The sequence below is a fragment of the Coccinella septempunctata genome, chromosome 9 (assembly GCF_907165205.1).
Source record: "Coccinella septempunctata chromosome 9, icCocSept1.1, whole genome shotgun sequence".
NCBI lineage: Eukaryota > Metazoa > Arthropoda > Insecta > Coleoptera > Coccinellidae > Coccinella > Coccinella septempunctata.
The window spans coordinates 4481367-4540319 of record NC_058197.1 but is presented as its reverse complement, the minus strand read 5'-3'; the positions used below and the strand labels follow the sequence as shown (position 1 = coordinate 4540319).

At 34.2% G+C, this 58953-nt stretch overlaps 2 protein-coding genes across 5 annotated transcripts; both read left to right on the top strand.

Moving 5' to 3' along the window:
- Positions 1–14142: 14142 nt before the first annotated feature.
- Positions 14143–28897, top strand: LOC123320851 (zinc finger protein 62-like). Of its 3 annotated transcripts, none has more exons than XM_044908306.1 (5): positions 14143–14498; positions 17443–17724; positions 17847–18179; positions 27854–28168; positions 28287–28897. In XM_044908306.1, exons 2-5 carry the CDS (start codon positions 17597–17599, stop codon positions 28618–28620), a joined length of 1110 nt encoding a protein of 369 aa, XP_044764241.1. In that variant the 5' UTR covers positions 14143–14498; positions 17443–17596; the 3' UTR covers positions 28621–28897. The 3 variants fall into 3 exon arrangements, with proteins under 3 accessions (XP_044764241.1, XP_044764243.1, XP_044764242.1); XM_044908308.1 differs by lacking the exon at positions 14143–14498 and adding an exon at positions 15689–15895; XM_044908307.1 differs by lacking the exon at positions 14143–14498 and adding an exon at positions 15689–15905.
- A 20726-nt stretch (positions 28898–49623) lies between these two features.
- Positions 49624–50882, top strand: LOC123320638. Of its 2 annotated transcripts, none has more exons than XM_044908010.1 (3): positions 49624–49799; positions 50159–50626; positions 50778–50882. In XM_044908010.1, the coding sequence occupies exons 1-3, from the start codon at positions 49634–49636 to the stop codon at positions 50822–50824; spliced, it is 681 nt and encodes a 226-aa protein (XP_044763945.1). In that variant the 5' UTR covers positions 49624–49633; the 3' UTR covers positions 50825–50882. The 2 variants fall into 2 exon arrangements, with proteins under 2 accessions (XP_044763945.1, XP_044763946.1); XM_044908011.1 differs by lacking the exon at positions 49624–49799 and adding an exon at positions 49812–50021.
- Positions 50883–58953: the final 8071 nt, after the last annotated feature.

Genomic DNA, 58953 nt, shown 5'->3' with positions numbered 1-58953 from the left:
GCTGTTGGATGTGATAAATTTTCATTTGCAATCTGTAAAAAATTAACAACACTTTGAAATTATGGACAACGAATAGAGCTTTGACTAGGATACAAGAGTACTCTAGTACTCTGGTTATCTGCTATATGTCAAAGGTATTTTTTCTGTGAAAACGTTTTGAAATAATAAACTGAGTTGAATTTGTACCTACCCTTTATATCAGAAATTGATATGAACAATTTTCAATTTACTGTCATAGGATACACATTTCCGTTACTTACATATTATTTACAAAACCTTCAGAACTACAATTGAAAAAACCTTACAGAGGTATACAAGGCCTGTATTCAAGCCCGTCAGTTTAATTTCATCATCCTTTTTTATGATTTCTTTATGGTATTTTCAATATACAAATTGATTGATGAATGAACAAAATACTCACAGAAGGTTTCATAAAACTTTGACTTTCCAAAAAACAATTTGACCGATTCCCAAATCGAAATCCATAAAACTTTTGCATTTCTGAATATATTGAAGGCAATTGAGAATCTTTGAACGGACGTTTAAAAGTCATAATTTCTCCTAAATGAGCCCTTCATGCAAGGGATGCTTCCTGCATGCAACAATTTACGTAGATGAACAGTTCTCAATCGACTTGCAGTAAAATGTGCATTGCACATGGTGTAGTGTAGTCAGTAGTGTTTGCAGGCCTTTACGCCCTGAGAATTTTATCCACATCGTAGCACTGAAAATAAAAATCAATGTATGACCGAGTCACATGTTACCAATTTTAGTAATTACATTCTCATTTTCCTTTGTGAAATTCGTTTTATTTTATCCACAGTTCTTTACCATACAATAATTTTAGAATATATAGAATAGAATAGAATAGAATAGAATAGATATTCTGAGGTTTTCGCCAAAAAATAAGACAAAAATTTCAATAATCAGCAACTATACTTCATTCACTTTTATTTTAGCAGTCGGTTGGCCATGGAAATTTGACACATTTCACTCTGTATAGTACGAAAATGTGGGGTTATGAAGCTTGTCAAAACATTTTTGGGTTTTAAATCAACGCTGTGTTGCCCGTTCTACGTAAAAGTTTCTGTTATTACGTATTTTATCACAATATCGAATCTCTTCGGAAAATATGTGACGAACATAATTGAAGTTTATACAAACTGATTGAAGGCATACCAAAACCAGTTATTTGCATGGAAAATACAAGGGATCAGTATAATTTCATAATATGCACTAGCTTGAGGAGAGTTAATGTTCGTTATCTTCTTTGGCTTACATCATTAATATTAACCCAATATTAACCCGAAGATGAAATGCATATGATGCAGTGGTTGGGAATGGGTATCTCCCGAAGGAATTAACAGATAATTACAAGAATGTTAAATTCTTCAAAAAAAAATCATCTTGCATCAATATAAGTAAAAGGAATTGAAAGAAGTTTCAATTAAGATGAACTTCACCTTTGAACAAAAATTTCACATGAATAAACAAGTAACAGGGCAACTTGCGCGTATTTGTGGCTATTCATCTTAATACGTTGATGTAATAATAATAATTAGGTATTTATTAGTACCTTAAGACATTTACATTGTATAGGACAAGTCAAATGAAAAATAGAAAAATCCATTTCATGGAACTTATTCTACGATGACATCGAAAATCCTGTAGTAAACTTTTCGCATTGATTCACTCAAACATAAAATTCTCAAATGCAACCACTTTTTTGGGTCTCCCAATAGAAGGAAATTCTTTGTCATCCTCTTCATTCACAATCTTTCTGATTGTGGAAATATCCAGCTGAAATATAAGTCGTTTAGATTCAGATGAAACATTATAAATTCACTTACGTTGAATATGTTCGCTACCGTCTGACGTATTGTGGATTTAAGAATATCAGGGTATAACTATTTGAATGAGCAGACCTTGAATTCTAAATACCTGTCTCTTTTTTCAATCACTTTCGGCATTTTCGTAATAAAAATTGATAGAGGCTGTATTCGGGTTCGGCTTTTGGACGGTCCGAGAATTGTTCTAAAACTGCGCGAAACTGTTGCGCCCTAGTATAAAATCCTCTGCGCAGTTCTAGAACCATTCTCGGACCGTCCAAAAGCCGAACGCGAATACAGCTATTAGTTGTGGCAACGGCGTTATGACAATAACGACATTTCATGAGTGCCAACCTAACTTCGTTCTAGTTACAGAAACTTGAGAAAATTATTTCATGGCCAACCGACTGCTAAAATAAATTTGAATGAAGTATAGAACGGGCTTGAAAAACAAAAGGCGGTACGAGGTTGTCTATGGATACGAGAATCAAAACATTCAAAACCTGTTTGATCAAAATGGCCATATGACTCTGACATCTCGCAAAATTTCATATGTCCCTCAAATTGAAATTTTAACCAGTCTTAGGGCCTTAAAAACACATTTGATACACAGATGGCGCTTACATCACTTTAGTCGCTTCGTTTCCTATCTTTCTACTTCTACTCTATAACCCTCTAATGCCCAAGTTTTTTTCTTTTTTAAAATTATTTCCGTATAGTTTCAAATTAGCTTATGTATAATCTACATCTTTTTTTCGCAAATAGTTAACTGATTTACATTAACACCTGTACTCACAAAATGAACCTATACTGAAGGCGGACATGGGCAGAATAATTTTTTATCCACTTATATGCAAACTGTCTCAAGGCGGACTTGGGTATTAGAGGGATAATCTTTGGCTGCGGGTACGAAAATCGGGTTGACGTTCGGAACAAACCGACGAGAGACGATTTCACTCGAAAGCCAGTGCTTGTGATTGGCTCGAACATTGTGTAAATTTCAGTGACTTTATCAAACACAGTGTTGACAATGGGACTCTGGGCACCGCCCATCCGCCATATTCTTGCTGAATTTTGATTTATTTATAAGCAGGTTTTGGTTATTTTGATCCAGAACAGATAAATTAATATGTTTCATGAATAATTCGAGAACAATTATGTTGCTAGAAATGTATTTTGATATTTTAAATAGTCATCAAAAAATATTCATAAGAATAGCTTGAAAAGTTCATGGAAATTTCTGAACATTTCATCAACAGTTGAACAGTTAACGAATTGATAATGAAAAAAGAATTGTTCAATATCTTCAATAGAAGTTAAGTTATGTAATTCAATTCATCTGAGTAAAGAGACGATTTACTAATAAAAAAAAAATTCTGACTCATGATTTTAAACCTGCGTGTAGGTAGCCGGTGAAGTTGGCCGGTAAACGTTCCGGAAATTCAAACTACCATGGGCGTCCGTAATGGATATTCACACCGAAATTAGTGAATAATAAAATAGATTTCAATGAAAATTCATACGTCACAGAACATTTGGAATCAATAATGAAGCAATTTTGATTCAATTATGAGAGTATTGGTAAAATACACAGGTGTAACGAAATTTTTAATCCTATAGCCTTTAGTCTTGTTTTCTTACGCAGGGGATAACGGGGAGAAATCCAAGGAACAGCAATAAGAATATATCGGATGTTATCACGTGAGACCACCTAACCAATCAGAAATGTTACACTCCATTGTCGCCACTGTGTTTGATATAGTCTCTGTAGTGTAAATTAATGTATGCTAAGATAAGGACGAATAAACGTCCTATAAAGGGCATTCAGCGAGTAGCCGGATTGCATTTTCCATTAAAGGCGTTCTTGAATTGTTTAATCTTTTCTTGTGCGAACTTTCGAACACAAAATATCTTAACATTATTCCGAAAGCATTTCGCAGATGAATGGCTTTTAATCATAATATAGCAATTCGCAGTTCTCGTAATACTAACATTAATTTTCGGTGAAAAATTTTGTGTGAAAATTTGTAGGCAAATTACATGTTAACAACGAATAAATTATCTCAGTTCTGAATTCAAGTGCAAATAGTAATTTACATTTTCATGTGTACATATATAGGCAAGCATATAAAGAAATGCCCAATATTATATCGATGTCTTCACAAACCTTTTAGGGCTTTCACTCTGAAGTTGTTACAATACAAAAATCAGTAACAACTTCATTAATAAAACGGTAATCAACTTATCTTCACGAAATTTGAATGAAAATGAAAAATTGATATTATCAAAAGGACTCAATTTTGCTATAACTCCAAAACACATTCCAACATTAGATATAATTACAGCTATTGAAAAAACAGCCCAAAAACTTCCGCTTGATAAATCGAATGAATTTAGAGTACTAAATAAATTGTTACTTGATAAACCTTTTTAAATAAAACCAAATCTAAATAAAATTGAGAATAAAACTATAACTTCATTGAAAAATTATAATAACATTAAAATTTTACCTGCCGATAAAGGAAATGCAACAGTTATTATGGATTCAGGTGAATATAAAAGAAAACTTTTAGAAATTGTTGATGATACCGATAAATATTCCAAAATCAAAAAAGATCCAACTTCTCTCACAGAGAATAAAGTGAAGAAAATTATTTCAAAAAATTCCAAAAAATTCACATATGCTCAAAAGAAATTTATCACACCATCTTATAGCAAACCCCCACATTTATACGGCCTACTTAAAATACATAAACCTCTTATTCCTTTGAGACCAATAGTAAGTTCACTCGGATCCCCCTGTCAAAATTTTGCTAAATATATTTTACAATTTTTGAACCCATTAACAGGAATATCAACTAGTTTTTTGAAAAATACTCAACACTTTCTTGAAAAATTAAGAAATTCTAATTTAAATGCAATAGACATCTTAGTAAGTTTTGATGTAGTAAATCTTTTTCCAAATGTTCCAGTTGATAAAACTCTTGAAATAGTGAGAACAAAATTGATTAATGATAGAACCATTTATGAAAATTCGAAATTGACTATTGATGATATAATGGAGATATTAGAAGTTTGCCTGAATTCCACATATTTTCAATTAGATGATGTTTTCTATAAACAAAAATTTGGTACGGCTATGGGTTCTCCTTTATCACCAGTAATGAGTAACATATTCATGGAATCTTTCGAACAAAAATATATAGACACATACCCACTAAAACCAAAGACTTGGTGGCGATATGTAGACGATATTTTTGTGATTTGGCAACATGGTAGAGATGAACTAGAGAATTTTTTTGATCATATCAACAACAAAGAACCTACAATAAAATTTACAATGGAATTAGAGCAGGATAACAAAATTTCATTCCTAGATGTTTCAATAAAAAAGTTTCCGAATTATTTTGAAACGAGCGTATACCGAAAAAAGACACATACTAATAGATATTTAAATTTTTATTCCAATCACCAAGTAAGTGTCAAAAGAGGTATCATTAAAACACTTTATGATAGAGCTAATTTAATTTCATCTACACCCGAAATTAGAAATAATGAAGTTGACTTCATTAAACATTTTCTTAGGGATAATCAATACCCAAAAGATTTTATTGAAAAAACAATATTAAATTTAGAGAGAAAAATGACTAACCAAAATCGTAATGATGATCAGGAACAACCAACAAACCGTCAAGAACAACCAAATTTGTTGAATGTAATTCCTTATGTTAATGGCCTTTCAGAAAAAATAAGAAGAATCGGTTCAAAGTTCAACATACGAACTGTTTTTAAAACGCAAAATGATTTAAGATCTATATTAACAAAAACTAAACCTTTGAACGAAAAACAAAAATCAAAAAATTGTATTTACAACATACCCTGTATTTGTGGTAAAACTTATACAGGTGAAACGTCCAGACCTCTAGAAATAAGAAAACGCGAACATAAAAATAATATTAAAAATAGAGAAATTAATCGACCGCAAATCGCAGATCACATTTGTTCTAATACGGGAGACCACATGATGGATTGGGACAACACAAAAATTTTAATGACAGAACCAGACCATTATAAACGAAAAATTAAAGAGTCTACGTGTATTCTATTAGATCGGGATGATAATTTGGCAAATTGTTCGGTAGGAATAGATCATATTTGGATCAATTTATTAAAGAAGGAACTGTCATCCGGTAATTTCAAAATTAAATGAATCAACGTTTCTGTGCAGTCTCTGTTTCTGTGTGTTGACAATTAATGTCAGACAAAAAGCGACAATTCCAGAAGATTTTCAAAAGTAGATTTTTTCGTCTGATGAAGGAGTCTGATATAGACTCCGAAACGTTACGAAGAATTATAGTTTCAACGTTATTTATTTTGAGTTCATTGTCAGGCAACAATTTTTTCTAGTTAATTTGCTCCTGACAAATTAGTGCAAGAATTCACGCAGGAGCAAATCGTTGATTTCATTTTTAATTGATTTTGTTTCAGAGATTGGGAGTGAAAGCCCTAAAAGGTTTGTGAAGAGATGCAAAATCCTCCCAAAATAAATTTCAATCGATATTATATCGATGCTCAAAATATTTTCTACAATCACTCTATTCTTTATATCGATTCATTTTTTTTACAGAATAGACTTGTTTGACGTCTTCGGAATGATTCCCGAGCCAACAACTCCCCAGCTCACTAATGAGGAATTCGAGATGCTTTCACGTTTGGAAGAATCCCCAGTCACAGCTGAATCAGATGCACAATTTCACCTATCTGATTCTAAACTGCATCAACCAACTCCCCAATCAAACTATGAGATATTCAAAATGATTTATGCAGAAACTTCTGAAACTAACCAACATCAAGGCAACCTATTTTATTCTTCAAACCAGGACATGATAGATTGGAATTTGATTCTTGGAGAGGAAGAGAAAGTAGACGATGAGTTGAAATTACATAGTACCTCCAAGCAAACACAGGAAAATTCAATCATTTCGCACGATTCAGGCTTCTCTGAGGAAGTATTATCAGCTTCCGATTCATCATCTTCAAGTTTGCCTATAGCTTCTGAAATTGTTGAACCGAAATATTCTAATGATCAAAATGTGGACCAATATTTCAGTACATCAATACCCAACTCCACACCCGATATCTACAAGGAATGTTCGAGCTTCTGTACGAATCTCAATAACGAAGCAGCTACAGAAAGTGTCTCAGCAAGGAGGTAAGTCATTATCACTTTCTATAGGTATTCAAAAAAAAATTATAGGTCCTTTCGTTTGCATAAAAAGTGTAGCACGTTTCTGCACTCGATTCTAGTATTCGTTTTCTGATGGAATTTACACCAGTGTAGAGGAGGTGTAGTTTATCTACATCTCCTTTTGACTATGTGTAGATAAACTACACTTCCTTTACTGGTGTGAATCAAATCGAGTGTAGAAAAGTGCTACACTGCAAACGAAAGGACCTTATATATACTTATACGAATAGCCGAGTGCACCAAACAATTTTACTCAGGATTATTTATAACCTGTGATTAAATTTCCTCTTCATTGTGCACCGCATTTTTATCCCGGATCAAATATTCTCACTACTAGATTAAACCTGCACTTTGGAGTTTAACTGCGTTCAGAAATAGTTTCAAAATATATTCTGTGTGACGTCACTAGTTCAATCTTCCACAAAATAAATAATTTTGATATTTTGACATCGCGATATGATGACAAGCGATTGACAGCGATTTGCGGTTCGAACTATGTCCATAGAAATACCAAAATCTGCTATCAATAATTACGAAATATTTTCAAACATTTTTGTGTGTGACGTTGCAACGCCAAAATACGTATATTTCAAAACCTATGAAATATTTTTAAAAACTATTCACGCCAAAATACAGCTTATGCTTATATCATAGACATAGACTGAGCAATGCCAGCAAGAAATTGGCTATTTTAGAGAAAGCGAAAAATGATCGTCGGGCCGCTAACTGTCTCTTTTATGTTCATATAGAGGTGAGTCCGGACCAATTAAAATTCTAGAAAAAGACAACTGTAAGCCTGATGTTCAGTTTCTCTCTGTCACTTTTTTTGACCATATTTCATGCAGATAGAAAGGGAAGGCACAATTCATGTCTCTTTGTTTATGGCTTATATATTTATATTAAATATAAAGAGATATATATTAAACGACCAAAATTGACGGATATTGTTCTTCTCTGTTCTGCCTCTCAACACAGGAAAAAGGGTTATGTGTTCGATCAATGAAGGAGTTCAGAAATGCATGCCTGTTTTCATCAAAGAACTGAGCTTAATATCACCTATTTCCAATATTTTCTAACACTTACTTTGACACTTCGTTAGTTATTCTGTGACAAGATTATTTCCATTTCAAGTTATGTTTATGATAATTCAAATTATGTCTATGCCTCAACACCTAAATTCCTGGAATATCCAACGTTGCCACAGATATTCATGAGTAAATTTATCCCACATATAAATTACTCGGTGCGCACAAGCAATACAAATAATCTTACAATGAAATTTAATCTGAGATTTCGTAATTCGGTATTAGAGATGTTGGTATGCACGCGGCTATAATATAAAAGACATGCTAATATTAAAGGCGGTGATCTTTTGACTCAATTGAAAAATACTTCCTATGAACATATATATGTCCTGGAAGTTTTAACTTCTGATATGCAGGTTGATAAAATTTTGAAGAAAAAACAACTGCGATATGAAGCAATTCTAATTTCATTATTTCAATCAAGAACAGAGCATCTGACAAGAAAACTTATTTTTCGAATTTTCTTTCATTTTGGAACAAATCTGATCTTTTAATTTTCTTCGAGTCGAAGCATACTGCATCAGATTTTTGTTATTTTCTCTGCAAATATTCAATGCAAAATTGGCGTACAGGCGCCAATGGTAGGGGAAATTGAAATAATTATACATCACAAAATGCACCTTTATGCATAAAGGAAAAGTACCAAATTTTATAAAATCGTCTGAAATATTATCTCAGTTATTATTGAAAATTTTTTTAAATTTTATCACCATGTATCTCAAAAGTTTCTACTTTTAGAATATCTTCTTTAGAGTTTTCCACAGTTGACGCGACGATATATTACGGTTAGCTAGGCGGCAAAATTTCCGTTGTTTTTCTCAACACAGAACCATCAAAATCCATGTTTTCTGAACTTAAAACAGATTATATGATTTTCACAAGAATAAACCACGATACGTGTCACAATAGCATCTTCAGGTGGTTAAAGGTAAAATGTTTTCATGCTTTTCTTACCTAAAACCCTGTATTTATTACAATTGTTTCAAACTTGAAACTTGCCGTTTGCGAGATATCTCGATCGTTCTTGAATCGAAACTTCTTTGAAAAGACTGAATATCCTCTCCAAAATAATGAAGTCGTTGAGTTTCTTAGAGGAATCTCGTAATTGACGAAAAATCTCACCAACGGCAATTTCTAAGCATAAGATAAGTTTCACAAACTTTGGTACAATTAACCCATGCAATCTGAATATGCAATAGAACAATAAAACATTCAGACTTTCTTGGGATACCATTTGTATGACAATTAGAGGATGTAGTTCCAATGGACCTGATTATGCATAGCCGAAATTTTCACTGCTTAACCGCTAAACATCGTCGCCTCAGTTGAAAAAACCCGGTACATATAATTGGAATTGAATGATGGACCTGAACGAACATTTCAGTTCAGGATTCATATTTATGTTTTTCATCAAGGAATTTACAAAACATTACAGAATTTGCTCCAAATCTGCAGTAAATATTGATAATTTTAGTCAAAAGTAATACAGAGAAAACGAATTATTTATTCTATTATAAATTTTTCAGTGACAGCAACAGACCAAAATTGAAGATTAGGCAAGGTGTCAGGAAGCTGCATAAGCAAAAGGTTTGTTTTTTTATTTCATTATTATTATGCATTATTATTCTTTTCCATGAATTTCTTGTATTTGATCTGATAGTTATTCATTTGAACTGATAATTTCATAAGATAAACCTTTCGGGGTATATTTGGCACTATTCTACAAAATATTCTCGAAATATTCAGTGTAAGTATATGGAAAATGATCACTTCCCAGCAAACCTTTATTTAGACAACAGATCTCGAAAAAAACTCCAACTAAAATATACAAAGTATTTTCAAAGGTAGGTTCGATTCTTGACAGAGAACAAAATCATCAAAATAAAGCATTTCACAAAAAATTGCCTATAACTATAAATCATGCGAGTTGGCTAAACTATAATCCCTCGAGCTCGAATGGAATTGCTTGAATATTCGAGTAGGTATGACACTGATATCAGTCGAGGATCCCTGATCCCTCACATGATGTATGTTTATGAAGGTCAGAAGTCCCTTTATGGCACTTACTTTCGATGTGTTTTTTCCTCTCCTGATTTTTAGAGAGTTCTACCGCAGCGTTTTTGTCATGAAAATACATCTGCTTTTCACTGACTAACTTCCAGACCATTCTGAGGAAAAAAATGCCACGCATGTGATCAGTGAGTTCAGCTCATTGAATGGAAGAATACGCAATACTAGTTCTTGTTGTTTTTTTTTAATATTGTATCGTGCATGAAAAGATATACCGTGTGGAAGAATGACTGCTACCGTATCTTTACTCGATTTTTACGCTTGGGAAGACTTCTTCCTAACCAGATGAAGAAAATTTATTGTGAATAAATTGCGCCGTATTTTATTGGAGATTTTGTAATGTAATCTCAGGTGTTTTCAAAAATTGTATTTTGATGATTTTTCCTGTCAGGCAATGAAACAAATCGAACCGAAATATGTAAGCAGCACGATTTTTTTTACTACAGTCCACAGTTTTATTGTTTTGTTCCTGCTCAGCTGAAAATGAATTCCAATATTAAAAAACGACAACATAGGGATAAATAAAAAAAAATTATTTTAGAATATTCAAAATATTTTTCTGCTTTACTTACCGGGACGACATAGCGCAATTTTAAATTAACAGTGAATGATATTTATGTGTACCTATTGCCTGTGCATCTAATATCTTGCATATTCCTGTGGCAGAGTGTGGACCTCACCATGTTTAGGTTCTGCGAAATTGATGATTTTGGCTTGCTCTCCTCATGCATTGGACACTTTATAGTTTGTAGATTTTTTGGTATATTCGTTTTTTGTATTCATCAAAAATTGCAAGGGTCACATAATATACAAACCTAAGTTTAGATTGTATGACTCTGTACTTCTGTTCATAACATTGTTTATATTTGTTATGATGAATAAAGAATTGAAGAATGTGTCAATGAACATTGCAATATGGTGGTCTGACGTCTGACTTGTCGATTGCGAACAGGGTGACTGGTGACGTAAGGGACAACGACTGAGTGGATATAGAGAACCTCAAACTGAAAGAGAATTTTGGTTTCAAATGTCCCATAACGGTATTCGTTTCGGAGATATAGGGTGATTTATGAAAAAATGCTGAATCTATAAACTCCCATGTCTTCGTTAATATGGTAAATTTTTCTCTGATATTTCACAAGCTTGTTCCTACAGGCATTCATCGCCATCGCAAGAAAAAAAATAGAAAACATTGCAGAACCGTATTCAAAAATTTCAATTTACTTGTCAGGTGAGAAATATCACACGGTATATGATATAAAATAAATTCAAATTGAAATTTAAGAGCGGAAAAAACTGATGAGAGATCTGTTTTTTGTTTGAATGGCACAAATTTTCTATAGTTTTTATGATATGTTGAAGTCAGAATATTACAATATTTTTATATTCCCGTCATGAAAAATAATATTCCTGATAAAACAAAAACACTAAATTCGAGTCAAAGATAGTTGACAGTTGATATTTACTAAGGGGTTACATGTCACGGCGCCCTCAAGGTCTATTTTGCCCCCTGACAGAGCAGGGCTCACTATAGTGAGCCCTGGCGTATACGCCTTACACATCTCGCCTAAGATAAGTTTGACTTACTTTAATTACTCCCAGAACTTCTGTTCATTCTACTAAACTGAAAAATGTGAAACGATAATCCACCTCGTATGTTTCCGATTAAATTTACTCTTCATCAAAACAATGTAAACTTTATAAGAAGAAATTTTCTTCTAACAGTTTCTGAGGGGGTTGAAACATTGTTTTATCCAACATATGGAATTTCTTCAATGCAAACAACAGAATATTGAAGAAAATAATGATTTTCAATGATAAAAGATTCATTATTTCGACTTGTTTTTTGTAGATGGGTAGTGAGCCATAGAAGAGATCTTCAGCTTATCTTCTTCACTGATGAAGCTCAGTTCACCCGAGATGGAATAAATAATTCAAGGAACAATCACATTTGGTCTCAGAATTATCCAAATCTCAAAAGAGAAAGAAACCATCAAAGAATTCAGTGTTTGTGCTATTAGGAATATTATTTTTCATGATGTGAATATAAAATTATTGTAATATTCGCATTTCAATATATTATAAAAACAAAAGGAAACTTGTGCCATCCGAACAAAAAACAGATCTTTCATCAGTTTCTCTCGCTCTTCTCAAATTTCTATTTGAATTCATTTTATCTTATATACCGTGTGATATTTCCCACCTGACAAGTAAATTGGAATTTTTGAATACGGTCCTGTAATGTTTTCTATTTTCTTTGTGTGCTGGCGGTGAATGCCTATAGGAACAAGCTTGTGAAATATCAGAGAAAATTTTACCATATTAACGAAGATATTGGAGTTTATAGATTTAGCATTTTTTCATAAATCACCCTATATCTCCAAAACGAATACCTTTAGGGGCCGCGCAGACATGCAACTAAAAAGTTTTGCGATCGAATAGTTTGATCCTCGACACAAACTAACTAAGCGATTGCGTATGTGTGCGCCTTCGAACCGCTTGCAATCAAACTGTTGCGCAAATGAAAAGTTGCATGTCTGCGGCAGGCCTTATGGGACAACCAAAATTCTCAATCAGGTCCTCTTTCTCCACTTAGCCGTTGTCCCTTACATCACCAGTCACACAGTTTTATAGCGTTCTCGGACGCTTTCCGACGCCTAACCTCCATTCCTCTCTATTCAACCAAAGATTTTCGGAGAGCTCTCTTCCCTCCATTGCCTTCTCGACTTCTCGATTTCCTCTCTCCAGCTTTTCCTTCGTCGGCCTCTTCTCCTTCGTCACTGTGGCGTCCATGTTAAAATCTGTTTGGGTAATCTGTTATAGGGCATCCTCTGCACGTGGCCATACCATATTAATTGTTTAGTCTTTATGTCGTCGGTTATTGTATCTTTTGGTCCCATTATCTCTCGGACTTTTTCATTGCGCACACGATCCCTTCTAGATATATCCGCAGACCTCACTTTCATACGTCACTATGCTCTTGAGTATGGAATTATATATATATGCGATGTTTGTTGCATTTGGATATTGATTGATCCCATAGAATGCCGTTCATCATGGATATCGTGTTTCTCCCTTGGATATTTCTGTCCTTTACATCAGCGTCCAGTGTCCTATCATGCGTCAGTTTCATACATAGGTATTTGTGTTCCATCCTCCAATGTCATGTTTTGCGGTGTCCCTCCAATACACATAGATTCCGTCTTTTTTACGTTTACTTCCACTAATTTTCTTGTCATATAGTTTAGATCGTCTTGATCTTGTGCTATCAGAATTTGATCTTCTGCAAAACTGAGTGTGTATTGTGTTGTTTTTTCGTTGAGGGGGATCTCCATGCCGCCATATTTTTTCTTCCACACTTTGAGAGCTTGCTCCAAGTATATCCTAAATAGCGTCGGCAAAAGGCAGCACCCCTGTTTCAGTCCTTTTGTAGGAGTAAATCCGCCAGAAATTTTGTTTCCCACGGGCCATATCTGATACTAGCTGACCCGGCAAACCTAGTTTTGCCATTTAAATTATTTCTAGGGTAGATAATAATAACTAACTCATCGTGATGGCTCGATTGGTCGTAAGAAAAAGGAATGCCTTTTTTCTGTTCTGTACATTTTTTTTGGGAATATTTTGTTATATAAACCTTGCCCTAACAATAATAAACACAACAAAAAAAGAATTGTCCAATTTGGTGAGATCGTTTGAACAATAAAGCATTTTGAAGTAAACCATAGATCCTCTTTTATCAATATAGATTTGATTGCTTCAGTGTTGGCCATAGCTTACTGTGGGGAATATCAAATGACTTTTGTAGGTCTACAGAAAGTAGATGGACTTCTTGGTTGACTGCTGTCCTCTTCTCAAAAACTTGTGTTATGCAATATAAATGGTCAACTGTAGATCGTCCTACTCTGAAACCAGCTTGTTCTTTTGCCTCATAGTCTTGATATTTTTGATCTATATTATTTCTTAGGAGTTTACCATACATTCTGCTAACTGTACTGGTTACTGCAGTTTCTCTGTAATTCTCGCAGAGATCTTTGTTGCCTTTCTTGTGGATAGCTGACATAATAGAGGTTTTCCATTCACTTGATATCTGTGCACCATTCATGCAATCAGCAAATCAAGATAATATGAATATGTTATACATGATAAATATTATAAATCAGTATCGAATTTTCAGGTGTTCGACTGCTCTAAATGCGAATACTCTACATATTTCAAGGAATCACTGGACGAGCATACATTCAAAACACATATACAACCGAATCAACAGTAAGTAAAAATTTATATAGATATTTCAAGTTATATTAATGGTTATTCTACAAGCTTTTTGTTAAAATTTATCATGTGCTGAAAATAAGAGGCACGTTCAATACATAGAAGTACATAATTTATTCAACAGTACCTGCTTTCAACTTATTCTTACAGAATGACCAGATATGTTAATACAGTCCTAAAATTAACATCCGCTGCAAATTAACATAAAACTTAAATTAAAACCATACATAGTAGAAAATCGAGGAGATTTTTAACACCAAAATGGCACCCGGCTGTGTCTATATCCATACACACCAGTTTTGTGTTGATTTAACAACTCAGGTACAGTGTTGAGTTAACACTGTGATGCTGAATATGTTTTATACCGGTAGTTGTTGATCTACCGATGGCGTCAATTTGTTTTCCGGTAGGGGTAAAAAATCATTTTTTGAGGTGTATAAAGAGTACCTAGTGGTGTAATTTCTTCACCAGATACTATTTAAATTCACCATATAGAGAATCAATTTTGACACTAAAGAGTGTAAAGAATCAATAAAAATGGTGAATCTGAGAGGTGAGAAAAATATGGTGATTATATAAAATTCTTTATTCTCCAATGAGAAACAACAAAAATACTGTGAATGATAATGATAAAATATTGATATTCAAATGTATGCTACTATTATGCACCCATAAAACAAACAAAGAGGTATTTAATTACTCAAAACACTTGAAACAATATAGAAAATAGCATTTGAACATAGCAAAAATGAAATATTACAATATTACAAACAACTCACTGATACCAGTTCCAGAAAATTTGAGAATTCTCCCTGAACAATCAGACAGCCGCTTTCATCTGCCAGATGAAAATCGTCCTTTTCCAATCCAGTTGTTAACTGTTGTGATGTGAATTTGTTGAGACCTGAAACACATAGGTAGCAATGTAGAAATGTAGAAAGAGCAGAATCATAAAGGTTCTGGTTCTACCTATATACCTATTAGTTACTTACAACTTACAAGAACTATGGAAAGTAACAAAACTATTATTATACTCACTGATCAGAATAAAATCCGCGTAATTGATATTTTTATCTACCAACATCCATTTTTCATTGTTTCGGTATTCTATTTTGATGAACACCGACATTGTATCACATTGCACTATTCAATCAATAACACACTATCCTGTTACCAGAGATATTTGCGGTTCCCTGATGTCGGATAATTTAAGTATACATATCTAATAGGCTTTAACAGGTCTGGATACGACCTCTTGAACTCCAACTCCAAAAAGACTTTTGGCAGGACTGGAAACTGGAACTGGTGGAACCAAAAAGCTGGAACGACGCACGACGCGTTACTAGATATGGCAAATATGGCGTCTTTGTTTTAATACGCTCTGGTGACTGGTACAGGATAGTACGCTGTTGTCTTAACCACTTGCGGATTCAATGTTGAACACCAAACGGTGTCGATTGAAATTTATTCTGGGATAAAGAGAAAGAGAAATTCTGCATTTCTCAATGAACTTTTCAGGGTTTTCACTCCTAATCTCTGAAACAAAATCACTTAAAAATGAAATAAACGATTTGCTCCTGCGTAAATTCTTGCACTAATTTGTCAGGAGCAAATGAACTAGAAAAAATTGTTGCCTGACAATGAACTGAAAATAAAGAACGTTGAAATTATAATTTTATGTTGTAACGTTTCGGAGTCTATATTAGACAATTTTCGAAAATCTTCTGAATTGTATTTTTTTCAATATTGTACACCAAACGGTGTACAAATTTCGTGAATCATTCCTAACAAAAAATTATTACGTGGATAGAAAGCCACGAGATAGAAGTGGAACTTCTTCGACGACTCGAGCCGAAAATGAAGGATTAGTTTTAGTTATGATAAACTGATGTGGAAACTTATTTCAGTTGAATGAAATTTCGATTTCATTCAATGTTTGAAAATAATATATTCAGTTTTCTACATCATGATTTTCCAAGAATGGCACGATAGCTTTATGGAAACTGAAATGGGATATAAAAACCCCGGATTGCAATTGATCAAAAAAAAACTGAGAAAATTGTCGTTCGTTTTCTAGCGTCCTGATTCATTATCGATGTCAGTCTTCATTTTAAGAACTCGATGAGTGGCTCTCTTTTCTTCAACAGCATCTGAAAACTCACGTACCTAGTATAATTCCCACTTAATGTTAAGTTTGCTTCAGAAGGATCGAAGCCATTCATTGAATTTCCAATACCAACATTGAATATGGTAATGAATACGGATGCTAGGGAATGAATGATAATATACGGAACTATACTGGTTTGTTGATCAATTAAAATCCATATCTTTTTTTGGTTTCCTCAAACCTATCGCTTCTTTGAATTGAATGAATATGTTATTTTCAAACATTTAATGAAGCTATAATTTCCTTCGATTAAACTGAGTCTACCAGTTTGTCATAACTATATAGATCTATTCATAAATACACGACCAAAGAAGTTTCACTTCTATTTCATGGCTTTCCACGCACCAATATTTTTTTCTTTCATAAGAGACAATGTGAATTCGATTTTGGCAATAAATTTTTTGAAGAGAATTCAACTCCAGTAAATTTTAAGAATGATTTCTAAGGAAACGGCTCGATAATCCGTTATGTTTTTCACGAAGAGAAATGATGCCTACTTGGCAATAAACGATATATGGACTATAGCATTTTCAAAATATTAATTAATTCATTATAGACAAAGTGTTTTTGATCATTCATCATGTAGAATAATAACGACTGTAAGGAAATATCATTTTCTGCATTTGAAGTCCCAATAACCTTCAACTAATAACGAAAAATGGATATTATGCAGATCACACATAAAAAATCAACCATAGAATTTTTGCTTTTGGTGATAGTTAAATTAATTTTATGGTTGCATTTATATCAAAATTCTACATTTTATTGCAGATATAGGCAGATACAATCAAAGAGGAATGTAACGTTTAAATGCGAATTGGGGGATTTTGAAAGCACTGATTTTTCACTTGTAGTGAATCATAAATATGAAGTGCATGGTGTGAGAAGTTTTAAATGTGCCAGATGCGAAATCGAAACAACTTCTATGCTGGAGTATATAATGCACATCAATAACTATCCCACCCATATAATTTCTCCCTTGGGTGATCGATCTAACCAAGACAATACAACGAGACAAACATTTTCGTCTGATTTTGCTAACATAGGAACCATGTAAGTAAAAATAATAATAGAAGTATTTACGACAATCATTTATTTGTCATTCGATATTTGTTATATTCATTCATGAATTCTGTGGTCGCATTTTCAAATATTCCATATATTATTTTTTTCAGACGTAGGCAGACCCAGTCGAAAGAAAATGTACTGTTCAAATGCGAATTAGGCGATTTTGAAAGCACCGATTTTTCACTTTTAGTGAATCATAAATATGAAGTGCATGGTGTAAGGAACTTTCAATGTACCAGATGCCCAATGAAAACATCGTCTATGCTGGAATACATAGCACATATGAAACTATATCCAACACATATGAATTCTCCCTCAATTGACCGACCAGGCCAATGCAATGCGGGAAATAGATCAACCAGGAATAATAATGAGAGAAAACACATACAACAAACACTCAACGGAAAAGGAAAACAACCAGTTGCTAATATATCAGCTATGTGAGTAAAAATCAAAAATAAAATTACTTTTTTCACGAACGTGTGCGTTCAAACCTTTTCGCGCACGCTTTTCAAGTCGCAAAGCGTCCCATTCCCAAATGGTGCGCCCTTTCATATCTTTCCCCCACGCAATGCTTGCAAGTATCACTTTCCGCACTTTTTAGGGAAATAACTATTATATATTTCCCAAAATTTCAAGCTGAAGTGAAATAAGCAGCAAATGGAATGGGATAGCTAAAAAATGACTCATTAGTTTGACTAGCTATAACTTCGACATGAACTCCCGAGATGCAAAGCTATGCATTTTTTTGCGAAAAATTCACTGCCTAATCGTAGTCGAGATCAGCGTCACTGTTGAAATGTCCTTCATATCCATTTTAAGAAATCAACTTGTACTCTCAAAATTCTAGCTATAACTTCGACGTTTCTCAGCTGATTTATAATTTGGTGCTGTGACCATCGTTGGTCTGCACGTAACTGGGCGCACATGGTATATTTTCTTCCAGGCATTACTTCTTTTTATTATACTAGTACTGGGTGATTCCCGCGATGGCCTTCTAGACGTTTGTGGAAAACTCATCACAATTTTATGCCGAAAATTTGCATATTATGGTTTTTCATTTCAAATGTACACCGAGAATATCAGCTTAGATATCTGATTTGAAGGCAATTCCAAAAGTGCGCCATAGCTTCGGTAAAAACACAACGGTTGTTGAGTCTTTGGGATAATTATAAAGAAAGGGGTTAAAACGGCAGGTCAAATTATTCGTGATATTTCTGCTGAGGAGTTTTTTCAGAGGAGTCTTGCACCTGAAATGTACAGGGTGTTGATCAGAAAATTAAAGATTTTCAAAAACTAGGTTTCCGTCGATTTCATGTAAAAAAAGAGGAGTTGTTAGCTTAATGAACCCTATACCTAGAGTTCTAGAGTTATCGAAGAAATAGTTGAAAAAACACAGAAAAGTCATTTCTTACTGCTAGATATGGAGAGTAGTAAGAAGGAGAACGATCGCTACCCCATACAGCACATGACGTCCAATGGACGTCCATTTTATATCCAAATGAAGTACAAACGTCCACGGACCTTATATGGAAGTCCAATGGATGTACATTTCTGGACATTTACTCTACGTTCATAAATGGACGTTTTATGGATATCCATTGTACTTTGAATAAGGGATGTTGGACCAACATCCATATACGTCCCTTATTGGACATCCTCTGGATATACAAATCTGGATCTTAATTGTACAATCAGAAATTGTACGTTAGTGTACGTCCATTCAACGTAAAATTTTGGATCAACGTGAATTATCCATGAATGTACATCTTTTGGATGTTCGGATCCGGATATAAATATGTACTTCCAGAAATTGTACTTTTCTGTACGACAACTGGATGTATCATTTTCTACTATCTATAATTATTCATTTCTCAACATTCGTAGGATGTACATTTCTGGACATTTACTGTACGTTCATAAATGGACGTTTTATGGATGTCCATTGTACTTTAAATAAGAGATGTTGGACAAACATCCATATACGTCCCTTATTGGACATCCTATGGATATAAAAATTTGGATCTTAATTGTACTATCAGAAATTGTACGTTAGTGTACGTCCATTCAACGTAAAATTTTGGATCAACGTGAATTATCCATGAATGTACATCTTTTGGATGTTCGGATCCGGATATAAATATGTACTTCCAGAAATTGTACTTTTCTGTACGACAACTGGATGTATCATTTTCTAGTATCTATAATTATACATTTCTCAACATTCGTAGGATGTACATTTCTGGACATTTACTGTACGTTCAAAAATGGACGTTTTATGGATGTCCATTGTACTTTAAATAAGGGATGTTGAAAATAACAGGAATGTGTATGCAAGGATATACCCTTGTTTTGCTGCCATGTCGGTCTCGGCTCTTATTGAGAGTAGGTACATACTGAGTGTGTTGAAACCCAGATGTTCCGCCCTCTCATAATTATTCCTTTTTTTACTCTGGAACTTTCGTCCCAAAGACCGAAACATTTATTTTTTGAGTTTCATTTCAGTAACACACAGCGAAATGTTGAATCAGAACAGAATATCTAAGAGAAACTCATTAATCTGTAATCAGTGGATTTTGAAGTGGACTCGACATATTTTGTAAATTTGTGAATATTTTGGCTTTAGCTTGTTGAACTACATTCGAGGTATAGTGTCTAGTTCTAGTTCCAGTGTGTGGTGCATATATTTGATAGAAACGAGGTGAGTCAAAGTTTTTATTCTTGAGGGAAGTGGCAAATTTACGTGTAGAGAGAAAAATATAATCTAATGGGTAGAAATGTTGAAGGAATTGAATGTTGAATGCTTATACGAACCACGAATGTTCATCTCTGTTTCATGTCAATTTGATGATTTCATTAAGTTATAATTATATTCATACTATCGTCTTTTCACAACCATGAATATCTATTATTTGGTAGGGGGACAACAATATTAGAATATGAAACGGAATTACGAGAAAACATCCAGAAATTCAATTTTCAATAGATATTATCACCATTCTATTATAATTATAGTATGGTGATGTACTATGATATGACAGCAGCAATATTTCAATGAAATAAATTTACAGAAACGGCCATACACTCCAGTAAAGGGGACAGGAAGGAGATAGAAGAGGCTATTTCTAAATGGGTTCGAGGAGCCAACGATAGAAAATATATCATAAGTGTTTCCTGTTCAGTGTATATATACCTATATATCTGCTTCTTTGATATTCAGTTTTTTATAGTTTAGTTTTTTTTTTTTGTTTAGGGACAGTAGTCCAATGTTCAAATTATACTTGTTATTAATTTTATTTTAATTTTTCACATAAAGATGTGGAACATTTCCAGGCATTTCATTTTTCAATAATCCCAATTTCCTTATAATTATCAATAAATTTATGTATTGATAGGTGGGATTTTAAAATACCCTTTTCGAATCAAACTTAAAAAATGCTAACCCCAATAAAATGGGCATTTGAGACTCCCAAATAACGTCCACTTATGTACAATGAATGGTCCAGAAAATGTCCCAACCTCACTGGATTCAACATCCTATGGACGTACCTACAGGATGTACAATGGACGAACATACAGGTATGTCCATAGAATGTTAAATCCAGTGAGGTTCGGATGTACAATGGACGTACCTGTATGTTCGTCCATTGTACATCCTGTATGTACGTCCAATGTACATCCTATATGTACGTCCATTGTACATCCTGTATGTACGTCCAATGTACATCCTATATGTACGTCCACTGGACATCCTGTATGTACGTCCATTGTATATCTTGTATGTACGTCCAATGTATATCCTGTATGTACGTCCAATGTACATCCTGTATGTATGTCCAATGTACATCCTGTCTGTACATCCATTGTACATCCTATATGTACGTCCATAGGATGTTAAATCCAGTGAGGGTCGGACGTTTTCTGGACCAAACATTGTACATAACTGGACGTACAATGGATGTCCGTCATGTCCATTTTGTACGTCCAATGGACATTCAATGGATATACATGTGCTGTATGGGACTTTGAGACCATAAATTTTTGTCCCCCAAAATATGTACCAATATGGTAGTTCATGTTTTTGCCAACAGGCGCGCTGGCCATCACTTGATGGCGAAATTTTGATTTATACTAGTTGAAGTTGGCTGAGTTTTCCTGGTCACATATGATAGGAATATTATTTTTTTCGATTTTTGATAAGAGAACAACATATGACCATGGTGAAATGTTGAAGCGTGCTCTATTGTGTTTTGGCATCGGAAAGAAAAGGAGAAGAGATAAAATTTCAAAGAACATTTTTGAGAGCAAATTGAAAAAATCCTCACCTCAAGAATCGATTCCGAATCAATTTGTGTGTCAAGAACACTTTTGTGATGAAGATGTCAAAAAATATGATGGATTCATTTATAATAAATCAATGACGAAATCGAAATTGTCATCACTCGTGAGAAGTTGACTCTTCTGAATAAGAATATTTAACCAATAAAACTACATGCTTCAGAAGTGGATATTGTTGGCATAACATAATATATGGTTTATAACGGTTCTCAGCTGAGTATTGGAAACAGAATCTACTTTAATAACTAAGTAATAAATCTGAGATTGCTACCTTTTGCTGTCTTGATGTGTACTACTCCTCACTGCAAATTTATATAATTTTGAAGATTACGGTAAACCTAAGATGTCTAAAACACTGGTGTGTGTACTTGTCACTTTTTGCAAGCATCAACATTTCAGAAAATTGGGGATATGGGATCAGTTTCGTGGCGGCGCCACCATGTCATTTGCTTCGTTCTACCAAAGGTCCAATGATACTCTCTCGTTTTATTTTGTTTTTCGTTGATATCAAACATCGATCAACGAATTCAAAATATGAACTGGCCCATTTTGTCAGCTGTTAAGGAATATTTGTCACTTACAGTTTAATTTTCGTTTGCAAAAACAAATCTGTCAATATTTCAACACTATCGGATAAGGGTTCGAAGGAATATTTACTATTCTTCTTCAAGATAATTTCCGTTTCACAAATTGAATTCATGAGGAGGGTAATTCAATATGATTTAAATAAAACACAGTGAATTGGTCAAATATCCAATATATTCAGTTGACGGAAAGGGAATTTTCACTTTATCTACTCATGAAGAATATTTGAAGAACAGACTAGAATAGATTTATGTATTTCTGTTTCTCTATACATGCCCACAATTCACATTACGTATTTACAATACAGTTTCTTTGAAATATTGCTGAAGTTGCCATAAAACTTAGCTTTATCCGTCCCGAATGTTCGTTCATGTGATTTGGTTCTGCCTCAAATTCCAACAACACCGAATTCTTAGCTGTAGTTCTTGATTGTCCATACAGAAAACTGAACTTACTGAACGTAATGTTGAATAAATGAATGTTCTACATCCCTTTCTCGAAACTAATACATTTTCACACACTAATAATCGCTTATAAATACAGCATATTCGTAAGTCGTAGGAAAGTATTCAAATTATTTTCAAATATCAATTGACAATGCTCTGTCAAATTCTAAACAGCACTTCCTACAGTGGGAAAAACGAAACTGATCCCATATCCCCACGAAATTAAAAACAAAATCGAATCAGTGATTACACCAGAGTTTAAGACATCTTAGGTGAACCAACTAACATACCTGTTTTCAATAAACAATGTTAAACGAAAGTAGGTACAATTTTGTAGATCAGTGATTTCTTTGGATTTCATTGATTTTGTCATTTATTATGAATGAATAAAACTGATAACATAGTCCCCCCCATAATTTGACTTTATTTTATTGCATATAATTCAGAGAACTCATATTTAATATAGATTTGAAGAAAGGTTATGGAAAATCATCAGGAAAACCACGATGACACATAACCTAAAATAAAATTAAGGCTGTTCATTTCAATTATTCAATCTGACGCTTGAATCCCCACCCCTTATCGATAAACGCAGCAATCGCAGCGACACCTATCCTACGTTCGCCGTTTTCGGGGACACATTTTTAGTACGGCGATCGCTCTCCTTCTCTCTACTCTCCATACTCAATACTGCTAGATTATTCTGTGAAAACTATAGAAGACAATCGAAATTCAATGTTCCGATAAATTAGTTTGACATTTAATGAATTGCTGATGAATTCTCAATGCACAATTTGTTTGGGACATATATAAGTGATCAACTGAAATCGTACAGTAGACGGCATAATGTGTAAAAGGTGACAATAAGTTAAGGAAAGTGTCACTCACACGGCTACTAATCACCTATTCAGCACCGGATCTTCGGTTTCAACCAGTCGTTGTATTTCTCCCTACACTCTACAGCCAGCAGTATGTTCTTGTGAGCACTTCTCACGTCAATTTATATTCGTTTTTCACTTTCGTTCACGATCCGTTTTTCGAATCCCGCAACGGTCTCTTTCGTTAATCTTGTCCTATTGTTGTAGTGACATCAGGATGAGAAATAGGAAGAGATCTGAACAAGCGCATCTCGTTTCGTGAAAAAAAGAAAAAAAAAGAACTACTCAAACTTTGAACACAATCTTCCAGGTACGATTCATGAAAAATCAAAATTATTCATCGAATTTGTATAATTGTATAATGTATGTATATAGGAAGTGAACCAATTCCTACTTTTTCGGTTAAGGATTCATCATTAGGGCGGCGTTAAAAAGTTTCCCTATGCTGGGTAGATTGCTAGTGTGAAACTTTTGCCTTCGTTTTTTCGATTCCTAAGTGAACTTCTTGCGAAAGTTTCAAAAAGAATGTTACGAATTTTATGGTAACCACTATTCTCTCATCATATAGAACAATTTCCTCCTGAAAAGTTATATCATATCTGATTTTCCAAAAATGGTTTAATTCAGAATTTGAATGTACCCATAATGAATGGAGCTATCAAAATCTCTATACATGTAATTGCTAATCCTCAGTCACACATCATCTACCGAACTGTTATGGGGGGTTTGTTTCCTCAAATTACCTGTGATAAAACCTCTTCTGGTGATGTCCACAATTATCATGCTTTCAGCGGGCTGACTGTATCTTCAAAAATATACGAAAAAATCATAGTTGACCGGTTATTGAACTTCTTCCATAAATTCGAGAAATTTTCGAAAAATCAACATTGATACTTGGATGGAAAATGCATCACCACAGCTGTATTTGGGTCGGCATTGTGTATTATTGAAAGACCTGAACTAGGTGAGAAGCCTTGACCTAACGAAGGCTTCTAAGCAAATTGGAACTTTATGGTATTCGCGACAATCAACTTAAATTGCTTCGAAGTTACCTGAGGCATAGAATCCGAAGAGTTACAGTTAATACTGACGATGAAGTTGAAACGTCCAAAGACGAAGTTATTAACATAGGTGTACCTCATGACCCCTTCAATTTCTTTTATATATACATAAATGATTTACCTACCTTTCGCCATTTATACTTTGGTCCAAAATGTTGTCACTTTGCTGTTGTTTGCAGACGTTTCAAATGCCTTCATTGAAAATGAAGACCTCAAAACCTGCATCGCAGATAAAGACAGTATAAGATCTGATCGGAACGGGCTTTTTCTGAATATGAATAAAACTGAGTGAGTCATGTTCAGGACAAATAGGTCTAGAGAGAGTTCCGGGAATAATTGTTTTCTACAACATTACAGTTTAATTAACGCCCTTCCTCCTCCAGAAAAGCGTTTTCCTCACTAAAGCTAGTTTCAATCAATCCTGTTAAGGAATTATCATTATTTTATTAATTTACCGCTGGCATGGGACATATGACATTGCCTTCGTCTGGTAGGGTTTGAATCAGATCTCGTTTCGTACTGGATTGCGCAAGAGTACTACTCGAAAATACTCAGAAGCTACTAGCAGTACCTAATTAATTAGGGCTTGTCCAGATGCGTCGAGAAACGCGCGATTGACTACGCGCGTATCATTTCATGTTGCGTCCACATGTAGCGTTTGTCTACGCGTCAAAACGCGAGTTTCCAGTCCAGTATTCCCTATTATTGAATCTTCGATTTCCAGTGTGGATGGTTTTATTCTCTTTTGAATTACTTCCTTCACAAAATATTTCAACAATTTCTTCCCAACATGTATTTTTAGTAGGTATTCATCGATTGGAATATTCGGGAGATTCCTTATCCCACAACAGAATTATCTTTTTGCAATTCTCACATATAAAGTGGCACTTTTTAGAACTATTTGACGTTTGAAACGTAATACAAGAGACCGATTTGCTGAATATTTTGTAAACGAGTCAACTGTCCTGACAAAATCAAATGGTTTAATAATTTAAGTATTGTTCCAAGTAACGCAGTACATTTTTATTCCGTATAATCCTACTTCGCGCACTAATAAAAAATGATTTACTCATCCAAAGCTCTTTTTTCTCTTCTCATCTTCTTCAAAAAATCTATAAACAATTTCTTCCCAACATTTTTTCCGAATACGATTGAAATATTCGGGTGATTCCATATACCACAACAGAATTCCCCTTTCAATTTTATCGATAAAAAGTTCAATATCGTTATCAAGTTCCATTTCGAAATTTCACTCTTTGAGCCTGTCCAGATGCAGCGAGAAACGCGCGATTCACTACGCGCGTTTCGAAACGCGCGTGTCGAGATACTAGAGCACAGTAGATCCCGTCCACATGCACACGCGCGTGCAATAAAATCGCAAGTTCGACGCAAGCAATCGCAGGGATCTCGACTCGCGCGTTCTACGCGCGTGTCGAGATACTAGGGTCTCAATGGTAGCGTCCAGTACACATGCGTTGATTGCTGCGTGAGGACGGATTAAGTGAAATTTCGAAATGGAACTCGATAACTACATATATTGAACTTTTTATTGATGAAGTTGAAAGGGGAATTCTGTTGTGGGATATGGAATCACCCAAATATTTCAATCGTATTCGGAAAAAATGTTGGGAAGAAATTGTATATAGATTTTCTGAAGAAGATGATTCAGAAGAGAAAAAAGAGCTTTGGATGAGTAAATCATTTTAATTAGTGCGCGAAGTAGGATTATACGGAATAAAAATGTACTGCGTTACTTGGAACAATACATAAATTATTAAACCATTTGATTTTGTCAGGGCAGTTGACTCATTTACAAAAAATTTAGCAAATCGGTCTCTTGTATCACGTTTCAAACGTCAATGAGTTCTAAAAAGTGCCACTTTATATGTCAGAATTGCAAAAAGATATTTCTGTTGTGGAATATGGAATCTCCCGAATATTCCAATATATGAATACCTACTAAAAATACATGTTGGGAACAAATTGTTGAAATATTTTGTGAACGAAGTAATTCGAAAGAGAAAAAACCATCCACACTGGAAACCGAAGATTCAATAATGGGGAATACTGGACTGGAAACTCGCGTTTTGACGCGTAGACAAACGCTACATGTGGACGCAACATGAAATGATACGCGCGTAGTCAATCGCGCGTTTCTCGCCGCATCTGGACAAGCCCTTAGGGTCCGTCAATTTCAAGCGTTTTCCATCGGAGAAGGAGCAGTGTTTGTCTTAAGAGGTCAAATGAGACCGAAACCATGATAAACATCTGGTCTCTTTCGGTGGAACGTTATCCATTTAGTTGTCGATGGCGAATTAGCTAGTTCAATTAAGACCTTAGCACTTGTTGATTTTCATATCAACGGGTAGTATGAATTAATATTAATATCTCATATGAGAGATACTTTTCACCTTGAAAGGTTGAGAAAGTACACTGTTCCTCTCCAACATCGGAGGAGAATCGTCCTAAGTTATAGGTTGACTTTTATGAAAAAAGTTGTCGGACTTTTACATCCTGTTTACCAAGAAGGGATCGAGAAAGAAAGTACCATGCGCCAGTGGAACCGGAAATTTTGATTCTCCTGTTGAAAATTCAACATAACCAAAGTAATGTCGAAACTAGTCAAAATCAGGCAAATTCTCGGCTGTCCCGCATCATTTCCTGTGAAATATTTATGTACAACTGAAGGATTTTTATTGTAATAAAAAACTACTTAAAAAGATAAAGCACACCTTCGAAATAACTAGAATTATTGCAGAAATCTTACAAAAGTTAATAGTATAAAACTAATTATTTCAACTTGCAGACATAATCAGAGTTATACCTGCATAGAGTGTACGTTTTCAACACCAGACATGAGAACATTTGTAGATCACAAATTTGAAACACATAAACACCGATGGTTCAAATGTCCTAAATGTCGTGTATGCTCGTCATCTACAGATGCCAGCATGGAACATTTCCGGAAAAATCCCAGTCACATGATACCATATGTGGAAGAAAAAACACCGGATAATCACTCTGATAACCTGATAATTGGACCGAGACGAGAGAAACAACACCGATATAAGTCGGATGAAAACTTGATCATCGAGGTAAAGAAAGAAGGCGACAAAGAAAAGTGAGTATGCTCAAATCAAAAATTAAGGTTTCCTCATAATCAACATTCACTCAATCAATTCAGTCCAATCAAGGCATAAATCAATCAACGAATACTAACTTTGCTTCCTTTTTTTCAGGATTGTTATAACACCCAAATCTTATTTTTTCAAGAATAGAGATAAAAGGGAAATCATATTCTATTGTGAGGTTTGTAAATTCAATGCATCCACCTACAAGAAGGTCTTATTGCACAGAAAAACAATCCACAACTTGGATATGAAATGCTCTGGGTGTTCTCACACAACATCGACGATATGTGAATTAAAGGAACATATAGTGCAAAATTCCACTCATATGACTGAATATGTCTCATGCAACCTTTGCAATTTTGGGACCTACGATCAACTGGTGTTAATCAGCCATAAGGAAAGTGAACATTTTCGAAATGTTCAAGCCGCAAGTGAGAGATAATCAGAGACAGTGATAATATAGTTTGTGAGTTGAAAGTGTTAAGCCCCCGAATCATAACCAGGCAATGACGTCAGGAACCAAAAGCATCCAGATACAGCCTAATGCTGCTTGGCTGTTAGAATTTTTTTCAGGTTTCTAATATCTTTATGCTTCTTTAGTTCTTGGAACAAAAAGTACTCAAAGCTGTAACTATCTTATTTCGTTTTTGGAATTTGCGAAACTTGTAGCCTGTCATTCATCGAGAAAGTGTAGTGTGAATAAAATCTACTGAACAATCTTTCATTCGTATCAGTTTCTCTTTCCTTGTACTTCTTCACAAACCTTCGTGTGCTCTATTAAAATCATTTTTTTAACACCATAATTATTGTACTGCCAAATATAAATTAGAGTATATTTTCGATTCTTGATGCCTGAACGCTATTCCGTAAAACTTATTCAAGATATTTTGTTTCTGATTAGTTTCTAATTGATTTGGTATTCAGTATTTCTGATCCATATTGTAGTTTATATAGGTACGGATACAAAACGAGATAAATTATTTGTGTCATTAATACAGTTTTAATACTTCAGTGCATAAAATATGTTCTGTTTTATATATGTTATATATTATGCTCAAGATATTACTCTATATCTTTATATAGGTATGATGAAACTGGAATAGAAAACAGTCTTCTTTATACTAATATCTTAGGTTTTAGTTCTTAGGGAGGATAAACTCATGGAGATCTTGAAGATAATAAAAATAATCAGCAAAAATATAGAAAATTGAGAGTAACTTTCAATTTAATAATTTTCCACACAGTCAACGTAGACCAATTTTACTCTGTTTAGGTAATATTCTTCACACAAATGCATCTTTATCTAAGCCTAGATGGAACCTCCAGAAAGCTAGCTGGGGTAATTTGAAATAAAGAAAAAGTTATAACATAAATTTGTGATTTTTCTTATGAAAACAGTAGTTCAAAATGTTCCCGTTTCAGAAATATATTATATATGATACATCGCTCCCAGATTCGTTCAGAAAAGTGTCTCCATAATGTTTTTATTTCAACTTCCTAGAACAAACAGAAACGACCAAAATTTAAATCGCCCAAATTTCAATTTTGGCCTATAACTCGGAAACAGAAAAATATAGTAGAATGCAGTTGATGGCATTATAAGTATATCGAAAAAAGACGTACAATCTGCCATTCATTTTCCTCTGTCTAGAAGGGTTAAAAAGTTGTAGTTCATGTGTCACCAATCTTGCCCACACTGTTCATGAAAGCCGGCATCCATATCGCCCACTCTTTGTTAAATCTAAATTATACTAGACATATTATTAAGATCACCTTCATAACACTTTTCTCTTCAACATCTTGTATATTTCGCGTTGAACAGTTATCGGGAGTACACGTGTGATATCAGCGATCCACTATCTTTCCTGTGCCATCTGCTTCAAACGTACGTAAACAAATATTCAATTTTCATTGGGAAATTGATTGAATATTGAATAAGACTACCAAATAAATCGGTTGTCCTAAGGGCAACTAAGTCATCGAAATCATGGTCGACAGCAATCCATGGCAAACTATGAAAAAAAGAAAATTTCTCCGGAAATAATTGAAAACCCAGCAATTGAAATCAGCAATAGATTTCAATATTTAGACAATAATACCAATACTGAAGACAGTACAAAAACAACACCAATTATACCCAAACCTCCACCCATCCTTATACACGGAGTAACAGACTACCAGGAAATGAGAAACAAATTATTAACAGATATTCAAGATGAACAATATTATTCGAAAGCACTCTCAAACAACTGTATCAAAATAAACGGTAGAACAACAGATACTTACAGAGCATTAGTAAGATTTGTACGTGATGAAAACATTATTTTTCATACCTACCAGATCAAACAAGAAAGAGCCTACAGGGTGGTTATACGAAATCTTCATTTCAGCGTCGCAAAAGATGAAATCAAATTAGAAATAGAAAAATTAGGACATACAGTCAGAAACATCAGCAATATAAAAGACCGAATGAAAAATCCACTTCCCCTATTTTATGTCGACTTAGAACCAAAGGCAAACAACAAAGAAATATACGATATGAAATTCATACTCAATCAAAAAATAGATATCGAACCACCAAAAAGAAAATGCGAAATCATTCAATGTACCAGATGTGAAGAATATGGGCATTCGACAACTCCTGCAAAATGTGCATTATGTGACGGAGAACAGTCATCCAATTACAAAGGATGCCAAGTCTATAAACTCCTGACAAGAACAAAGAATCACAATAAAACCAGTCAGACCACAAAACGTTCCAGAAACAACGCATGAAATGGATCATGTTGCCACCAAAATGTCTTATGCCCAAGCACTCCAAAATTCTAAGGCACAAGACGATTATCATACTCACAACCAACAATCTCTTAATAACACTTGTTAATAAATTGAAATAGAACCAAAAATGGCGGGGCTCATACGTATCGCATCATGGAACGCCAATGGCCTTTCAAACCACAAAAATGAAATAGCAACTTTTATGAATATTTCTAAAATAGATATAAAGCTGATATCAGAAACTTATTTCACAGAGAGAACTTTATTCAATCTTCCACAATATAAAACATTATCTGCTGAACATACAAAAGGCAAAGCACATGGAGGCTCGGCTATCCTTATTCGTAGTAACCTCAAACACCATACATTACCCAATTATATTACTGAAGAGATACAAGCACCAATTATCAGAGTATTATCAGAGTACATCTACATTGAGCTTCGATGTATCAGCTATTTATTCCCCGCCTCGACATAACATCACAGAAAATAAATGTTTGGAGTTTTTCGATGAATTCGAACATAAATTTATAATAGGAGGAGACTGGAATGCCAAGCATACTAACTAGGGATCACGACTGATAACTCCTAAGGGACTCAATCTATTGAAGGTCATAATGAACAGAAATCTAGAAGTAGTTTCTTCAGGAACACGAACTTACTGGCCGACTGATCCAAACAAAATCCCAGACCTTATCGACTTTTTCATCACGAAAGGTTTCGCAGATGGCTACCTTCAAACAGAAGGTCTATCAACAGATCACTCGCCCATATTAATGAACTTCAGTGCAACCGCTAAATCCTGGAAGCCTAAACCTACTCTCACAACACATGAGACAAACTTGAACTTATTTGGAAAAATACTAACTGAAAACATTAAACTGGAAATGATTCAGAAAGCAGCCTGGGATAGCACACCTACGAACTCTGAACAAAATGGGAAAGGCTGTGCGATTCTACTGGCCCAAAGAAGATGACATGGATTCAGTAGATGAAAAATATATTTTTCATGGTCCTATAAACCTAATTGGATCAATTCCATTCACTATAAGTGAAAGTGATAGGAAAAATATTAATTCAAAATTCAAAAGTTTCAAGAGGAATAATTAATCTTCCCATTGATCTACCTTCTTCATTTCATGTTATATCTTGGACTTTTACGTTGAATTACATTGTTCATATTGCATCTTTACCTTGTTTTATTCTTCCTCGAGTATTACAAAACACAAAACCTATTTTCATCTAACATTTTTCATTTTCCCGCAGAATTTCTTCAATAGTACAGGAGCTATTTTAGTAAAGACAGCTTTATAATCTTAGAAGTCTTTTGGAATTCCTAGAAATCCTTTGGAAACCTCGGAAGTCTTAAGGAATTCCCGGAAGTCTTTCGCAATCCTCGGAAGTCTTTCGGAATTCTCGGAAGTCCTTCGGAATTCCCGGAAGTCTTTTGAAATCTCCGAATCCGGAATTCTTGTGTACACTATTTTTTACAGAAATTTACCCCTCGGACATGAGGGTATGTCGATAAAATGCAAAAACAGCTTTATCACATGATCAGGCTACTTTGTAGATGTTAAATATCATTGCGACAATTGATAATTGAGGGGTTCAAAGCTGAAGTGAATCAAGTCCACACCTCCCGGACTATTAGCATAATTTTGAGATGAATGGTTAAATGGCTTAGAAGTTGTTTATCACCAATTAATTCAAAAGTGAAATCTTCATTTATTATTAGGCTGTGACAAGAGTCCCGACTCGGGACACCCTGTGAGATCGAAATAAAGAACGAATCTTTCATCGACCATTTTAATTTCGGGAACTTTATGGCCTCAAGTTCATAGTATATGTCTGAAAATTTTTCAAGTTGTTCCATATGAAGAAAGAGCACACCTCAGTTACCCAATAAGTGCCCCAGTATAGGTATTGATTATTTTATTTTCGACTTATATTTCTTTATTCAAATATTTAGAAGTCAGATTTCGATTTTCGATTAAAACAAATTGGACATGATTTTGTTCCACAATACTCCAGAATGGTGGAAGAAGAACTTCGTATAGATGGAAATTGATAAAAATTACTACAAATGAAAAAATTCGATATCGATGGTAAAATATGTTTCAAACTGACCAATTCCTCGAGAGATTTTACATGTAAAAACCACTTGTTCTAGGGGCTCTCGGGTCCAAAATTTCGGTAGTTCCCTAATCTTCAGGATTTTATCGCCTAGTGCACAAAAATCCCCCTAATTTTTCCTCCCCCGGATCAAATCTAACAGACTTCTCTCATCTCGTTGACAACTTTTCCCTTTTTCTCGCAGCTCTGATGCGAATCAGAGGAAGATAATGTCTAGCCCGGATAACTTACCTTCCGTTGAGTGAAGGGAGGTGATAAACTGTGGGTATTTTTCCTATATTTGCGGTTTTTCTCTTTCCTAATCGGTTTCTTTATTTCGCTGGTCGGAGGTAATCAGACCAGGGGAGACCTCTAGAGGATTATTTTGTCCACAGGCTAGATCGTTATTGTGTTTGTAATTTGGTTGGAGCGTCAAAAAAAGTTTTCTTTGATTCGGCGATTACATTGATTTTGCTCATAGTTTGAACGAAAAAAGATGGATAACTCTTATGCCGATTCGCATTGCGTGTGTATGTAATTTGAAGAAGGAGAAATCGGAAAGAATAAATATCCAATGGCCTGATTGATTGTTTCCAAAAAAAAATTATATGCTTCCATTAATTTAGTCAAATTTTCATTGTGTATTCAGAGTGTTATAGATTAATATTTCTTTTGAATCCGAGTTATGAAGTGCTGAATTCAGAACCCAAAGATTCGCGTCCAAGCTTTCTTTTAGATTTGATTTTGAATTGTTCAAGTAGAAATATCTGGAAGACCTTGAAAATAGCAAAACTTTTTTTGGAAACTGACGTGTTTCTCTTCCACGAATTTCTCAGCCATTCGAAAGAATTCGAAGAGTGCCAGCAAGTATTGAAATTTTCAATTAGTTCTATAATCACAGCGTAATCTATAGTAAATAGATTGTAAAATATGAATAGGGGGTGCATTTTGAATCTACCTATGCATAGACTCGAATAAACAAACATTAATGGAATAAACAATTATTGCAGTGGCGGCTGGTCTGTGAGGGCTACAGGGCTACAGCCCCCCATACAAGAAATCACAAGAAATCAATCCTTTTATTTACTTTCCCATACGATTTTTAATGAAAATATTACATTCCACGGTTATTTATATTTTATATAATTTATCAATGTAAAACTTTCATGCGACTCCTGCAGCAATCATAATCTAGCAGTTCGTCCCTGCATGGGCGATGAATCGTATAGCCCCGAATTCTTGCATTCGGACAGTCATTCGGCTCCAGCCGCAACTCTTCGTGTCGGTCGTTTCAAGGAGTAAAAGGGCTACGATAATAATCGCCCTTATCCGCTTCAGTCTAGCCGCTGCCCGCTAGCGTATAGACCATATTAGTGAGGTTAGGCGGGAAATTTGAATCGCGATCCATCCGTGGATCTGGTCTCTGAATTCCCTATGCATTTCTTATGGTACTAAAAATGCCGCGTACTTCTCGCCTGTTTTTGGATATTTTAGCGAATTTCTTAAGATTTATTTCTGCTGGAATGTGTTCTATGATCCTTTCTTAACAAGTTGAAAACAAAATTTCGTAATAAAATGGTATATTTTTTTAATAATGGATCAATATAAAATTGGTCAGCAAGATCCATGGAAGTTTGTCGTAGCATCATTTCGTTTCTAACCTCTGAAGCTGACATCATTCTAACGCGCAAGCGTAGCATATAATTTTCTTTGTTACGGTTCATGATTGACGTATAGCAGAAATGATCTACGACATACGGATATATTCCGTATAATAATGTGTTCAATTTTGATTTTAGGACATATAAAAGTATTTTGTGATGTAAAATGTACTTGGAAACAACCTCTAATAATTGCGGCACCCAATTTTGCATGTCTTTATATTAACATTTACTTCTAGCTAGCGATATTCCATCTTAAAGTCGATTCCTATGTAAAAAAATTTGAATATGGATCTCCCGCCAATTGAGTGATTCTAACCTCACTAATATGGTCTATAGACAACCTAGCATGTGTTCGTATTTGTTTACGTTTTGAAATCATGACGGACAATAGTGTTCGAAATATTTTAAAAACAGATTTCGCGAGGCTTTCGCTGGCGGAAAAAAGCCGTATTAAACTGCTGGGTAGACCGACTCCCGATTTAAATTTAACCCAGGCAGATAAAACTTTAAAAACTTCTTACGCAAGACGATTCTCAAGACAAGTGTATAACAAGTGATAACGTATGGGCAAGGGCAGGATTTAGAGATTGGAAGCACCTTAATGAAAAAATTAAGAAGCATGAGCTATCTGCCAAGCATGTAAATTGTTCGACAGAATTAGCTTTTCTGGTTACGACTAATGTCGCTGCTCAATTAGATTCAGCTTACCGGAATAATATTATTGAGCACAAGGAGCAAGTAGATAAGAACACGTATGTTCTAAAAAGAATTATAAATTGCATCAAATTTTGCGGAAAACTGGTTTTAAAATTTCATACTTTTATTATTATTCTAAAAGTAGCCTCCTAGTGAACTAGATCACGAGCCGCCACTGAATTATTGGCAAGGGTTAATAACGAAGTAAGGAAAGCTTATTGAAAATCTTATAGACAAAAGACAAATAGCGATAGGTATAGCGAAAAAGCTTCATTTTGATCCCAAAAATGTTGTATTCGTTTTCGAGTAATTTTATGAAAATATCTATGATATTCAGAAAATTTGGTACTTTCGCTGAATGCAACTCTGTTTGAGAGATCCACAGATGAGATGTGTAGTTTCATAGATTAAACTTGTTATTCTGATGGGAATTTTGGTTCTCCAGGGGTGGCAGTGCCGAATCGGAAGAAATGGTATAAGAAAAAATTGTTTTTTTTTGGACCTCAAGAATCTACTGTTGAAATATTTGTACGAGTCGAAGACTCACCATGGAATACATACGAAATTTCTTACTTTATTTAGGTATTTTGTGGTATCCTAAAATAATTATAAGGGCATTTCTCTTGATAAGAATCGGGATACTGAAAAACTACAGAAATTTATTAACATTCATATTGTGGTAGGTAGTTGAGAACAAAAACCCTGGGATTCTATTATAGTATCAGCACTAGAATCTCAGGAGCTCATGACTCAATCTCCAATAAACCCAAATGAAACAAGCCATTCATGTGTCGAATGAGAATTTATTACAGTTTACACTTCTTATCTTTCCTTAGTTTTAACACCCCTATTTTTATTCCTCCCCCTGATGACTTCCTGGAAGGTTAGCTCTCCCCATTTGGTCTTCCCCACTACATTCCTAACCGTTAAGAAAAAGACGTTAATTACAATGTTATAATATACCTAGCCAAGGGAAATGGGAGATGTACGATCCAAAGAGACTCCTAGATTTAATGAACTCCCCCTGCGTAATTAATAGAAGAGATGAAAACGGAGAAAGAAGACATTAAACGAATCAACATATTTGCAATGGTTGTGTTTATTTATCCATTCTTCAATAGTTTATTTAGAATAAAATAGAAAATTTATGTTGTTTTTTATTCGTGAATTCCCATTACTGAGGGATACTAAAGGATAGGTGCATTTTTGACCGTGAAAATACTATTTTGTACTACCAATAAATACCGAAGATATTAATTTTGTGCGTTAATTTTTACTCTATGTACAGAAAATGATTTGAGTGTTGTTTATCCTTTCTACTGCCACTATGTTTGAACACTACAAATACCTAGTTGGAATTTCAAGGATAGAAAAAATCTATTCCGTGATAACTTCTTCAGTGAATTGAAGATGAATCAGTAATAAAACAAGAAAGATTGTTCAATGATGAACTAGACAGAAGAATATGCGAGAAAAAAATGAATTTGCATAGCTGTCGCGAGCCATCCAGATCTGTTTTGTGCGTCGAAATTCCAGAGTTGGTGAAATGGAGGTACACTTGGACTCCTCTCAGTTATGATAACTGGAGGGTGGAATAACCATTCCTTGTTTATTTTATTCAAATTTAAAGGCAAAAAGACCCCGATTATACATTTCGAAATATTTTTATATTTCACTTCTGTGGGGAATTTTCTGGTGCCATTTTCCTCGTTTTATCTCCGGGGACTTCAACATCTTCATTTGCTCTCGGCATAAGGTAACTGATGGCTGTCACAGCACTGCCTGTCAACTTATTCATCGCTTCACAGGACTTTCAAAGTAGCCAATATGAATTATCGTAAACGAAGTGAGATTTATATTCCGAATCTTACATCATTATATTTTTTATTTGATTTTCTCGGTGTTTACTCGATTGAAATTCCAGTAAAGAGTGGCATATTTTAAACAAAAATCTCAAAATCCACTTCATTTTAGAATATTATAATATTTCTGTCCTTGAAATGACTTTGTAATAAATATTTGCCAATGTAGATGCCAGCGATAGAGAAAAAGCTTTGAGTCATCTCAACAACACAATTGTTCCATTATTTCTTTAAATGAGCTGAGCAAACAAAAAAACAAAACAAAAAACAAAATGACACAAGCCATTCACCAACTGACATTAACTTTTCTATAACATATTTATAATAAAAACTTAACTGCTATTAAGATTAGAAGTTATTAGACTGATACATTTCACTGCTTTCGATTGAGTCAACATATAAAGATTAACTAAATCATTTTTGAGCACTTAAAACATAAAATAACCTTTGCAAATAAGCCAAAACAATAGTCATCTTCAGCCTTGCCGAATGGGAATGAATACAATTCAAAATTCTTTACTTCAAAGAAAAAACCCTCACTGATTGTGGAATGACTCAGTCTTTCTAGAAATACTCCATTCGCTATTGTTCCCATAAACACCAATTACCATATTTCTGCAAAATTATTTCTGGCATAATGAGAACAAATTGTTTTGTTCATTACATTGGTGAAACTAAAAAAGAACCTCTTTTAATACTTTTTAAGGAAATGTGTTTCCTGGAATATGAGGTAATACATTATGGAACAAATGAATGGAATCTATGATCTAGAAAATATGTGGAACCATTGAGAATTCAACTTTAATACTCAATGGTGAAATGATTCTACTTATATTTTGTTTGTGATTTCTGAAAGATGTCTGGATTTTAATCATCTTGAGATTTTCATCATAATCCACCAAAAAATGTATATTTCCGTTTTTTGTTTCAAAATTGTACAGGTATAAATGATATTCAGTAACTGGATGTTTTTGTAAGAGCCATATATGTAGGCCAATAAAGAACCTTAATAAGGTAAATCCAGTTTTTTCTCAACATTTCAATTTCTACCCGAGCATCCCCAAACAATTCATTTATTCCATGAATGAAAAACGAAAAAACGGAGCTTAGGCTCCTGGGCGGAGGCTGAAATGCCCCTTGAACGTGGAAGCGTGTGTAAAGATAAGAAACATCATTCACAAAAGGTCCAAACACAGAGAATCCAATAACAAAGGCGACTAACAAGTAGTCAAATATTTGTAGGCCGTTAAGGCGTCAGTTTGTATTTTTTATCTCAGGACATTTCTTCAGAAGAACAATTGTAATTATGAGGTGAAGTTAGAGCGGTAGCCGAAGGACATTATAGGATTCATCACGTAAAAATACGTTCATTTTCAAGACATAACCTGAGATTTGGATAACCAATAATTTGCTGAGAACTCACAGGACTTGTTTTCAATTTTTTTTTAGTTTTCTGCCTTGACTATTAGTAATTCATGTTTACTTCTGGCCTGAAATATCATTCATCACGTAAAAATACGTTCATTTCCAAGACATAACCTGAGATTTGAATAATCAATAATTTGCTGAGAACTCACAGGACTTGTTTTCAATTTTTTTTTAGTTTTCTGCCTTGACTATTAGTAATTCATGTTTACTTCTGGCCTGAAATACCATTTTCTGTTGTCTTTGATAAAAATAAATTATGATTCCTACCGTGGTTATAACTAGTAACAACCTGTCTTTTCTTGAATAAGATATGTCTTGTCTAAATTGGGGTTTCTTGATTTGTTCTATTTCAAGTTTTGTTTCTGAACCTTCATTGTGAATATTCCATGGGATCATGAATTCATCCCTTTCCTTTGCAACGTTGAAATAATTACACGGAATAATTGAATTTTTTTAAAGCAAAAAATTATTTCTCCATTCCTCTCTCTTTCCAGAACAAAAGCAGAAACCTCTGGCGGTCATTATATTCGAATTGTCTCCTTTGTCGTGGAAAATTCTGACTGTTAAGACGGCGGCGTAGAATCCAACTTATCTTAGAAAGGGGTCCCAAATACTGTGCAAAATATACACAGAGGAAAAAATTGGACAAATGGACATAATCTGAATGAAGTTTTTCTCTTAAGACCTTAACCTTTAAATGAACATAACTGTTCATATTCCATTATCAGTTACTGCGTTTTTTTATATACAGGGCAGAAAAAATGAAAAGTAAGCTTTTTGTCAGAATATCCTATGGAGTGAATTGTTGACCGACAGGAATACTTACGAATTCTCATCCCTTCTGAATATTTCTTCATATTATTCATTCTGATATCTTGATTTTGAGAGAAATTACAGCATTCTTATTGGTTAATGAATTGTTCAACAAATTTGACTGGGAATTGAGACATGTTAGATATAAGGCTTAGGAGCATAGTCTCTGCAGAGAAAAATCGTACACAATTATACATATCACAAACATACGTAGAATTACAATTATGCACAATTAGCAGTTGCACTAATGGATATTTGAAATGATCTGTGTCGACAGATTATCGATAATATCATACTGATCATAGGTGACTTTGTTACCTGTCTATTGTTATTGCGTATGAATCAAATGTTGATCAGGAAATTGATGTTTTGATGTTGTCTCATTTTTTTTCTTAACCTCTGTATATAACGAGAAACAAACAATCATGTTCTCGAAGAATCAAGCTACAAAAAAAAAAAACGACTGATCGGCCAAGGGTTTCAAGGGAAAATGAACTAAAAACTTCTTTAGGATTTTTTCGGTGGGTGAAGATTTCTGGAATTTTTTATACCGGGTGGACAACCCCAGACGCGGCGCTCATTTTGACGGAGTAAATGAAGATATTTTGAAAATCTCTTCTTGTTATGTGTGTAGGGTGTTCAGAAGCACAATTTAAAATTATTTTCATATATACAGGGTCTTCGAAAACGAAGATATAAACCAAAGTTAGACTTTTTTTAAATGTAACACCCTGTATTTGACTTCAAAAATGAAATGGCAAGCTCAAATTATGATTTTTTCAGATCACTTTATACCTTAGAAGAACCATTTACGAGATAAGGGCAAAAATGGTTTACTAGTTTCTAATAAAAATCGAAAATTGCTCAGAAACTATCAGGTTAGATAGATAGGAAAAATTTATGAAGATAGTTTCAAAATTAATTTTTACGTTCAACGAGATATAGAAATACCGGGTGTGTCATTTGAAATAATAAAGTTTTCGACGATTATTTGTAGTTGATGTTTGAGAATTGATTATTGATGACTCTGTATATCCCATAGTTGAAATTTTCTTTTATATATAGGAGTAGCTAACTTGTCTACTCGAAGAAATTCTGTCTGTATTATTGGCGTAACTAGTTTCTTCGTCAATTGCTATTAAAAAAAACTCCATATTTTCGGTTTTTCGCCTTTATCTCGTAAAGCGTGCTTCTGAGCTATAAAGTGATCTGAAGGAGCTCATAACTTGAGCTTGCCATTCCATTTTTGGGGTCAAATATAGAGTGCTACATTTAAAAAAGTGTAACTTTGGTCTATATCTCTGTTTTCGAACACCCTGTATATATGACAATAATTTTAAATTGTGTTTCGAGACATCCTACACACACCACAAGAAAAAATTTTCAAAATATCTTCATTTACTCCCTCAAAATGAGCGTCGCGTCTAGGGTGGCCACCGGGTATAACTCAAATCCTGCATATGCTCTTTAAATTTTTAGAATTGATTCGCGAAAGAAATTGAGAATTACGTATTTTCTTCTCTTGCAGATATGGAGTTTTCTGGCTTTTGAAAAAAGCCTATTGCCCCTAGTATCCTGCGCTACTGCCAACTGTCCCTATCTCCCTTTTACATTCTGTAGGAATGGAAGGATAAAGAAACTGCCGGCGATCCTATTTTTCGTCCTCCGATTTCACGAATTTAATTTCCAGATAAAAGACTCCACATCCCTGTACGGATCCAGCATAGGAGTACTCGTTGTGTCAAACTTTTGTGTGAAACCATGTGGGGAAAAGTTTCAAAGCCTCCCCTAGCTTTTTTAAGGGACGATTCAACGATTTCCCTGAGCTATTCATACTTGGCGAAGCAGGTGGCAATATTTCGGTTGAGGATTTCGGTTTCTCGAGGAATTTTGAGGAGTTTCATTTCACTGGTTACGAGACTTTTCGCGTACTTTTTCGAGGACTTGTTAGCTCATATATGTGACGTTCGCTTTTATGGCATTTACATGTGCGAAAATATGGGATACAACATGATATTAAACTCGCGTCGGAAATTTCAGCGATACTCCGTCTGAATAGAGGAGCAGGTATGGTTTTGTTTGGATTCCTCGGCTATCAGAAATTCGATAAGGATTATATTTGAAATTCCGCATTTTGGCTGTTCAATTCAACAGCGGATTATTAGATGATAAATACGAGTTGATATTTACGCGGATGTATTGACATATAGTTAGCCTAGACCAGTTCCATGCATAAGAAAAATATTGCATTACAAAAGCAACGAACAATAACTCATTAGAAGTGTCATTGTGAAGTTTGAGGCCAAAAAAATAAACCAGAGTTATGCAATAAATTGAAAGAAAGAAGATGTCTGTATTTAAAAAGGTTAAGAAGTAAGCAGATTTACAAAAATATGCTTGATTTCCTTGGTGATCAATGTCATACTTATGCGACCTTGAAAAATTGGACTGCAAGCTTCTAAAGAGGTAAATTTTCTATTGAAGATGATGACCGATCGGGAAGGCCAGTTTCTGTGTCAGTCCCCGAAAATATCGATGCAGTTCATGATATGATTCTATCAGACCGTCGGATTGGGCTAAAACGGATATCTGAAGCACTGAATATTTCATAGGAACGCGTTCATCATATAGTTCACGTCAATTTGGACATGAGAAAAATTGCTGCAAAATGGATCCCCAAATATTTGAATGATGACGAAAAGCGTGCAAGGGTAGAAGCATCGCGTTCGATCTGTGTTCGATTTGAAAACGATGTAGACTTCTTAAACCGAATTGTTGCTATGGATGAGACTTGAGTACATTTCTACGATCCAGAAACAAAGCAACAATCGATGGAATGGCGACACTCTGGTTCTCCAAGACCTAAGCAGTTTCGTGTCCAAAAATCTGCTAGAAAAGTTCTTGCTTCAGTTTTTTGGGATTGCCATGGGATAATCATGATTTATTTTTTGGATAAGGCTAGAACAATAGCCGTAGATTACTATTCGACATTACTGACCACTCTACGGGAAAAAATTAAAGAGAAAAGACACGGAATGCTATCCAAAGTGTTTTGTTTTTGCAGGACAAGGCTTCTGCGAACAAATCTCGTTGCCATGCAAAAAATTCGTGATTTAGGGTTTGAATTACTAGAGCACTCCCCTTGTTCACCAGATTTGGCTCCATCCGACTATCGTCTCTTTCCTCAACTAAAAAAAAGTTTGAAAGGTCGTAAATTTTCTTCCAACGAGGAGGTAATAAGAGCTGTGGAGGTCTGGTTAGCAGAGCAAGAAGAAACGTTTTTTTTGAAAGGTCTAGAGACGTTGTAGGTTCACTTTAATAAATGTATCCAATTAAGAGGAGAATATGTTGAGTGATAAAATATTTTGACATTGAAATTTTGTTTGGTTCTATGGTAGGCTAATAATAATTTTTCAATATATCGTCGTATGTGTTCAGAATGAAAAATTTTTGCATGAGATTTGTATCCAATGAAACAGTCACAATAAACCATCTAAAAAAATGTTTTCAGGTCCATTAGACAACGTAAATTTCCGTATCTTTCGCAATTTCTTGAATACATCATGGTGAGGAAGAAGTTCGACGAACTGTCGAAGAAGTTAGTTGATATGTTATCCCAGATTAATTGGATCCTGAAGTATTTTCTCAGTTGCAAACTTTCGGATGAGTTGTTGAATGTGACGCTATCCTGGCAGATTGACTTTCAACGTCGAAGTTTTCTCCCCAGAAGAACATGGCAATGAAGTGTGCCTAAAGTACCCATACCTACAGTGCATGTCTCTAACTTGGAATGAATTCAGTAAATCAACTAGAGTATATTATTCAGAATTTCCTGGGACGATTAGTATTTTAAATTGCGCTCTTTTTGATGTAAAATAGAAAATATTATAAAGCGTGTCCCAAATTTGAGATATGACAACAAAGGAATTTTTCATAGCAATCCCAATATCTTTATTACTACCGGTAGATTCGGGTGACTTGGGACAGTCCTGAAACTTGGGACAATTACCCTCCTTGCAGATTTCTTTGTTTCTTACCCTTTATGAGTAAAGGGATAAACTTATAAGATTATGTAGCGTCTCTTCGGTTAGTTTAACAATTAATTCCTGTTGAGTTTGAAGTGACCAGAGCGTTTGAATTGACAGGAAAAATCAACGAATTCGGGAGAGTAAAAGAGCGTTTTTTTATGGCCCTTATACTTTCTAGTGTCCTGTACATGTGTTTCACTTTGTGCATGTGTAATTTTTTTTCTGGATATGTGGGATATTAAATATGTCATGAAACAAGGTTGTTTACAAATCAAACGGCAACATGGATCTCATTCATTTATTTTGTTGCTTCATATGGTGACTTGGGACAATGCCGAATAGATACAAGCGGCGCATTGCCGATTTTTCGCAGGATATCATTATTTACGTTATTTCCACAAAGAAATCACCAAATAATAAAAGAAATCAAAGTTCTCTTGATTTGTTTAGTTTTTTTACATTTGAGTTGCAATATATTTACTTTGGCTGTAATAGGGCTTTATCATTTAATTTCCTTACCGAATTTCAACTAATAATCAGAAGTTCCAATTTTTCAAAACCATACACGGTCCCAAGTCACCTATTCCATTTGAGAGCTGAGAAATCAATAGATTTTAACTTGTGTCCCAAGCCTCCCAACTTGGTGGGTAACTTAGGACAAGCATAGTTTATTTTTTTTAATTTATATCCGAATTCTGAAGCATGCTATAAATCCTGACCAATAGTCTGAGTGATTTAGCATATTTGAACCTCTTTCTCATAAATAGGTCACCGTTTTAGAAATATGACAAGTTGAATTTCAAAATCGTCCCAAGTCACCCGAATGTACGGTATTCTCAAAAGAATAACATATTTTGGACAGAATAGTCTAGACGGGATAAAATACTTTCTATTTTAAGAAAACACCTCTCAACTGCCAACTCGTGGATGTTTGATCATCCTCCTGTGAGAGGTAAGCAACCCTTCAACAATTTTATCTGCATCAATAAAATCCTTTGTATAAGTGTGCCGAAAACTATTTGTTGCTCATATTTCTCCAGAAGGAAAGGTCGAAGGGATATTTCAGTCATTAGACAACGATTAGGTATTTCCCGAAACATGAGTCAAGGGTTCAAAGAAAGTAGCGATGAATACCTGGAAGTGGGAATTCCTAAATCTTCTATTTGAAGCTTATATTTTAAAGAAAACGGATGACTCATTCTCTAGCTCATGACTAATCCAAATCTGAAAACAGAATCGGCCTATCATTTTTAGATTTCGAGTTATAAACAAAAATTGAGATTTTATTTAGACGATTCCGAAAAGTTCCCATAATTATTTTGTCTTTGAAGTTACAGATCTGAAACCTGAACCATCTTAGGCACTTTCATACGTATAATCTACTAAAAAATATTTTTTTCCAATGCAAAAATAACGAATTCAATAAAAGTTTGCATTTAAAAAAATGAAAGCTCACCTAATGATTCGAAATGAAAAAATATTTTGAGCTCATCAGTGGATTCTAAGTAAAAAAGTGCCTGTAGAAGGTTCAAGTTTCAGATTTGTAGCTTCAAAGACAAAAAAGTTATAAGAACTTTACGAAATTGTCAAACTCAAAAACGAAGTATCGTAGGAGGCTGCGGTTTTCACCAAGGAATCAGCCTATTATTATATCGTCCCATCTATACTATGCCTGGTTAATACAGAGTATGGCATTACCAAATTTCATTGAAATAAATAACACAAAATATTCAAACTCGGCAGAAAATCTTCTTTAATGATCAATTCCCGTTTTTTCTTGACAGTAAGTATCCTCAGGTCTACAATAAGAAATCAGTGAGACATCAACGAAACGTTTGGTCTTTAAAAATGGCCCGAATTCCAATCAAGCACCAATTGAACTTCAGTTGGTATTTCCGATGAAAATTAGGAGCCAACCCCCTTGCAATCAATTCATCTATTCAATAACGAGATGATTGAAACAGGAAACGAATTAATTCTTTTCTCGGAAGGATATTCATCATCTCCTTTTTGCCTCGCATAAAATGATTATCCGGCCGTTGTAATAGGATGAAGATGAGAAGCTGAACCTCTCGAATTTCTTAATGTTGAATATTTAACTTACTTCAGGAGAGAACTGAGCTTTTTGGGATTTGCAGCTCTTCGATTAAGAAAATTGGATCATGTGGCGATATTTCGTAGTAGGTTTGGATTTTTTTTCAGTCCTTGGCCTTTTGTGAAAGAATTTTTCCAACAATAGCCAGACAGTTTTTCTTCCTGCTTATGCAATATATCAGTAAAATAAACCCCCCAGTAATGCTTGACAAATAAGAGATGTTGTACAAGATTTTGCATGTGATTTCAAACAACAGACATATGAGGGTTTCAGAGCTGAAGTGAACCAAGTCCATTCAGCCTAATTTTGAGATGAATGGCTTAGAAGTTGTTTATCACCATTTAATTCAAAAGTGACTTCTTTATTTATTATTATTCTTATGTGGGCATATGCTTACATTTTAACCTTTTGAAATCTAAAAAAGTCACTTTTGAATTAATGGGTGAAAAACAACTTCATCTCAAAACTAGGCTGAATGGACTTAGTTCACTTCAGCTCTGAACCCCTCATATAGTCCATTTACTTTTATTTTAGCACTCGGTTGGCCATAAAAATTTGACACATTTCACTCTATATAGTACGAAAATGTGGGGTTATGGTGCTTGTGAAGACATTTTTGGGTTTTAAATCAACGCTATGTTGCTCGTTCTAAGTAAAAGTTTCTGTTATTACGCATTTTTTCACAATGTCGAATCTCTTCGGAAAATATGTGACGAACATAATCGAAGTTTATACAAACTGATTGAAGGCATACCAAATCCAGTTATTTGCATGGAAAATACAAGAGATCAGTATAATATCATAATATGCACTAGCTTGAGGAGAGTTAATGTTCGTTATCTCATTTGGCTAAAGTTGGAATACGGTACATCCGTTGTAGATTTCAAAAATATTAACCCGAATATGAAATGCATATATGATGCAGTGGTTGGGAATGGGTATCTCCCGAAGGAATTAACAGATAATTACAAGAACGTTAAATTCTTCAACAAAAATCATCTTGCATCAATATAAGTAAAAGAAATTAAAGAAAGTTTCAAGTCAAGATGAACTTCACCTTTGAACAAAAATTTCACATGAATAAACAATTAACAGGACAACTGGCGCGTATTTGTGGCTTCATCATGATACATTGATATAATAATAATAATTAGGTATTTATTGGTACCTTAAGACATTCACAATGTATAGGACAAGTCAAATGAAAAATATATATAAATATAAAAATCAATTTTCGGGAACTTATTCTACGATGACATCATCGAAAATCCTGTAGTAAACTTTTCGCATTAATTCACTCAAACATAAAATTCTCAAATGCCACCACTTTTTTGGGTCTCCCAATAGAAGGAAATTCTTTGTCATCCTCTTCATTCACAATCTTTATTATTGTGGAAATATTCAGCTGAAATATAAGTCGTTTAGATTCAGATGAAACATTATAAGAATTTTCTTACATTGAATATGTTCGCTACCGTCTGACGTTTTGTGGATTTTGGAATAGATAACTATTTGAATGAGCGGACCTGAATTCTAAATAGCACTTCCTGAAACCCTGTCTCTTTTTTCAATCACTTTCGGCATTTGCTTAATAAAAATTGATATTAGTTGTGGCAACGGCGTTATGACATTAACGACATTTCATGAGTGCCAACCTTCTCCGTTCTAGTTATAAAAACTTGAGAAAATTATTTCATCGCCAACCGACTGCTAAAATAAATGACACTTTTTGACAAGGAATCACCCATCAAATTTTTTCGCAACTATCCATTTATACCCTACAGAACAGGCCTGTTCAATTTCATCTCTCATTTCCTCAAGCCTACAACTATACTTTTTTAGGAGAACATATGGATGAAATATCATATTCGGGATGAATATTGATGACCGCAAACTACCCCTAGTAACAGAAAAAACTATAACTGAATTTAATAAAAAATTTTATTCGTACTTCCCATAAACTTTCGCAATTACTGCCATGAAACTGTGCTGAATGGCGAAAGATAAACCGAAATGCATTCAGCATTTCAGCATATCAGGCCATTTTAAATTTCATGCCATATTAAAGGTATCGTTAGGGATGGATAATTCGAAATTGAATTATTTTATCGACATCCAGCACAACAAATGCAAAGGGACAATTCGAGAAGCCTGATTGAATTTCACACACATCAATATCATAATGAACAAAGAACATTTTTAATCATGAATGCTCGGTCCGATTTACACATGTGAATGAGGTTTAATTAATTCAAATCGTACAATTTCCCTCTATGAAATACCATTGTATGGTTGGCATGACAGATTTTGGAATAAACAGTGAACGAGGATTTTGTTGTTTCAGTGTGATCTTTTTTTAACAGAAATATGAAATTTTGAGAATATTTATCAGCCGCATGCTGAATTAATAGATGATAAATTAACTCAGAATTGAAATGAATCTTACTCAACTCCCTTATTATTCTTATCACCGAATTCATACTCAATCTGAGACTTTTAACAAACATAAACATCCTCTTCTTCAACCTATTAAAAATATATCTGGCTTTACTAAATAAAAATGCTAAGAAAAAACTGTTAACGGGGTTTCAGCGAAGTAAGTCATGAAAATTAATTTCCCTGGAGAGTTATTCTTCACGAGATTTATGTAATGTATCTGAAAACTTCAAGAAACACAATTAGATTATTCCTCCTAGACTTTCCGAACTTTCAGACAGACGTTGGAGTTAGGAAAAAATGATTTTACAAGAATTATCATCCATCATCGACAATCTGAAATATGTGGATCGTCTTTGAAATTAATTAACTCATTAAACTTTGAATATATCATTATTCAAGCGCTAAACAATACAGGAAGCTCAATTGAAATTCTTCCCTATAGCTGGAGAAAATTTTATCGGAATATTTTTAGCTCTTATTATATTGACACATATACAGGGTGTATATGAATAGTTATGAAAAACATTAAGGGTGTATCTTTCATATATAATTTTTGGAGCAGTCCCTACTTAGATAAAGAGATTACATTATATCTATAATACATGATTAGTGGTAGCCAATATCTTGACGAATTGAAATAATCTTAGCCAGAATAGATCAAATAAATGAAGATTTCTATCAGAACTTGGTTTCATTGGAGCATTCGCCACTTTGTTACACGTGCATGTCCTTTCCCAAAATGATCCCCTCATTCTCATTTGAAGTACATGATCTTTAACGTATGCTCGTGTATTTTTTAGATCACTGACAATTATAACTATAGATTCTCAATAAAAAATCTCCCTTTTCCTTACAAAAACTTCTATTTAGGACTCAATACATGAAAACACTTCAGCTTGATTAAGGGTGAAGATCTGAATTATTTTGTTTCATTTTGACTAGGAAAATCTAAATTTACGAATTTCAGTAATCTAATACTCGAAATATTGGAAGTTTTTGAAATATTTTTAGCCAGTTCAACAAGCAAACAATAAAGAATTCTTCATGTACCCGATTATTCTAAATTTGTGAATATTCGCACATTATTCAAGGTCAGAAAAATTTGAACTGACCCCTGCTTGAAGCTTAACCAAAGATAACATTGAAACCTTATCTCATTTCAACGGAATATCAAACAATGAAGAACAATCGAGCAGGCCTGCTTTCAGAGAAAGTGGTATTATTGAATATTCCTTTGCTGATGATGAAGGTAAGAACAAGCAAAAATATGTCTTTTATTGACTGAAATTAAGCCTTAAATATCTTTTAAACGATTTATTTACAACTTCGTTTGAGTTTGAGTTTCCGAAAATGTTAGTAACAATTCCTACCTGAGATAATATTTCTCGGAATCATTATGCATATGGCTCCACCCCTTCGATCGTGAAGAGGGGGTGAAATTTTCTAAATATAAAAGAAATGCCCAAAATTCATCTCATCCGTTCTCAGCTATCTCTACTTCAAAGTTCTAAGACAAGTTTTGCGATAATTTTGAGTCAAGATGAGTTTATTAGAGAGGTTAGTTCTTGCTGTTGAAAAACGTCCAAGCTTATGGTACCCAGGCACTCCAGACCCATCAGAAACATGGGAGGGGGTAGCAGAGGAAGTGTTCGCCAATCCGAATGAAGATTATGATTGGCTGTCGGACGCAGACACCGAAGAGAAAGGTAACTTTTTGTACAAATCAAAGTAGCAGCTCCATTTATCATAAACAGTTGGAATATTTTGTTGTGGCCTTCATCGTATGATTAATTTTGTTTGAAAGTGTACTTTCTTCAATTCAGTCTCCAATGATTGAATCGTGAATTCTGGACAAAAAAACGGGAACAAGGAAAGCAAAAAAAATTGTTGTTGATTCATGTGGTTCGAAAGGTTGGGAGTTGGGGAATGTAGTTTTTATTTATTTTTTTTATTCAAACGTCTCTCGTTATCATTATTGATTTCTGAGATGCTTTTCTAGACTATACATTGAAATTTTTTTTATTTTCGTAGATGTCATTGTTTTCAACTTTTTTTATTTTTGCAGCTCTATACTGTCAGGATGAATGGATATACCTACGCAGACAGTATGTGCTGTACATGAAGCATATGGATAAAAATATCTATACGCGAAAGAAATACAAGGACGGCCATGCATTCAAGCCGCTGGTTTTGGAGTTCTTGACTGTAACTTCAAATAGGGTTGAGAGGTTAGAAGCAGTCAAGGATAGACGTCTGCGTAGGTCATCCGATTACGGGTACACATATGAAGACCCAGAGCCGTGGAGCAAAGCGGACTTGGAAATCATAGAGGATTTCCACGCAGGGGAGCTGATGGCAAAGTACAGAAAAGCACGGGAGGAAGCCAGAAATGCCAGGGTGCCGCCGCCGAGGGAGCAGATTCCTGAACCGACCCTGAATTTCGCTGGTTATCCTGATTTTTTGGTGAAAATGGTGGATGACCTTGTGGGGCCTTCCTCGGCACAACGGCATCGCCAACCGGGAGCGCAAACAGGTACATTATACCATTTCCATCTTTTTTATCTGAAATTATTAGAATAATTTTTTGGCTAAAATCGATAGAAGATATTAATTGGAAATGAGTTTCACTACGTACCTACTTGTCGACGAGTTTGCAATTCAATAATTTTCTCCTTGAATTTCAGGTGCAGTACGGAAATGCAAAGCAAGAAGGCGTCTTTTTCCATACTAGGAAGAAATTGCTGCCATCTGTAGAAATTTGCATTTTTATGCTTCCATATATAAACCCCATAATATTGTTAATAGTTTTTATTGTAAATATTTCTTATTGTAAATAGTTCTTATTGTAAATAGTTTTTATTAATATGAAAATAAAATTTCAATGATGAATCGAAAATTTCTTTCAATTATTGAAGTTTCCCTCAAATTACCAATTTAATAGAATTAACAGGGTGTGAATGCATAATTCTGGAAAAGTGGTGAGGGGTAAGCCCTTCTAGAAAACGAGTGGCTTTCTCCTATATAATCTTAATATAGGTGCGTTGTGAGAATACTCTATATTCAGCAACGTCTCGCAGTTTTTCATCTGCTTCTTCAGACCTACAAAATTATTACTAACATTAAACATCAGACAACAGCCACAAGCACGTGCGAATAACAATCTAGAACAATAATATTACCTCTATAAAATATGATGACCCTTAAGTCATCCAGAATTGAAATAGCATAAGAATGGAATTCTTATTCAAGTATCAATTATTCAAGTATTAAAGAAATTTTTTCCTGGTAGCTTCTCTACCAGGGAAACATGAAATATGATAAACGTTGTAAAATAACATCACTGAACAATTTTTTATTAACCTTGAATTCTTCTTCATAGCAATGGTCTCTATACAAAACAAAATACCATAATATATATATATATATATATATATATATATATATATATATATATATATATATATATATATATATATATATATATATATATATATATATATATATATATATATATATATATATATATATATATATATATATATATATATATTTTTTTTTTTTTCTTTTTATTTATTCATATTTTTTTCTTTGAACGTGTTTTTATTTTACCAAAATATTATTATATAAATTACTAGGCGATCGGTGTTGTTTCAATATTTAATTTTTTTCCGTGCTTCGACATTGTTCGATGTTGTGATATTTTTCACTCGATCTACTTGTGAATTGAGTTGAATAAAAAACACTGAATAACCTTATATCTATATTCGTTGGATTTGGTTACATGAATGATGTGAGTGAATAGACTTCTTATTCTAGAATGACGCTGTGTGGTACTGGTACGGCCCCTATATTCGTGGACAGTACGGAATGTATATGCGCATGGTACATATAAGTTAAGATTTGAATGTAAACAATACATGCCGCCCCCCTTGAAAGGGTTGGCTTTCAACAATATAATGATAGCTGACTTATTGTTCTAAGAGTTTATTGGTAGAACACAAATCTTCGACACTGGTCTTTTAAAGACTCCATTAGCGGTTTTCACATTCACAACACGCACTATTCCGTCTTTGCCGGGAAACACATCGATGATACGGCCCATTTTCCAGCATAAGGGAGCTGTGTTGTCGTCTTTGAGTAGCACCAAAATACCTGTTTCCAGATTGGGAGTAGATTGTCGCCATTTCATTCTTTCTTGGAGATGGTTCAAGTATTCATGTGACCATCTTTGCCAAAAATGTTGCATATGTTTTTGAATATTCTTGAAATGAGACAAGCGGTTGCTTGCCACATGTCTGACGTCATCTTGAGGTAAAGTGGTCAATGGTTCGCCAATAAGGAAATGACCAGGAGTTAGAGGTGAAAGATCATTAGGATCATTAGACATTGGGGATAAGGGTCGGGAGTTGAGGACTGCCTCAACCTGAGTTATTACAGTGTATAGACCCTCAAAAGTCAAATGAGAATTACCAACAATTCTTTTTAGATGAAATTTTGTTGATTTTACGCATGCTTCCCACAAACCTCCGAAATTAGGAGCATGTGGTGGAGAGAAGTGCCAATTTATTCGATTCAAATTGAGAAAGTCATTGAACTGGCTATTGTTCTCGAGGTTAGATAAAACAATTTTCAATTCACGTTCAGTACCTACAAAATTAGTTCCATTATCACTATAAATGTCGGTGCAAACACCCCTTCTTGACACAAATCTGGTTAAGCATTTAAGAAATGACTCTGACGAGAGATCTTCAGACAGTTCGAGATGAGCTGCTTTCGTGACGAAGCACACGAAAATGCATAAATAGCATTTAATAATTTTTCTATTTTTCGTTCTGCCATCTTTAATGTGAAAAGGACCTGCAAAATCTATGCCTGTTGTTGCAAATGGGCGTTGTGGTTTTAAACGTGAATTTGGGATATCTCCCATTTGATATCGACTTTCTATTGGTTTTGATCTGAAGCAAGTTACACACCTGCGTAAAACTCCTCGAACAGCGCTACGTCCGTTGATTAGCCAAAATTTTGATCTAACAGCTGCAAGAGTAGCTTGAGCACCTGCATGTAGATGCCTCAAATGCTCATGCCTTATTACCAATTTAGTGTAATTGCAATGATGAGGTAATAGAATTGGATGCTTTTGGTTGTAAGTGAGGTTGGAATGTTTGAGTCTTCCTCCCACTCTGATCAAACCATTTTTGTCCATGAATGGATTCAAAGATACAATTTTACTATTTGGGGATATCTGTTTGGATTTTTCTAGAGATACAAACTCTGAAGGAAATGCGTTCCTTTGAACTAGTTTACAAATCGTATTAAGAGAATTATCGATTTCAGATTTTGATAGTTCACCTGCAAAACGATTTTCAGGAATTGAGATTTTTGAGTTATTTATAAACCGTAGGCAAAAGGCTATAACTCTGTGGAATTTTGTGAGTGAAGAAAACCGATCAATGATACTGATATCTTGAGAGTCTGTCATTATGATTAGAGTAAGATCAGTTTTTTTGATTTCAGGGATTTCCGATTGGGGCAAAATATCGGTTTTGGGCCAGAAAGATTTTTCTCGGGATAACCAAACAGGACCGTTCCACCATAAATTGCATTCCATTAATTCCTTTGGATTAATGTCTCGTGATATAATATCTGCTGGATTTGATTCTGAGGGAACGTGACCCCACTGATTTTTGTTCGAAAACTGCTGTATTTCAGTTACTCGATTCGCTACAAACGTTTTGAGTTGATGTGGTTCAGTATTTATCCAAGCTAATGCAATACTGGAATCACTCCAATAATAAGTGTTATCAATTTTATCAGACTTGGCTTGTAGAACCTTTTGAGAGAGCTGAATACTCAAAAGAGCCGCGCAGAGTTCGAGTTTAGGTAACGTTATCATTTTAAGAGGTGCGACGCGAGATTTTGCGCAAACTAAATGAACATGAATTTGGTTGAATTGATCAACAGATCGAAGATAACAACAAGTTCCGTAAGCTTTTTCGGAAGCTTCTCCGAAACAGTGTAATTCAATGGAAATAGGATCTGAACAGATTATGTGTCTGGCAACGTTTATTGAGTGTAAATAAAGTATTTGACTAGAGAACTCGATCCATGCAGAATGTAAATTGACTGGGAGACTTTCGTCCCAATGTAAACCTAGTTGCCAAAGCTTCTGAATGATAATTTTGGCTTTGATTGTACAAGGTCCTATAAGACCTAAAGGGTCAAAAATTTGAGCCACTGCTGACAGTATCGTGCGTTTTGTGACATTAGATGATTGATTATAGGATACAGTGTATTTGAAAATATCATCTGCTGAGTTCCATATCAAACCTAGCGTTTTAGTTGTTTCATCATTGGTAATAAAGGTTTGCGTTGATTCAGATTTAACTTGAGTGATGTGTTCTAAAATTTCGCAATTGTTTGAGACAAATTTTCTTAGATTGAAACCAGCGGAACTTAAGATATGCACTAGTTCTGACAGAACTTTCTTTCCATCTTCGATGGAATCGAAGCCGGTTAGTAAGTCATCCACATAAAAACTGGACTTGATAACTCGACTAGCTTTAGGAAATTTTGTTTCATTTTCCTTAGCAACTTGGAATAAAGCTCTAATAGCAAGAAATGCAGCGCTGGCAGTTCCATAAGTAACTGTGTTTAGTTTATAATGACAAAGTTCTTGAGATTGGTCTGAACGCCATAATATTCGTTGTAGATCCCGCTGATCAGGTCGTATTTTTACCATTCGATACATTTTCTCTATATCAGCTGTCACCACGTACTTGTAAGTTCGAAACCTAATAACTATTGTAAACAAATCGTTCTGTATCGTGGGACCCACTTTTAAAACATCGTTCAATGAGATGCCACTTGAAGTTTTTGATGAACCGTCAAATACAACACGAAGTTTTGTCGTCGTGCTGGATGTTTCCGTTACTCCATGATGAGGTAAATAGAAGATTGTATTTCGAATTCCCTACATATCCCTACACCATTTCATGGTAGAAGGGAATCGATTATATATATATATATATATATATATATATATATATATATATATATATATATATATATATATATATATATATATATATATATATATATATATATATATATATATATATATATATATATATATATATATATATATATATATATATATATATATATATATATATATATATATATATATATATATATATATATATATATATATATATATATATATATATATATATATATATATATGAACCCGTAGTGCGCTGCTACCTCCGTTAAGTTCATTGGGCGACCTGACCTCCGGGTGAAGCAGTTATATAATTGGAATAATTTTTGTTTATATATGTAGAGGGGAAGGTAAATAACAGGGGTACCTAAAGAGGGGAAAAGATTTTTATCGACAAATTTTTCTTCAAACGAATCAGACCTTACTACCTCCGCATATATTTCTTATTAGTAGTGCGCTCTCACCTCCCGCAACGTTGCCAGATTTTAGGTGGACAGAAAGTAAGACAGCTCGAATTCTACTCATATATAGAATACAGCTGCTCTTCTGATTCATTCACACATATTGAAACCTGTAAATAGTTCGAGAACGATACTAATATTTAAACTTCATACGCTGATAATTGATTGATAAGGTTCGTGATCTCGGTGTGAATGAAGTTGGACAGTTTTGAATAAATATGATTATGTCTACGATACTGCGTCCGATAGGGGAGTTTAATACCATATAGGTCCCAAAGTGAATGATGCATGAAAATGAAATTTTTCGTGACATATAAGATTAATTCAAAAGACAATTTTACCGAATTTGTTCTGGTATGAAATAGTAGTCTAATTTTTGGGCATTATATTCACGACATCAGGAACTCCATATAAATGTTTTTCCCGAATGAATCGATAAAGATATACGTTTTACTTTCAGCTTCTATACTTCATTCACTTTCATTTTAGCACTGGATTGGCCATGAAAATTGGATACCTTTCACTCTGTATGATACGAAAATGTTGGGTTAAGACGCTTGTCAAAACATTCTTGAGTTTTAAATCAGTGCTACGTAGTCCGTTCTACGTGAGACTCTCAGTAATTACGTATTTCATGACAATGTTAAATTACTTCGGAAAATATCAAGTCGAAAATATGTAACGAACATAATTGACGTTTATACAAACTAATTGAAGACATACCAAATCTATTTATTTATATGGAAAATACAAGTGATCAGTAGCTTGAGGAGAGTTACTGTTGTTTATCTTCTTTGGCTGGAGGTTGAAGACGTTACATCAGTTGTAGAATTCAAAAAAATTAACCCGAAGATGAAATGCATTTGATGCAGTGTTAGCATTGAGTTGAATAATCAAAGGTGGTAGGGAATGGGTATCTCTTGAAGAAATGAACGGATAATTACAAGAATGTTGAATTCTTCAACAAAAATCATCTTGCGTGAATAGTAGTCAAAACAATTAAAAGTAGTTTGAAGCAAGAGGAGCTTCACCTCACAAAACAACTGGCTCGTATTCATGTCTGTTTATTTTCAATACATTGATATAATGATAATAATTATACAGGGTGTGGCGTAATGAATGGATAATATGGATCCTGCGGGTAGAGGACTCTATGGCGCTTCAGATAAATATATTTTACGTTTGGTAAAAGTGCCTTGGTTTTCGAGATATAATTATATAAATAATAATAATAACTGGATATTGATATTTTTCATCATAGCGCATCAAAAGAAACTCCTTGATTTAATGGCATTTCTTAATTGCTCGAGGAGTCTTTTGCGATTTTTCAGTACACAGGGTGTTTCACAAGTAAACGGACAAACGAAAACCGTGAATAGAGGGCATTGAGCTGAGTTCAAAAACACCTCATATGTGTGTCTTGGGCATTCCGTTTCCGATATACAGAGGAGTTTATTCAAATTTCCCGAATTTTCGTTCAGCTATAACTCCAAATAATTTAGTTGTATTCGGCTAAAAACTCATTATCCGCTTAAGCTTGTAAGTTTCAATAAAACAGAACATTAAAAGTTGACGAACACAGCACCGGACTCATTGAGGCTATATTCAAACTTAAACTCATGCAAAACACTCTGTTTGTAGTTTTTTTCGTCATAATTTTCAATTTTTCAGGTATCTGCATTTATTTTCTCAAAATCAATGAAAGTTTGGTATGCTTTATCAGTGGATAATTTTTAATGAATAATTGTTTGGTGGTGAAATGCCTCTAGAAAAAACCAGCGCAGCATATTGACTTTTACTTCATAATAATTATTGGTATGAATATGATCGCCAATCAGAAGTGGAAATCTAAAAATGGAATTGGAAATGTTCAACTGAATTTTTTCGTTTTTGATATTTTAGCATATCTGGTTATTCAGATAAATCATTCACAGTGATAATAAGCTTTATTATTGATAATGAACAAAAATAGCAATAAAAAATAATAATTATAACTTGATATCTTCCGAATGAATCGCTTTTTATGGACAACGTGGACCTGAAGTAATTTTCCGAATTGATTTTCACCTCATTTGGTCTTTTAGTGAAGGTAATGATTGGCACTTCGAATAAGTATGATAAATGCACTTTCGAGTTCTTCACTTATTCCGTTATATTCATTATTGGATCTATGGAAATCTATGGATTGGTCTGGTCTTATTACAATTTGTTATTGAAACATTGATGATATTCATGCACTAGCAAAAGTATTTATCAGTATTTCAGGTCATTTCATTAGAAGGGTAGGACCCCAACATTGGACTGCTAGATCTCCAGATCTGACACCCCGCGATTTCTTTCTTTGTTTTAATTCACACAACTAGTTGTCCAAAGAAAAATAGATTAATTCTGAAGATCAAGTTTTAATATTTAGTTTGAAGATAGCGTAGTTTTTCCATCCATATTTGTGCATTATCAATTTTGAAACATTTTATCATTGTGAATGACTATTTTGAAGACCGAATATGGTATAATTGTTGAACACATTCATTTCATTTCTTTGAAAAAAAAATCAATTAAGAATTTCTATTTTTCATGAAGTGCTCTATTCCTTGAAGGCGTCTGACCAAAACAATTACTTCTAAAACATGATCAACAGGTGGCGCAACCCAAAAATCAATTCATTTTGAGACAATAATAATGCAGATAACAAAAAAGTTTAAATTATGATTAAAAAACTACATACACGTTGTTTTTATGAGTTTGAAGTTAAGTAAAGCCTCACTGAGCCCGGTCCTGATTTTTCTCGAATTTAAATGCTCTGTTTCAATGAAATTAACAACTCAAGGCTAAATATAAATTTTCAGTCGACTTGATAGAGAATTTCAGGACTTATAGCCGAACGGAAATTCGAGAAATTTCAAAAAACACTGAAGAAACCTATATATAGGGTGCCCCAAAACTATTGAAACAAACGTCACACCACGATAGAGTAGATCAAATACTATCGAATGACACCAACATTAGTTGAGCGAAAATGTACGGTTTCTGAGAAAACCTAACCTAAAGTTGCCGATTTTCGAACTATTTTTTCAATCACAAGGCAAATTTGTGATTGAGGATAGCGTTTTTCTTCCATATTATCACCCCTGTTTAATCTGAGTATTGAAAATCATGTAGAAAAAACAATTGTTTCAATTAACATCAACTTAGGTCGAGACTTAGGTTATGGTTATCGATTAACTACTTAAAATAATTTCAATTAGGGAGATAAAACAATAATCTTAGTTCAATATAATTTACAATCGATATCCTTCTTCACAAACTGGCCCTGTTATTAAGAAAAATAGTTCGAAAATCGGGAACTTTAGGTGTTTTAATAAAATTCTGATTATTTTGGAAACGGTACGTTTTCGTTGA

Bases quoted from the DNA above. Each gene is read 5' to 3' on its own strand.
- LOC123320638 (XM_044908010.1), top strand. From the start codon at position 49,634: ATGAGTTTATTAGAGAGGTTAGTTCTTGCTGTTGAAAAACGTCCAAGC. The intron at 49,800-50,158 runs GTAACTTTTTGT...TTATTTTTGCAG, and splicing joins CGCAGACACCGAAGAGAAAG to CTCTATACTGTCAGGATGAA. The intron at 50,627-50,777 runs GTACATTATACC...CTTGAATTTCAG, and splicing joins CCAACCGGGAGCGCAAACAG to GTGCAGTACGGAAATGCAAA.
- LOC123320851 (XM_044908306.1), top strand. From the start codon at position 17,597: ATGCTGGAGTATATAATGCACATCAATAACTATCCCACCCATATAATT. The intron at 17,725-17,846 runs GTAAGTAAAAAT...TATTTTTTTCAG, and splicing joins TTTGCTAACATAGGAACCAT to ACGTAGGCAGACCCAGTCGA. The intron at 18,180-27,853 runs GTGAGTAAAAAT...TTCAACTTGCAG, and splicing joins GTTGCTAATATATCAGCTAT to ACATAATCAGAGTTATACCT.